This window comes from Peromyscus eremicus, chromosome 8b, assembly GCF_949786415.1.
Source record: "Peromyscus eremicus chromosome 8b, PerEre_H2_v1, whole genome shotgun sequence".
NCBI lineage: Eukaryota > Metazoa > Chordata > Mammalia > Rodentia > Cricetidae > Peromyscus > Peromyscus eremicus.
In genome coordinates this window covers 20,721,468-20,793,556 of record NC_081424.1, presented here as the reverse complement: position 1 = coordinate 20,793,556, position 72,089 = coordinate 20,721,468, and the positions used below count along the sequence as shown (strand labels likewise).

At 38.0% G+C, this 72,089-nt stretch overlaps 1 protein-coding gene across 2 annotated transcripts; it reads left to right on the top strand.

Moving 5' to 3' along the window:
- The first annotated feature begins 30,164 nt into the window (after positions 1-30,164).
- On the top strand, positions 30,165-61,445 carry LOC131918826 (membrane cofactor protein-like). 2 transcript variants are annotated; one of them, XR_009381095.1, is made up of 4 exons: positions 30,165-30,324; positions 35,042-35,161; positions 57,132-57,253; positions 61,303-61,445. XR_009381095.1 is itself a non-coding variant. In XM_059272995.1 (2 exons), exons 1-2 carry the CDS (start codon positions 30,231-30,233, stop codon positions 31,209-31,211), a joined length of 651 nt encoding a protein of 216 aa, XP_059128978.1. In that variant the 5' UTR covers positions 30,165-30,230; the 3' UTR covers positions 31,212-31,343. The 2 variants fall into 2 exon arrangements, 1 of the variants encoding a protein (XP_059128978.1); XM_059272995.1 differs by lacking the exons at positions 35,042-35,161; positions 57,132-57,253; positions 61,303-61,445 and adding an exon at positions 30,655-31,343.
- Positions 61,446-72,089: the final 10,644 nt, after the last annotated feature.

Here is a 72,089-nt window from a genome sequence, read left to right as displayed (position 1 = left end):
CTCATGAAAACTGAATAATGCTCAAACAATTCACCACTGAGTCAAGGAAGAAATAAAGAAAGAAATTAAAGACTAGACTTCCTAGATTTCAATGAAAATGAATGTACAACATATTCAAATTTATGGGACACTTTGAAAGCAGTGCTAAGAGGAAAGTTCATAGCACTAAGTGCCTATTTAAAGAATTTGGAGAAATCTCACACCAGAGGCTTAACAGCACTCCTGAAAGCTCTGGAACAAAAAGAAGTAAACTCACCCAGGAGTAGACAACAGGAAATATTCAAACTGGGGACTAAAATCAATAAAGTAGAAACAAAGCAAACAATACAAATAATCAATGAAACAAAGATTTGGTTCTTTGAGAAAATCAACAAGAAAGACAAACCTTTATCCAAACTAACCAAAAGGCAGAGAGAGAATATTAAAATTAACAAAACCATAAATGAAAAGGGGGGTATAACAACAGACACTGAGAATATCCAGAGAATCATTAGGTCATACTTCAAAAACCTGTACTCCACAAAATTGGAAAATCTAAAAGAAATGGACAATTTTTCTGGATAGATACCACATACCAAAATTAAATCAAGACCAGATAAACAATTTAAATAGACCTAAAGCCTCCAAGTAAACAGAAGCAGTCATTAAAAGTCTCCCAACCCCCCCCCCAAAGCCCAGTACCAGATAGTTTCATTGCAGACTTCTACCAGAATTTCAAAGAATAGCTAATACAATGCTCCTTATATTGTTCCACACAATAGAAACAGAAGGGACATTGCCAAACTCTTTTTATGAGGTTACAGTAAGCCTGATACCCAAACCACACAAAGATGTAAGAAAGAAAGAGAATTATAGACCAATCTCCCTCATGAACATTGATGAAAAAATACTCAATAAAATACTGGAAACCACGCTGGAGAGATGGCTCAGCCGTTAAAGGGTTGGCTCACAACCAAAAATATAAGAGTTCAGTTCCCAGCACCCACGGCTGTCTCTCCAGCCATTTAAAAAAAAAAAAAACATACTGGCAAACCAAATTCAAGAACACATAAAAAAAAAATTAGCCACCACAATAAAGTAGGCTTCATTCCAGAAATGCAGGGATGGTTCAACATATAACAATCTGTCAATGTAATCCACCATATAAACAAACTGAAAGACAAAAACCACATGATTGTCTCATTAGATGCTGAAAATGAAAAAGTCTTTGACAAAATCCAACTCCCCTTCATGATAAAAGTCCCGGAGAGATCAGGGATACAAGGAACATACCTAAACATAATGAAAGCAATATACAGCAAGCGAACAGCCAATATCAAATTTAATGGAGAGAAACTCAAAGCAATTACTCTAAAATCAGGAATAAGACAAGGGTGTCCACTCTTCCCATATTTATTCAATATACTACTCAAAGTTCTAACTAGAACAATAAGACAACAAAAAGAGGTCGGGGGATACAAATTTGAAGGAAAGAAGTCAAGATTTTGCTATTTGCAGATGACATGATAGTATACATATGTGATCGCCAAAATTCTCTCAGGGAACTCCTACAGCTGATAAACCCCTTGCATAATGTGACAGGATACAAGATTAACTAAAAAAAAATCAGTAGCCTTCCTATATACAAATGGTAAATTGGCTGAGAAAGAAATCGGAGAAACAACAACCTTTACAATAGTCACAGATAACATAAAATGTCTTGTGGTAACTCTAGCCATACAAGTGAAAGACCAGTATGATAAAAACTTTAAATCTTTGAAGAAAAAAATTGTCATGAATGTAATAAATCAATACAATTAATGTAATTAATGAATATCATAAATATAGTTATTGAATGAAAAAAATTGAAGATATCAGAAAATGGAAAGATCTCCAATGCTCTTGGATAGGTAGAATCAACATAATAAAAATGTCCTTAAGCAATCTACATATTCAATGCAATCCCCATCAAAATCCCAACACAATGCTTCATAGACCTTGAAAGAGCAACACTCACTTTCATATGGAAAAACGAAAAATCCAAGATAGCTAAAACAATGCTGTACAATAAAGGAACTTCCAAAGACATCACCATCCCTGACTCAGTAGAGTCTACTCAGTCTACTATAGAGCTATAGTAATAAGAAAATAGCTTGTTATTGGCATAAAAACAGACATATGGATCAATGGAATCAAATCTAAGACCCTGACATAAATCCACACACCTATGAACAACTGATTTGTGACAAAGAAGCCAAAACTGTAGACTGGAAAAAAGAAAGCATCTTCAACAAATTGTGCTGACATAACTGGATGTCAACATGCAGAAGATTACAAATATATATTACCATGCACAAAACTCAAGTCCAAATGGATCAAAGACCTCAACAAGAATCCAGTTACAGTGAACTTGGTACAAGAGTAAATGGGAAGTAGCCTTGGACTCATTGGCACAGAAGACTACTTCCTGAATATAATGCCAGTAGCATAGACACTGAGATTGACAATTAATAAATAGGACCTCCTGAAACTGAGAAGCTTATGTACAGCAAAGGACACAGTAAATATGACAAAACAGCAGCCTACAAAATGGGAAAATATTTTCACCAACCCCTCATCTGAGAGAGGGCTGATCTCCAAAATATATAAAGAACTCAAGAAACTAGACATCAAAACACCAAATTACCCAATTAAAAATGGGGTACAGATCTAAACATAGAATTCTCAACAGAATAATCTCAAATGGCTGAAAGATATTTAAGGAATTGCTCAACATCCTTAGTCATCAGAGAAATGCAAATCAAAACAGCTCTGAAATACTCTCTTACACCTGTCAGATGGCTAAGATTAAAAAAAAACTAATAAAAGCTTATGTTAGAGAGAATGTGGAGAAAGGGGAATACTCCTCCACTGCTGGTGGGAGTGCAAACTTGTACAGCCATTTTTGAAATCAGTATGATTGTTTCTCAGAAACTGGGAATCAATCTACCTCAAGACCCAGATACACCACTCTTGGGCATACACTCAAAGGAATCCCAATCATTCCACAAGGACGCCTGCTCAACTATGTTTATAGCAGCGTTATTCATAATAGCCAGAACCTGAAAAAAAAACCTAGATGCCCCTCAATAGAAGAATGGATGAAGAATATGTGGTACATTTACACAATGTAGTACTACTCAGCAGTTAAAAACAACATCATGAAATATGCAGGCAAATGGATGGAACTAGAAAAAAATCATCCTGAGTGAGGTAACCCAGACCCAGAAAGACAAACACAGTATGTGTTCACTCATAAGTAGGTATTAGATGTAAATCAAAGAATAACCAGGCTACAATCCACAACCTCAGATAAGCTATCTAACATGGAGGACCCTAAGAGACATGCATGGATCGCTCTGGGAAGGGGAAATAGATGAGATCTCCTGGATAAACTGGTGGCTGTGGGGGGAGGAATAGAAGGGAGGGGATAAGAGTTGGGAACATGTGGAATCAGGATGGCTGAGTTGGGGGAGAGAGAGAGGGAGAGCAATGAAAGAGATATCTTGATAAAGGGGGGGCTATTATGGAGTTAGGGAAAAACCTGATGCCAGGGAACCTCCCAGGAATCCATAAGGATGGCCCCAGCTAAAACTCCTAGCAATAGTAGAGAGGGTGCCTGAACTGGTCTTCTCCTATATATAGATTGGTAACTACCCTAATTGTCATCATAAAACTGATAAAAGCAGATGTTGAGATCCACATCCAAGCACTGGGCTGAGCTCTGGGAGTCAAGCTGAAGAGGGTGAGGAGGAATTATACAAGCAAAGGGGGTTAAGATCGTGATGGGGAAACCCACAGAGACACCTGACTGGAGCTCATGGGAGCTCGTGGACTCTAGCCTAGCAGCTAGGGAGCCTACATGGGACCCACCTAATGAATGTGGGTGATAGTTGTGTAGTTTGGTCTGTTGGTGGCCCCTAGCAGTGGGACCAAGATCTGTCCTTGGCACATGAGCTGGCTTTTTGGAAACTATTCCCTATGGTAGTATTCTTCTGTCAGCCTTGATGCAATGGGGAAGAGCTTGGTCCTGCCTCAACTTGATAGGCCATGCTTTTTTGACTCCCATGGGAGGCCTTATCCTTTCTGAGGAGTGGATGGGGGAGGGTAGAAAGGAGATGGTGGAAGGGAATGGGATAAGAGGAGGGAGGAGAAACCATGGTTGGTATGTAAAATAAATAAAAATTAATAAAAAAAAACTTCAAAAAAAGAGCAGTGACAATAGACTATTATTTTGAGGGATTCTAGGATTACCATGACCAACAACTCACAGGAGACCATCCCATATCTTGTATTGTAATTCTTATTTTCTTTTAATAATCTATGGGTTCAGGAGAAGGATAAATCACTCATATAGAGTGCTTCTATTTAAATATGTTTGTGTGTATGTGAGTGAGTGTGTGTGTGTGTATGTGTGTGTGTGTGTATTGCTTTCATGAAACTTTTTCCTACAAACTAAGTTGTAGAGTTGTAACTAACCCTTCTTCTTAACCTTTCCCTTTTTTTAAAATCCTCTTGACCACATCTATGTTTAAAACTTTCTGTGGTGATATATTGTGTACCCTAATAAAATTTGCCTGAAAGATCAGAGAGACAAAGGAAGAAGCCGCCTCTTAACTCTAGGACTCCTCAGCCTGAAAAGCTTCAGCCAAAAGGCCTCTACCTAAATGAGCTTCTTCAGTTGAAAAAGCCCAAGTACTGGGATTAAAGGTGTGTGCTACCAGTGTCTGGCTGTGCTTTTCTCCTAGACTGAGTCAATCTCATATAGTCTAGGGTGGCTTTGAACTCACAGAGATCAGATGGATCTCAGTGTCCTGAGTGCTAGGATTAAAGGTGTGTGCCACCACTGCCTGGTTCTGTTTCTCTCCTAGCCTGAACCAATCTTATGTAATCCAGGGTAGCTTTGAACTCACAGAGATCCAGATAGATCTCTGCCTCCAGAGCACTAGGGTTACCACCACTGTCTGGCCCCTATGTTTAATGTAGTGGTTTGTTTTGTTCTCTGATCTTCAGGCAAACTTTATTAGGGTACACAATATATAACCACAACTTTCTGCTCCTAATATTATCCTGATTCTCTTTTCCTATTGCATGTGCTCTACTATCCCCCATCATTCATGACCCTTTGACACATAAATGGCACCTCCTAGCTTCCAGTACATTACAGGCATCCTTGATTAAGAAGTAAGTCTAGCCAGGCAGTGGTGGCACAAACCTTTAATCCCAGCACTTGGGGGCACAGAGGCAGGGGGATCTCTGTGAGTTCAAGGCCAGACTGGGCTAGAGAGTGAGTTCTAGGAAAGGCACAAAGCTACACAGAGAAATCCTGTCTCGAAAAACAACAACAACAACAAAAAGAAGCAAGTCTAAAGTCTAAGAATCCAATGCTAGAATACACATATGAGAGGGAATATATGCTGTTTATATTTCTTGACCTAAACTACTACTTCACTATATCTAATACTTTCTGATTCAATCCAGTTTCATATAAGCTTTATTCTTTGTTTTTATTTATAGCTGAGTATAATTCCATTGTTTTTAAGTACCATTGTTTCATTATCCATTCATTAGATGATAGAGAATCTAGGCTAGTTCCATTTCATGACTATTGTGAATACAGTAGCCATGAGCATGGATGTGCAAGTCTCTATGGTACAATATAGATTATTGTAGGTATTTGTGTAGTAGTATAGTTGTGTCACATGGTGGTTCAATGCTTAGCTTTTTAAGAAACCTCCACACTGATATCCATATTGGTTTTATCACTTTACTGATGCGGACCACCAGGTTGTTCTTCAGTGACAAGTTCCTGAGAGAGAAGACCAGGAGATTAGATAAAGAGAATAGAAGATAGCAAAGTAAGAAAGGCTGGAATCGGGAGGTCTTACACCGGCTATGTAGACTGTCAAGCAAGCTTGCTCAGAATTACAGCATCATACACTGTGTTCAGGAGAAAATGGGACAGAGTCAATAAAATCTATCATACAGTGGTACAAAGTCAGCAGGAGGCTAATGAAGTAATGTTGCACAAAGGGAACACAGGATATCTCAAGAGCATTACAAACCAATCACACAGTGGCCTTCTTTTCATGGGAAAATGCTAAGCTCCCAGGAACCAAAGTTTAACTTCTATCAGGCCTTGATCCCAGACCTAGACTGGCCTTGTCCTGTTAGCTCCTAAGCAAGGACACAGAGCTACTTTCCTTCTGTTCTTTCATCAAGACCCCAGAGAAAGCCTTGGATCAGTCTGGTCCCTAACAGTTTATATTCCCACCAAGAGTGATTCAGTGTTCTCCATTTCTACAGTCTCACCAGCATTTAATGTTGTTTGTTTTCTTCTTTCAATAATGACTGAAGTGAGACAGAATCGCATTCCCTTAATAGCTAAGGATGTCGAACACTTTTAAAAACATTCGTCAGTCATTTGTATTTCTTCTTTTAAGAACTCTTTGTTTAGTTTGATAGTCCATTTTTATGAGTTTGTTCATTTTTCTTGATGTTTGAGTTGTTGGATTTTTTTCTTCTTTGTATATTCTAGATATGAATTCTCTCTCAGATATAGAACTGGCTAACATTTTCTCCTCTTATGTGGCCTGTCTCTTCATTCAATTAGCCTCAGAACAGGCTGGATTACATGTGAAATACATACTGACAAAGCACTTGAGATACATAAACTGTCCAGAATGGACTGGTGTCACTATTCAGGTACCAGTGAGTAATGTCTGAGACATACATTGTGGAAATTACATTTGTTCATTGCAAGTGTGAGAATCTGAAACTGGTATGTCATTAACAGGACTGATAACAGTTTGCTTCTAGAGTAAGAAAACTTTTTTTTCCATCTTAGCATCTTAAAATCTTGAGTCTGTGAAAATAGGCTCTGATATGTTATTCCAAAGGAATGAAAATATGAAACTAATATCTTTCAGAATAATCTAAGCCATACATTCCAATAATAAAATTAAGTGTATAGTAAAACCCCAATATCACTGCCAGCTAAGCTTCAGACAAAATTTAAATACACTTCAGAGTAAATGTGTCTCACAAGTTATTGCCAATAATAGTAAGTTTATTTATTTTTGGAGAGGTGTGGCCCAGTTTCAGATCAGCATATGAATGCTTGTCCAATGGGTCTCCACAAGGCAAGATCCATGAACATGGTCTTTCACTTGCCAAGAAAGTGCAGGACCTGAGGACAGAGCAGAATACTGCTGAGACCATGCAGCCTGCATGTTCTCTTCTCCCCTATAATATCAATGATACCCTTGGAGGTTTTTAGTCTCACTTTGTCAGTCACATGGAACAAAATTGATTATTCCAGGAAACTCCATGTTTTTTCTCAAATATTTTCCCCTAAAATTCTTTGGGAACTGATGCTTCTTAGGTTTCTTATCTGGAAATATCAAACATCACTCTAGATCCTGGGAACTTTCTTGATTCAGTGCTGACAGAACCAGAGGCAATGAAAGTTAATGGGACTATAAGGAAACAATGTAGGGGCCCATTAACTACATCTCCTAATTCTGGGGAAAACAAAAAAAATTAAGATGGAAAAAGAATGCCTTATCAAACTTTTTCCTTTATAGAGAGGTTTAGGCATGCAGGATCCTTTTGTAGGACAGGGAACAGTTGGAGAAATACAAGCTAACTGTATGCATTCAGTTTATGACAAATCACCCCTATTTCTATAAATACGCTTTGTTAAGTTTTGAATGATATTGTTATTCCTGAGAATGTTTGCCTATACTTACTACCTTTTGGCTTTGTCAGGACAGGATGTGCCTGGCTCGATATTTAGCCAAGCTAACAAAATGCTGAGTGCTGTTTTTCGTTTAAAAGTTGTTTTGACTAAAACTTGGGGAAAAACAATATAGTTTTTTTTTTCCAGAGGTTAATACTGGAAGATGGGAAAAGCATGCTTGTCTTTGAAGTATAAATACAGATAGATTTATCTATTCATGGCCGGCCACTTGTGTGAAACTGACCTGGTGGTCAGACACGTTTTCTGCTTTGTGCCAATGCCCCCTCCCTGTCTCAGGACCTGTACCTGGCTGTGGTAGGACGACGGAAATTTATCATTAATTTAACTACATATTTTCCTCTATTATTTTGTAAATATTTTCCAAAGAAATATTCCATAGCAAAACATTAGAAATTATATTAGTTTATGTTTCCTTTAAAGTAAATGATAGATGTGTACAATGGTGAAGACAAGATAATTTAAGAAACCATTATATTTTGGCAGGAAAAATACAATGGTTAAGTCTATTTTGCTCTCATAAAGCATTTAAGTTGTGAGCAGCATAAATATTAGATGAGTTTTAAAACTGTGAAACCATTCTTTCTAAGATTACCTGTTAAAATAATTTTTATTTCTAACAAAATTATCACTTTATTACTGAAAGAGAGAAAAGTTTACACCTAGAAGCAATAGGACCATGGAATTCATCTTTTAAAAATATAATCTACTTAAAGATAAGCATTCAGTTTTTTAAAGGCATAAGTATGCTGTTTTTATTTTCATTTCTACTTACATATAGTCAGGCAGGGAAAAATTCCTTTGCATGTGTATACTTCAACAGCTTATAAGACAAGAGAACATGAAACTATTTTTACCTTTCAGGATTTGGAGAAATTCACTTATAATGAAAGATTGCATTTCACTATAAGAACATACTAATAAAATTCATTGGCTAATTAGACTCTATAATATCGATGTGGTATAATCAAAGTGAACTAATTAATTTTGATTCAACAGATAAAGTACCATATAGTTCAGTCCCATATACACCACAGTTGGAATCATAATTCTGCTTTGACTACCTTGGAAACTTCTAGGACCTTGGATCCTTCTACTTAAGGATCCAAGTTCTCCTTGGATATCATTGGAACCTTGGGCTATCATCACATCTTCTTGCTAATGTGTGAAAGAATCACTCAGGTACAATATGCATCTCTCTAGTAACCCCATAATTGAAAAAAAAAAATGACGTTGGTAGTATTGTCTACATCGAAAGAATGTAGAGCAGACATAGCACAATGTACAAGACAGTTGGGGGTTGTTGAAGAGTAAAGCACTCTCTCAAGAGGCAAGAGTAATGGTCAAAGAGACTATTCATTATTTTGATCTACATTCTAAGCGGCATTTATATTGTTTTGTTATTTTGTTTTGTTTTGTTTTAATCTCTAGAGGAAGCAACATTTCTTCAGTATCTGTCTTGTTTGGTGACTGATAAGTCTTTTTGGATTGACTCTCCCTAGAAAGAGCTCAATGTTACATATAGAAAGGTATATCTTTTTTTTATTGCCAGAAAACATCCTGCCTTATGAGGTTCAGGACTTGTGAAGTAGATTAGATTGATGTCTATCATTGATTTTCCAGGCAATACAAAAATCTAATATTTCCTTCCACAGCTGCTGAAAAGACTTATGTCCCATTCTTCTGGCCAACAATTAAAATCATACTGTCTACTCTTTTCTTCTACAAGCCACTGACTATGAAGGAATGATTAAGATCTGGTGTTTCCAAGCCTGTTAGTATCTGACTACCTAGATAACAGTATGACCTCAAACTGAGAAGGTCTTTCTGAAACCCTGCCCTGGAAGAAGGTGGTTCAGTTTGATTATGTTTACCCTGACACAAGAAACTTGTCATATTATATTATAGATGTACAAATAACATTTTTGAGAAATATAAACAACAAAGTCAGCTTAAGGACTTTTTTACATCTCTTTCATTTTAAAATAAGTATATGCAAAGCTAACTTCTCTATAATGAGATTAGTTTGGAAAATTGTTAAATGTTCTCATTTTCCTGCCAAAGAGTCCTCAGAAATTCACAGCTCATTAGAACCTTCAGAGTAGTTAATAAACAAAGCTTGATATTATTAGCTAATTAAAATATATCTCATTTCAACATTTTATTACCCACCATTAAGATTCTTCTGCTACAGAGGTTACATAAAAATTATTATCCCACTTTCCTTTAATTGCAAGCTTCAAGACTTAGTTCTCTCATATCAAAATACATAGAAATTGCAGAGAGAAAGTTGTGTCACCCAGTCTCTATTCTTTTAAATAAGCACTAGAACAATATTTAAAATATAAGATCAGAAAGTCTCACTCTGCTTTGTTTCTTCTGTCATAGGCTATTGGGACATAAATGTAAATAATTTGAGCTAAAAAATCATTCTATGAGTGCATTCATGCACTTTTTCTTTCCCTAACACATTTTTCTAACAAGGGATGAAATATTAGTAGGGAATCCAGATGCTGGTCTCATCTGTATCACCCTCTGTGCAACTTGATGCAAACTACCCCATGCTCTGTGTATCTGACTTACAGATACACCTTACAAAACCTCCTAACAACAGCTTCCTTATACACCTCCCAAGATACATTTAAGAAGACAAAATAGATTTAAATCTAGTAATTTCTTAACAAGGATCTTTTATTTTGCTGTTTTTTCTCCTTATAGCTGAAACAGCATCATGATGAGCCCTTGAGAAGTACATCAGCACCCACTGTGGCAACTGGATGAAGCCAAGAAGGTTCTTAGTTTTTGTTATGATACATACTTCAGCGATGTTAAGTAGTAAAGATGGTAAGTTTTAACTGGATTCCGTAAGCCTTGCCCTTCATAAAGGAATTCAAATAGCACAAATGAATGTAACAGGTAAGAGGCTACAAGTTGGATGCAAACTTTCACTAAATGTATGAAAATGGCCAAGGCAAGCTAGGTAAGGAATAATATGCATGATCTGATACCATGAATGTGAAAATGGAAGGCACTCTTCCAATGTGAATGAAAGAGGGAAAGCATGGAGAATCAAGGAAGATGCTGTCCTTACCTCTAACAGCCATTCCCGTAAGCTTGTCAAGACCATTAATTACACTGTAGAGGATCTATGATCAGATTGCACTTAAGACAGGAAGAGGAAGGAGTGTTCTCTCAGCAGCCTGTGGAGAGCTGAGGAAACCTTGAATGTGTAAGGAGCTGATGAAGTCCCCAGTGAATATGTGAACAGCCATGTTAAGGAACCCAATGTTTCAGACCCATAGAAGTGGTTAAACCTTTCCCAGTGACACTCAGAAATGGCCAAGCATTCCTCTGATCCAAGAATGAGTGTTTAATGAACAACTGATCAATGTGTACAAAAAACCTGGAAATCTGATAATTCAGCTTTCTCCTCCTAGATATTTACAGCCTGGGACTGTTCCCCTACAGATGCCTCCTACCCAAAGCAGTTTAACCTGCTTCCTTATTCGACTGTACACTATAAGCCTGCCTCATTATTCAGCCATATACCATAAGCGTCCCTCCTCTGTTCAGATGTATAAAATAAACACACTGAGCTCCCAGGTAGACGCTGTGGTAGTGTGCCTCCTTCAGAGAGCACATGGCCCACCAGACTCCAGCTTTTCTGTACATTTATCTATGTGTATGTCCATTTTTATTCCCACATTGCCCCAGTTAGGCTTCCAGGACCAAGTCTTACAGGTCATAGCAGCAGCCAGATAACATTGTAGCTATGGTTTTAATAGAAGAAAGAGGTGAGTAGTTAAATGGACTATAGAAGACAAAGCAGAAGTGATATACAGCTAGTACGTACTTCGAGTACCAGTGATGGAGGATATGATGATGGATGAATTGACTTCATGTTTCTGAGATGGATACATAGCTGCAAAGCTATGACCTTTTCAAGCCTCAGGTGCCTGCACAAGCTTAGTGCTATTGGAACTTAGCAGTCCTAAAACTTTTACCATCCACACTGATGTTGAGGATTCACGTATTTGGAGAGCTAAGTGACACTTGCATATAGTCAAAGTTGTAAATGTTAGTCAAATGTTATAACGGTGTCCCAGGGAAGTCAAATCTAGCGGGGAAGACTTGTGAGACCTAGTGTAGTAAAGACCTGCACAGTGATAGAACAGAGAACTAATATGCCCTCTCATTGAATCAATTAACACCTAGAAGAGGGAAATTCCTGCCTACCAGCACGTTAACCTGAGACCATAGATGATTTGTTTTTGAACATTGACATTTAATGGGTACTCTAACTTTACAATGTAATGGGTTTTCTAACTGTACAAATGTAAATCGTGTTTGTCCACAGTAGATTAAAGTGGCAAAAAACAGTATGATTATAAATTTGTAAACCTCCTAGACTAACCTTACTCTTTTCAAGAGCTGAAATTTACTTTCAAGCAATGTTTTATGTTTATTTGTTTTCCAAGTCCTCAATAATATGACATTTGCTTAAGGCGATATTCTCAATCCTGGGCAGAGAATTCATATTAGGATTGCCTAGGGAATTTTTTAAATTACATCTTTCTTTTCTACCCGGAAGGCATATCAAAACTTTATGTGTCTAGTGGTGGGTGGAATAGATGTAGTGGTGCAGATCCTAGACTAAATGGACCACTGAGACTTGTGGTAAAGAAATTCCCCGGGTGATTCCTAGCGCCTTCCTCTTCATTCGCCCTTGAAAACACAGAACCCAAATGAGGACATCTCAATATCTACTTCTCTCAAAGTCAATGAAACCTTTCAGATAACTTAGGTGCTATTATCAGAACCTAGAAATGTGTTGAACACCAGTTCAAGCTCAGATTTTTTTCTATTATGCACTCAGAACATAAATCACTTCTGACACCAGATGTAGGAAGATTTCCTTCACACACTAAGGATTAATTCGGCAAGAGAGGACACCAGGTAGGTGATCGCCAATTCAATTCTGGCATAGCTGGAGACAGCAACTTCATATGTCAAATCACAGGCCCCAGGGGCTTTTCTTTTTATCCTTTTTGTAGGCCTGTGTTTCTGAATACAAACTGCAAATCAGGATTCCCACAAACCTCTTCCTTGAGTTCAATTATGTGATCAAGTGGTTCACAGACCTCAAGAGAACACACCTGCCATCTTATTATAAAAGGTTTTGTTTTTCCTTAAAAGATACAGATGCCAAAATACATATAAAGATACTCTCCATAGATTCCAAGGATATTAGGAGTAGTGTTCCAAGAATTAGAGGCCAATGTCAAATATCTCTCCTCTCTCTCTCTCTCTCTCTCTCTCTCTCTCTCTCTCTCTCTCTCTCGTGTGTGTGTGTGTGTGTGTGTGTGTGTGTGTGTGTGTGTGTGTGTGTGTAGGAGGTAAATATTCCACAGTCTCCTAGAAGAAATATTCGTGTAATGGGTACAATTTCATAGCTAGAGTCAAATACCAAATAATGCCAGATGAGTTACTTATGCATCTCTGCTGTTCTTATCAGCAGCTTTGTATCCATTGTTTCAAATAAAATTACCTCTATAATTTTAAAATGACATGAGGCATATCCTTTGATCATGTTTGACCAACTTCAGTTATTTACTTTAGGTCTCACAATTAATTTATGTAAGCTTGGTGAGTTTCCTAGAATAAGAGAATAATGTAAGTAAAGGTCCTACCAAAGAATTAATAATTTTCTCAAATTATTGGTAATTATAAGGAGGCAAAAGAGAGAAGCAAAACAGTAGCACTGAATAATTTCCTACAATGAAATGACATCCTAGACCCATACCTCTTGTTCTTTATGGGGCTTAGACTGCCTATCTGAAATCTGAGGCCCTAACTCCAATAGAAATATACCTATTCATTGAATCACTTCTCTACTTTTTTAAACATTTAACTGTCTTTTAATATTTCATGCAAAATAAAGTTCAGCAAAAGTCAGGAATCTTAATTGCAGCCATTACCCCCAACCATCTTCATTAAAAATGTAGACAATTTAAGTAGTTCTTGTGCTTCTATAGTAAAAATATGAGACTCCAGCCAGAGAGGGAGGCAGACTAAATGAAGATCTTCAGCTCTCCCTCCTCTCCTTCAAATCAGTTCCTCCAGTCTCCTCCCCAGATCTGTAGCAGACCACCTGCTGCAGTCTTGCCTCTTCCCCTGCCCCATTCTCCAGTGGATCCCACAGATTGTCCCCTCCAAACATCCCTTCCTCTATTCATTTATTTATCCCAGGCCCCAACATTCCCTTGGAATCCTCCAGAGAAATCTGCCTGAGAAGCAAGTCAACAGTGAAAAATATAAGGGAGTTTCAGATCTCCTCTCTCCTTCCTTTTCTCTAAATCCAATCCCCCAGACTCACCCTAAGCTCTATACCAGACTACCTGTTGTGGCCTCTCCTCATTCTGTGCCCCCATTCCCAAGGGACTTAATAAATCCTGGGAGAACACCCTGATCTCCTCCTTCCTGTGGAAGCACTCAGTCTCCTCTCCTAGCCCATCCCCATTCCTAAGTGTCAGCTTCCAATGCCTAGAAACAGATTTTACCTAGAACCCACAGTGGCCTCACCTATCAGGATCTCAGAATTCCCTACCAGATAACACACAGCCACCACAAAAAAGCAGAGAGGGCAACAGAAGTTAAGGAACAAAATGCCCACCCAACAAATAAATGACTAGCTATCAGCACCTATAATTACAATCTCTCTAAACTTAGGTATCTAGGCACCAGCATAAAAACATAGACAATAACAACCAAGACACATGTCTCCACTAGAGCTCAGCAACCTTACTACAGTAGCCCTGAGATTTGCTGAAGCACAAGATAAAGACCTTAAAATAGCCGTGGTGCATATGATAGTGGTCCTTAAAGAGGAAATTAATTAACCCATTAAAGAAATCTATGAAAATACAAACAACGAAAGGAAATGAATACAACATTTTAATGCTTGAAATTAGAAACAGAATCAATAAAAAAAATCTGAAAATGAAAAATTTTGAATGAGAGCAGGAACCTCAGAGGCAAGCCTTGACAACAGAAAACAAGAGAATAAGAGAATCTCAGGCACTGAAGACACAATATTAGAAATGGATGCTTCAGTTATAAAGTGTTAAATCTAAAAAAAAAAAAATCCTGGTGCAAAACATTCAGTAACTCTGGAACACTATGAAAAGACAAAATCTAAAAATAATAGGAATAAAAGAAGGAAAACAACCCAGGTCAAAGGCACAGAAAATATTTTCAACAAAATCATATAGGAAAATTTTTCTAACTGAAAGAAGATGTCTATCAAAGTACAAGAAGCATACAAAATATCTAATAGACTGGACCAGAAAAGAAATTCTCCTTGACTCATACTAATCAAAACTCTAAACACATGGAACAAAGAAAAATATTAAATGAGTCAAAGGAAAAAGACTAAGTAACATATAAAAGCAGACCTATTAGAATAACACCTCACTTTTCAATAGAGACTCTAAAAGCAAGAAGGGCCTAGACATATGTTCTAAAAACTCTAAGATATCACAGATATCTTAGACTATCTTAGATATCTTGGACTACTATACCCAGCAAAACTTTCCATCACAGTAGACAGAGAAACTAAGACATTTCATGATATTTTAAAATTTAAGCAATGTCTACCAAAAGTCCAATCCTACAGAGGGTCCTAGGAGTAAAATTCTAATCTAAAGAGGTTAATTACACTACACCCAGAAAGCTACAAGGAATAAGCAATCACAGATAAAAAGGGGGGAAACGTGCACACACACACACACACACACACACACACACACACACACACACACACACCCGACAACAACAAAATAACAAGACTCAACAAACACTGCTCATTATTGTCTTTCAACATCAGTAGTTTCAATTCCCCAATAAAAAAACATAGACTAGTAGAATGGATGCTAAAACAAGATTGATCCTTCTGTTACATCCAAGAAACACACCTTAACATCGAGAGTAGATATCATCTAAAGGTAAAAGGATAGAAAAAGATATTCCAAGCAATTGACGTAAGAATCAAGCTGGTGTGGTTATTGTAGTATCTGACAAAACAGACTTAAAACCGAAACCAGTTTAAAGAAATAGGGAAGGACACTATATACTCATCAAAAGAAAAATTCACTGAGAGGATATCACAATTCTAAACATGTATACATCAAACATAAGGGCACTCAAGTTCCTAAAAGAAACACTACTACAACTAAAAGCACATATTGACCCTCACACAGTGATTGTGGGTGACTTCAGTACCACATGTGCACCAAGAGAGGAGTCATCCAGACAAAAACTAAACAGAGAAATGCTAGAGCTAAATGTTATCATATACCCAACGATATGCCTTGACCCGTCCAGCAGGCCAGGTTATTAGATGAGACCCGAGGAGGCACCTCCTGAAAGATCAATGGGGGCGAGAGAGAAAGGAGACCAGGCGCATAAAGGAAGACAAAGTCAGTCTGAGTTGCGTCAAGGTCTCCTTTATTGCAAGGGGAGTCAGGCTTATATGCTGGGAGCTAGGAAAAGTAGATAGGGGTATGGAAAGTTACTAGGAGGAAGTTAGGGTAAGGTAGGGTTCAGGGAAAGGTCTCTTTGTTCCAGGGCTTGATCAACGGACCATGCAGCAAACCATCATGTTTCAGGGAGTTGATCAAAAGGTACATACTGTGGTTTTGTTGAAAAATGGTTGCTGTTGAAACTGTTAACGGAAGGTTAGGTACACAGCTTTTTCCCATGAGAATCAGTTAGGCTACTTGGCTCCTGACAATGCCTAACAGATGTTTACAGAACACGAAAGAATATGACTTCTTCTCAGTGGCTCATCACACTTCTCAAAAATAGCCCACATAGTTGGGCATGAGGCAAGTCTCAATAGATACAAGAAAACTGAAATGAAAGTCATGGATTCTGTCTGACCACCTTAGATGAAAAGTACATATCAACAACAACAGAAAGCTTCCAAACTTACACAAACTGAATAACTCATTACATAATGAGAAATGGGTCACAATAGAAATTATGAAAGAAATTAAAGAATTTCTAGAATTAAATGAAAATCTATACATAGCATACCTGGGACACAATGAAGACAGTTCTGAAACACAAGTTAATAATGCCTAGAGCCTATATCAAAAAAAAAGAAAGAAAAGAAGTAAAAGGAAAAGAAGAGAAAGAAAGGAAGAAAGAAAGAAAGGAAGGAAGGAAGGAAGGAAGGAAGGAAGGAAGGAAGGAACAAACAAACAAAGGAGGTCTCATAGTAGCAACTTAGCAGCACACCTAAAAGGTCTAGCAAAAAGAATAAATCATACCCAAAAGAAGTAGATGGCAATAAATAATCAAAACAGAGCTAAAATTAACAAAATAGAAAGTAAAAAATCAATAGAAAGAGTAAATGAATCAGAGTTAGTTCATGAGAAAAATCAGTGCAATTTACCAGCCCATAGCCAAGTTAAATAAAAGGTAAGAGAAGATCCAAATTAACAAAATTGGATATGAAAAGGACAACATAACAAAAGAGAATCATACAAACACTCTTTCAAAACCTGTACTCCCAAGAAATTTGAAAATCTAAAAGAAACAAATAATTGTCTTGCTATATACCACCTTAAACCCAGATTAGGTGAGTAATTTAAACAGGCCCATGACTCTAAGTAAAATCATTAAAAATCTCCCAACTTAAAAAGCCCAGGGTCATATGGTTTTAGTGTAGAATTATACCAGACTTTCAAACAATTAACACCAAACTAGAAACTACAGTATGCAGTTCTAAAATAGGGAGAAACTATAATACTGCCTCTTCTGCCTGGCCATGTTTGTTGCAAGACCATACATGAAAACATCTATAAAGTTATTTGCAACTAAATTACAAATTTGATAATAGATTGAGACTTCAAACATCTTAATTTAAAAAAATTGAGAAAACTCATTGAAATAAACATTTAATAAAAATTAGATGCTAAATTCTTATTTTTAGAGATAAAAATGAAAAACTGGGGTATATATTTACGTGTATATGTGTATATACTTATTGTGAACTCAAATTCTGTGAGGAAGGTGTGTCTATATTAAATAATCTACCAAGTATTTGATGTTGGCTGACTGGAACAGACTGGAACAGAATAGAGATAGAATGCTGTAGATCTACAGCCAAAGCTATCTTGAAATATCTTACTCCCTTTAACAGTTATTTACTGTCAACTTCTGATTCATCATTTTGTCTTTTAGAAAGCATTCTTAGAATTTATCACCAAGCATAATATATTCTGTCACTTTTAACCCTAAAGTTAAAAAGACAGAAGATCAAGACCCAGTGTGAAAAGTAGAATAATCCTGCTTTGCTGCGGTTCACCCACCCCCAGTATTTATTGACTGTACAGATGTAGGACTTTTTTGACCGCTATAAAATTTCAACTAACCTCTTCCATGGCAGATTATGCTTGTGTTTCTAGGCACAGGTCACTCATACTTGACTAAGAATAAACTCTCTTTTTATTTTGCCTTAAAAAACTCTCACTGGGGTGGAATATCTCATCAGACAACAAGGCTGCTGTACATGCATGAGGACCAGGGCTTGGATTCCCAGCATCCACATAAATGCTAGTGGGTGTGATGGCTGCTTATGAGCTATAAGAAGCAGAAATACGGTAATATCCCTACCATAATCTGATGAGCTAGACAAGCTCAACTATCAAGCGATGAGTTAAGGATTTTGCTTCAACATACAAAGTGAAGCACCATGGAGAAAGATACCTGATGTCAACCTCTGACCACAACCTCCTAAACACTCATACCCATTCACATGCAAACATGAATACTTATATGTACAAGTAAAAATTTATTTAAAAAAATAAAGCATATACCATTATTTTGCACATACTGTATTCATATGCACATATTATATTAATATGCCCACAGAGAGACATACATAAGACTCTGTAATAGAAAATCATTCTAGTTTATATATGGTTGAAGCTCTTATGGGGAGGATGGTCTGAGGACAATCAGGATCCACTGGAGAACAAGGATAGTCAAGTAGTTTAAGAGTGCTTTCTGAGATATTTGCTCTGTGTCACCCCAAGAAGCAAATCAAGAACAAGGCACTACATCTGTGCACAGGCAAATTATAGTCCAATTGTTTGCTAATTATCAAAGTCAAAGATAATCAAATATATAAAACTGAAATAGAATTGACTTCAATTTTTTTCTACCTTATAAAATGTCTACATTCTCTTAGTGATCAGAAAAATAATTTTAATGTTTTTTGAGAATTTCATACGTAAATATTGTATTTACATTGTTTTAATGCCTCCCCCTTCCAGTTTTTCAATGAATTGGGGGAAAGTGGGCTGTTGGAGAAGTAATTCTTTTTTTATAATTTTTATTATATTTTATTTTATTTTACAATATAATTTAGTTCTACATATCAGCCACAGATTCTCTTGTTCTCCCCACTCCTGCCCCCTCCCCTTCCCCCCAGCCCATCCCCCATTCCCACCTCCTCCAGGGCAAAGCCTCCGGGTGGAGCTCTGGGAGTCCAATTGGCAAGAGAGAGGAGGGTTTATATGAGCGAGAATTGTTGAGACCAAGGTTGGATAAAGCACAGGGACAAATAGCCAAACTAATGGAAACACATGAACTATGAACCAATGGCTGAGGGGCCCCCAACTGGATCAAGCCCTCTGAATAGGTGAGACAGTTGATTGGCTTGATCTGTTTGGGAGGCATCCAGGCAGTGGGACCAGGTCCTGTGCTCAGTGCATGAGTTGGCTGTTTGAAACCTGGGGCTTATGCAGGGACGCTTGGCTCAGCCTGGGAGGAGGGGACTGGACCTGCCTGGACTGAGTCTACCAGGTTGATCTCAATCTTGGGCATATACCCAAGGAATGCTCAATCATACCACAAGGGCACTTGCTCAGCTATGTTCATATCAGCATTGTTTGTAATTGCCAGAACCTGGAAACAACCTAGATGCCCTTCAACTGAAGAATGGATAAATAAAATGTGGTACATATGCATAATGGAATACTACTCAGCAGAGAAAAACAATGATATCATGAGGTTTGCAGGCAAATGGATGGATCTAGAAAAAAATCATCCTGAGTGAGGTAACCCAGACTCAGAAAGACAAACATGGTATGTACTCACTCATAAGAGGATACTAGATGTGGAACAAGGATGACTGGACTGCTACTCACAACACCAGGGAGGCTACCTGGAAAACAGGAAAAGTAATTCTTATCAGTCAGTGCTCTGTAGCATGACTGGACTAGGGAGGAACCAGTGACAGCCTTTGCCACCACAGCTGGAGTCATCAGACCATGTGATTCAACTGAGCAGCTATTGTCATGCAGTGTGGAAGCAGATGCAGACGAGGGACTTCCCTGCTAACTTCCTCCAATGATACTGTTGCCCTTAACATACAATCTAAGATCATTATCAACACATAGAAACATCATCGCTAACTTTCCATTGACTCTCGTCTAGTCTCATTTACTGTCAAGGTTTTGGCTACCTGTAATTCAGTATCCTTGGCCATCTCTCCATTTATTGGTATACTTCGGGATCTTTTGTGTTATGGGCCTCCCACCACACTGTCCTAAATAACTCCTACTCTAGTAGGTTCTATTTATTCGTGGCATTATTTTCTGACCAATCCAAACCATAATCATGTCAGTCTCTTCTTTACTTGCTGATCAAGTATTCTGTCATTTTCTTTTGTAATTCTTTGTTTAATGATAATAGGTTTTGTATTCTATATGTGAATTATGTGTTGTTCTCATCACGCAGAAACTTCTTTGAGAGCAGGAATGGTGTCTGTCTTATTCCTTGTTGTATTCTGAGCACCGTGTTGGGTTGTAGAACAAACATAATTCCTAACTGGCACTACACAATGCTGTACCCTAACATGATATGAAACAATTTAAAAAGTTTCCAGATATATGCTCATTAGAATGACATGAAACTTGTAGCTTAAAATAGAAAATTCTCAGTTCTACTGCAACAGAACCAATTCCAACCGAGGTGTTCCTTAGCTATCTGTGATTTCAAACACATTTTCAACCACCATGTTCCTGAAGCCCCACTTAGTGAACTTTAAAGACTATAAGAAATAATTAACTCATGTGTAAAGTGGAAACTGCTTGTCTCATGCCCTCTGATTCACCATGCTTTATTCTTAATTTGGTGAGATAATAGAATAAATTACTCTGGTTTCAAGCACATAATTTCAAGTATATCTTTTTATGATTATTGAGACTAGCACCAAATGCCCTTAATATAAAAGTGAGCATAAGAGCCCAAATTGACTTCCCGTAAAGCCCTATTTATAAGCTTTGAGTGTTTACAATTTAATAGTTTCCAATGTTTATGGTGTTCTTTCAAAAAAAATTTTTTGCCTTAAACCATTTTTCCCTCTACTGATGGTGTGCTTTATTAAAAATTCAATAATTGAATTTCAGCAGCAGAGATTGTAAAATACTATATTACATTTATGGTGAGGCATAAAGATCTTCAAGTCCTTCTTGGCTAACACTGCCATCCAGAAAATTATTTTTTTATTATTGAGATGTTTTGAGGGTTTTTTTAATAATGTGGTTATTAGGTCAAATATGACCAAGGGAAATTCTACTTCTAATAAAGACTCTAAAACCACATTTACTTAATAGAGATAAAGTCTTTTACCCACTGGATAATACAGTCTCTAGTACTTGCTTCTGTTTAACTGTGTACTAAGAAAATATTGTGGGAAGTAAAGCAATATTAGATTATCCAAATGACTTTGAGACAAATATGTTTGAAGTATTTTAACAGAAACTCACTTATTTTTCTTCATGGCCACCATGCGTTTTCTATGTTTGTTCCTGCCTTTCAGACAGGGTTTTATACTGTAGCTCAGGCTACCCTGGAATTCACTACGTAGTGAAGAGGAATACACGAGTGAAGACTAGTTTCAATTCCCAGCAATCCTCCTGCCCCACACTCGTGAGTACTATGTGAGTCACCTTACCCAGTCTTCACATAAAAATATTATAAGCAATCATTCAATTAATTGCCAAGGATATTAAAAGGCATGGAATATGTGGTACTACGGGATTTATAAAATGAAATCAAGTCATTGAAATATCAATACACTACATATTTGATATTTGTTCTAAGGAAAATTACAAGTGACCCAGTTCTTCCCTAAAGCCTCAGGGAGAAGCAGTTTCAGACCTTTAGATATTTTCCATACACAGGTTCAAACCCAGGATAGAATCATCCCAGAATCACCTTAGCTTTCCAAACCACTCCTCCTATCCCCTTTCTAGGACTCTGTAAATGCACAGTCCCCTCCCAGATCCAAATCCCCTCCTAGAAGCACAAACTGAAATGCAGACGGGGAGAGTCAGTTTTTCACTTTTCTTTGTGTATTAGTGTGCTTCTCCACCTGCCCCTGCCTGCTTTATTCATGTAGCCGCTCATTTCCTCCCTCAGGACTTTCTTCAATTTTCCTTAAACACTCCTATTTCCATTGAGCATTGGGATTACAAGATAAAATATGTTTCTTACCCTAAAGCTTCCGTTTTTTTGTTTGTTTTATTGAAAATTGATTTTTTTTTTCATTTATGCTCTCCCCACACTACTTCTCCCAGTTCCTCCCCACCTCCCCTCTCATCTGGATCTACCCATTTTCTGATTAGAAAACAAACAGGCACCTAAAAGATACTCACAAAATAAGACAAAAGCAAACACATCAGAACAGGACAAAACAAACAAACAGAAGGAGAATAGTCCAAGAAAAGGACCCAAACTAGACATCAATACAGAAACTCACTCTCATACACTCTGGAATCCCACAAAACCATAAAACTAGAAGTCAGAATGTATGTGCAAAGGACCTGGTGAGGCAGAGGGAGGAGAGGGAAAGGTAAAATTTTTAAAAAGTTGAATTTTTAAAAAATGAAAGAAAGAAAAGGTTCTGACACAACGTTGTGAGACAAGAAAGCTGCAAACATGCTGTTCAGTTCATTTTCTGTTGCTCATCTACTGCAGAGCAGGAAGCCTATCTTTAAGAGTAGTTCATACCGGGCAGTGGTGGCCCACACCTTTAATCCCAGCACATAGGAGGTAGAGGCAGGCGGATCTCTGTGAGTTCAAGACCAAGCTGAACTACAGATAGAGTTCCGAAATAGTCAAGGCTATACAGTGAAACCCTGTCTTGAAAAACAAAAACAAACAAACAAAAAACAAGAAACAAAAACAAAAACAAAACAAAAAAAAGAGTTCCTTTCCCCAGTGAGACTCCCTGGGAGAAAACTAAAATTGTAGCTAGCTTCTGGGTTAGAGGTGGAGCATGTGATCACTTCTCCTCCCAACTCTAGAATCCCCTCTGGTGCCGACCCATGCAGGCCCTGTGCATGCTGCCTCAGTCCTGTTGATTTAGAGGGCCCTGTTTTCTTGGTGTCCTCCATCTACACTGACTCTTATCCTCTTTCTGTCTCTTGTTCTGCAGGATTCCCTGAGCCCTGAGGGAAGGCATTCCATCTTGTGGCATGTGCCTTAAGTTAATGCAACTGTAGCACTAGCATATCTTTCAGGCAGACCACCATTGTAGGCTGAATGGCTTGTAGTTAGGTTAATGTTTATCTTTCTCCTTTGGTAGTGTGCGGAACACTTTCCTGTACCAAGAAGTCTAACCCGTAGGGATGAAGGCTCTATGGAAGAACCAGTGACATCTCCAGGTTCAATGAGTTGTGTAGGTTTTGTCTTCAGCAACAAGGTATGACTGTCAGCTTGTGGAGAGCAACCTATAGTCTTGGCAATGGCCTGGCTTCTTTGGGAGTTCCCATAGGATCCTTTTGGCCAACAACTCAATTAAATATAACCCAATCCAGGGACTGGAAGCTTCATTTGGTGGCAGGTAATATCCACTTGGGGCTTTATCCCTCCCATTATTTGACAGTTTCACTTAGATCATCTTCATATATGTATATATTTTGGAAGCTTCTACTGTATGAAGTGTCCATACTGCCTCTCTACAGGCACTTAAAAGATAACTTGCTTTCCCCATGTTCCATCCCTGGTCCTCCTTTTCTGTCCCCTTCCCTGCTTGATCCTCCCATTCGCATCCCCTCACCCTCACCTCAGGTCTGTCCATTCATAACTATCTATTCCATTTCTTTTTCTAAGTAGCTCTGTCCATCACCCCCAGTCCCTTTCTCTATATGTAACCTCTATAGTTAGACATATTATACCTTAGTTATCATCTGCTTAACAGCTAATATCCACATATAAGCAAATACACAGCATATTTATAATTCTGGGCCTGGGTTACCTCACACTTGATAATTTTTTTCTATCTCCATCAATTTACCTGTGAATTTGGTGGTTTCATTCTTTTAACAGTGAATAATATTCCATCATGTAAATGTACCACATTTTCTTTATCCATTCATCTGTTGAGGAACATCTAGGATGTTTACAATTCCTGGCCACTATGAACAGAAAAGAAATGAATATAGTTGAGCAAGTGTCTCTATGGTAAGATGGAGTATGCTTTGAGTATATGCCCAATGGTGCTAAAGCAGGGTCTTGAGGTAAAATAATTGTAAGCCTTTCAATGTAAAAAAGTCTATAGATAAAAATATAGAACATGGGCTTATCCCACTTTCAAGACATCCTCCCTGATACAGGAGCCCATTACAATTTTTCTAGATAAAACTTTAGTCACTTGTCCTTTGTTAAATAAATAGATAACAAAGAAGACTACTATTTTTACAGAACTTTAAATGGTTGCTTATGCAAACAACAATGGAATTTTGGAATGAAGATGGATAATAAGTATAGCTATGAAGACTTGTAAACGGTTTGCATAGGTTAGAACACCCAGCAGGATGCCAAAGGTAAGCACAAGTCTCACAGTTTGATATGAGAGAAAGAGGTTATATGAATACTTTCACCTCCAGTGACAATGTATCATTGTGGGACATATATAAAATAATACCAGGACACTGGTATGTTTTCTACAGCTCTGGAATGCCAAGGGAATATGTCACATCCACAATTTATCACTGTGTCTTCAAGTCTCTCCTATAAGAAGTGCTGTGTTGTTCCAAGTAGAAGAACTTTTCACATCCCAGGGTTAGGGAGTGATCTCATATTAGGATTCTCTTCTACAGCACTTAGAAAAATTCTGAATATCTACTGGAAGAATAATATAATAGAAGTACATTAAGCCATAGTTCATTTCACCATTGCACCATTATATTCAGCTACATCTAAGATTGTCTAAGAGAAAGAAAGAAAAGGTAGGCATACATAATCTGACAAAGGTCTAACTAAATTCTGGTCAGGTAATATCTTGAATATGAGGAATAACATGGAAGGCTTTGCTTGCAAAACAGCCCTAGATGTACAAGGGCTCTTATGAATGGTAGCTACAACAGTAGTGACAATACAATCAGCATCCATGCTGTCTACAGGGTCTTGGGCACCAGCATTCTTATTTTATTCCATTTAGCATTTCCACTTCTGTAATGCAAACACATGGGCTTGAGAAGTACTAATGACATTTTTATAAGGTAGCAGCAATGGTTCTTGGAGAGTTCTGCAGTAAGAAGCTGCTGGCACAATTTACAGTTACTGTCAGGAGCATTTACAGACAAAAGACATAGGCTAGGTGGTATTAACAAGAAAGTTGCCATGATTTGTATATTTGTTCCCTCCAAATTGATGTTTAGGCTTAACTGCCATTGGGATAGTATTAAGAAGTGGGATCTTCAAGAAGGGATAAATTGCCCTCATGAATGGACCAGTGTCACTGCTGTGAGTACTGGCTCTTTATCACAGAACAGCACCCCTTACAAAAGACAAGCTCAGCCACTTTTTTTCCTCTCTTGCCCTACCTTTACATTGTGGTCATATGCTGCTTTCTACCATGTTTTGATGCAACAGACCCTCACTAGATGCCAGGAATTTCACTCTGGACTTCTCAGCCTATCAAACTAGAAGCTTACACATTCCTGATAGTACCAATTCTCCAATATGTTGCATCCTGTTACAGCAATACAAAATGACTAAAGTAATGGTGCAATAGAAGGAAAATACCTTCACAGAGCTAAGGGATCATGGGGTGACAATTTTTGTTAGAGGACAGAAATAAGGTGGGGAAAAAACTTAGACAGTAGAAGGGAAGTTTTCCATTGTCTACTCCTCTATCCCCCACCCCCACCCCAGGGTCAGGCACACTCTAAGCTGACCTATGTAGATAGAGGCTTTAGGAGCGCTGAGCACCAGACTGCCATGTGGACACAGTCTGGAGAACAGTCTGCAAACACAGGCTCCAGGCTGGACCTCACAACAAGCCAAATAAAAAGCTTAGGGAATTAATAACTACCAGCTATGTCCTATTTAACAAAGTGATGTTCTTCATGTTGAAATGAAATGACATTCACCAAAATAAAATATGTAATTCATATATCTATATAGATATAGATATGATGAAGATGGAAATGTTCTAGATTCATAACAATGTTCATAACCATCTAACACTGGTATAAGAGCTGAAAGAGATATATTTGAACAGATATTTCTGCACTGATATTAATGAAAACAAACTATAAAAAGCTGTAATTTTGACATAAATACAAAAAGTGAGGAAAAAGAGTTAAAACACAAAAAATAGAGGTGATTCAAACAAATAAAATTAGAAATGGAAAAAGATATTACAACCAATTTCACAGAAATACAAAAGATCATAAAAGGTGGTTATGAACAATTATATGCCCCAAGATGGAAAACCTAGAAAAAAATGGATACATTCCTGACACAGGCAACCTTCTAAGATTGAATTCTGGAGGAACAGAAAAATAAAATAAATCAATAACAAGAGAGATTGAATCACTATTAAAAAGTCTGCCATGAAAGAAGTGCTGGGACCTGATAGCACTGCTGAATTCTACTAAGAATATGTACTATTCTTTAAAGTTTATATTTATCTGGCACATAAAGGTTGTACATATTAATGAGACATGAAGTTTCTACCAATGTATGTTGTATAATATTCCAGTAAGGTTATATATATTTACCTTATCCATAATTTATTATTTCTTTACGGTAAAAGCATTCTGAATTCTTTCACAGATTTGTGATGTTTTTTGTTCTTCATGGTCAATTTTGTCACTTATAGTCAATATGTATTACAATAGCAAATACAAGCTTTTTATTACTTTCTGTAACTTGGTAACCCACTACCATGTTCCTTGGCAGCTGGTAAAATAAGTCTACGCTCAACTATACTGTAAAAAATCAACTTTTTAAGGTTCTGCCTGTGAGACAGAGCATGAAGTACTGGTCTTTCTGTGCCTCGATTCCCCTCCACCAACCTGCTTTGTGCACTGCTGAAGGCTGGACCTAGAAACTTGCATTTCTGAGACAACAGTGCACCACTGACCTACAACCCAACCCCCTGCCTCTTGTCACTTAATATGATGATCTTCAGTCCCTCCACCCAGTGTCATAAAGACAACATTTCATTCTTTTTTTAAAAGAAAATATCTTTTCTGTATCATATATCCAATACTTTTTCTTTGCTATTCAATATTTTTTCTCATTTCTTGGCAAACTGGACAGCAATGACTGTAGAATACAAAGGTCTCATCAACACGCATGCTTCATTTGCTTTGGATACTGTCTTGGTCACTGTTCTATTGCTGTGAAGAGATACCATGGCCACAGCAATTCTTATGAAAGAAAGAGTTTAACTGGGGCTGGCTTACAGTATCAGAGGTTTAGTCCGTATCATCGTGGTTAACAGCATGGTGGTACACAGGCAAACGTGGTACTGAAGAGGTAACTGAGAGTTTTACAGGTGGATCTGCAAGCAGCAGGAAGAAAGAGACACTGGGGCCTGCCTTGTGCTTTTGAAACCTCAAAGCCTATCCCCAGTGACAAGCTTCCTCCAACAAGGCCACACCTCCTAATGATTTTCAAATAGGACCACTCTCTGATAACTAAGCATTTGAATATATGAGCCTCTGGGGGCTACTTTTATTCAAACCACAAATACATACTCAGTAGTTGTATTGCTAGTTCTGTTCCTGGACTTAGGGGTCATAGTCTGTGTACCAACAAACCAGATATAGCTGCCTGCCCTCAATAAGCCAATTAAATGAATCAATTAATAGTGAAAAACAGACTGAGGAAGAAGGACATAGAATTCCAGTGACTACCCTAAACCCATCTCCAGGGTTTCTGACATGAGGTAGGTTTTAAAGAGAAAGCAAATGCAAGAGAGAGCCTGGAGAGATGGCTCAGTGGTTATGAACACTTGTTGCTCTTACAAAAGACCTGAGTTGGGTCCTCAGCACCCACGTGCTGGCTCACAACTGTCTGTAACTCTAGTTCCAGAGGATCCAATGTCTTCTTCTGGGCACTGCACACATGTGATACACATACATACATAGGCAAATCACCCAAACACATAGAATTAAAATAAATCTTTTTACAAAGATAGGAAAAGCTATATGCAAATTAATAAATCTGATATACTGTATCAAGAGAATGACAATGATCCATATGTTAATATATTAGGCAGACAGAAGAAGCTAGATAAAATTCAGTAATCATGACTGCGTGAGGTGGTAGATATCTTAGTGATTACATTATAGTAATCATTTCACAATGTATATCAAGACATAATACTGTACATGGTAAATATATATTTTTGTCAACTACACTGCAGTGAAGCAAACAGGGGAGAAACCATTGATAGATCTAAAAAGAGTGACCAGGTCCTCAAATGTGTGTGAGACATTCACTGACAATATCAGCATCTTCAAGTTCTTCAGGGAGATTGTAATTTCCAAAGATTAAGCAGGCCGAGTCAAAGATATATCCTGTTAGGATTTATTTCTGTATCATCAGAAAGGGATTTTTTTTCCAGGAAGTACAATCTGGAAGACTGATTAGGCATGGGAAGTAGATGATTCGGTAGATGGTACTGAAATAAGTACCATCTTTTCACTTAGGATGTAGATGATGTGAATTACCAAGACAAATGTAACCAAAGAATCAGGTATGTGGAGAATGAGGGAATAAGATTGCTTGGAGAGGTGACACTCTACATATTCTCGGTGAAGGATACCAGTAGAAATATTTTACAGAGTATTCAGTAGAATTTATCACAGGAGTCATTAGTAAATTCAAATAAACAAAAAAAAAAGTATTTAACTTGGCAATTTGAGTTGATTATCTGTGTTGAGAACATTCTCAGTAGAGGTGAAGTCCACATTTTAGGAGCATTTGGGTATGTGTATTCCTTGTGCTTTCTTGGCTGTTTTAGTTATTTATTGTTTATTTATTTTTTTCTTCTGGTGTGTTTGCCTGCTTATTTTCTAAAGAGAGATGGATAGAGGAAGTGGAATTGGATGGGTGGGGAGGTAGGATCTAGAAGGAGATGAGGGAGTGAAAACCATAATAAGAATATTGTATAATTTTCAATAAAAAATAAATAAAACTCTAAAAAGGGGAAACAAGGACAAAAGGAAGGTCAAAAATGTTTCTAGGCTGATTTATTACAAATAAAATGAGGAAGAACTGGAAAAACGAAAGGAACATGGTATAAAGAAATGGGCACTGACATCAGACAACTTAAATTTGGGGCAGAGGGGGAATTTTGAAAGCTGTGATCAAGAAACCTTAGTCAATTAGGCCAACCCATGTTGGCTTGTCTCTCTGATAGATCCTTGCATGCTACAAGCAGATATTTTCTTGAAGAAGGAGGTACATCATGAAGGCATGGGAGTGAGTCTATCTACCTGGAGCTACTGTCCAGGGAAGCAAGTACTAATCATTAGTACTTAATGAGTTCTACTGTTCCAGGTGTCCAGTCTCTGTAGGCTGATTCTAAGGGCATTGTGATAGCCTCCCAAAGGGGTCCACAGCCGGATTCATTCCCTGTTGCCAGTAATATCATCATTACAGCATATGACATTTGCCTTTCTTCTTTCTTAATCCAGTTTTCCAAAATCCCTCACTTGAGCATTCTGGAATCTTTCAAATAGACTCCATGCACACACATACTTTCTTTAGGTTTGCTTAGGGACAAATTCAGACAGAAAGTGCCAGTAATACGTCATCTAGGAATCAGTCTTCAAAAGTAAATCCCCTTGCTGATGAACAAAGATTAAACATTGCAGATTTAGACAACAACTAACCCAAATCCACTTTTCAGTGAGATTTGGTTGATATGTTGATAGACCCAGGCCAGCCAGTACTTTTGGTGACGTCCTTCCTGGGCGTGTCCCAGCCACGCCCATCAGTCTTCTAGCCTTGACGGTAGGTGGATATACGGATTGTTGCGTATGGTAATCAGACTGAGAAAGTCCCGCCCTAGACTTCTGTGTTTTTCAGCTCATTTAAATAAAGCCTGACCTGTTCAGCACTGAGCGGGATGCCTCTCCAACACCTCCCAGACCACTTTTCTGCTCAGTGCTTTCTTGTGACCCTCCTTGTGACCTTGCTGTCTACATCTTCTCATGCCTGTGGTAAGCCACCAACATTTGCAAACATGAAGCTCAAAGGCAATCCTAAAACCAGTTATGGGGTTGGGGAGCAAGTACAATATACATGTAGACCAGGATACATAAGACAACCTGCTTTCAACATCTCCAGTGTGTGTGCTGCAAACGGCCAGTGGTCACCCGTTTCAAAGAATGCTTGTTACAAAAAATCATGTCCAAGGCAAGATGATCCCGTAAACGGCCAAGTAAACTACCTGAACGGAAGTTCTGAGTTTGGTACACAAATTCAATACGTTTGCAATCCTGGATTTTACTTAATTGGTGAAGGAGTTCTATATTGTATTCTTCTTTCAGAATCAGATGTTCACTGGAGTGCTGAACCCCCAGTATGTTCAAAGATTTTGTGTCAACCACCTCCAAATATAACAAATGGAGAATTCTTCCCAAGTCACAAAGATGTATTTGAATATCATGAAGTGGCAACTTACCGATGTAACCACGTTCCTGGCGAGGATGAACTATCACTTGTTGGCGAGAGCAAGATTTATTGCTCTGAAAATAGATTATGGAGTGCTAACCCTCCTGAGTGCAAAGTGGTCAAATGTCCACGTCCCGTGATTCAAAATGGGAGACAGACATCAGGATTCAGCAAGAAATATTCCTATAGAGCAAAGGTCATGTTTGAATGTAACCAGGGGCTTTTCCTCCATGGGAGCGACATCGTCATGTGTGAGGGTGACAGTACATGGCAGCCACCAATTCCAACCTGTCGGAGTGAGCCACCTCCTCCCCCTCCCACAACACCTTCCAGTATAGGTGTTCCAAACTCTACCAAAGGAGCACCACTTGATTTTGGAGATTCAAAGGGATGGATCATTTCGCTGATAGTGATGGCCGTGTTGGAGCTATAGTAATTTGCATTAGCTATTCAAACATCCTCAAAGGGAGGAGAAAGGAAAGAGGAAGAAACTGAAAATGTCACCTGCCAGAATAAATTAACTATTCTAAGCAGAGCAGGTTGAGTGGTTTCCACACACTTTTATATTCTTTTTTTTTTTTTAGATTTATTTATTTATTTATTATGTATACAGTGTTCCGCCTACATGCATGCTTGCAGGCCAGAAGAGGGCACCAGATCTCATTACAGATGGTTGTGAGCCACCATGTGGTTGCTGGGAATTGAACTCAGGACCTCTGGAAGAGCACCCAGTGCTCTTAACCTCTGAGCCATCTCTCCAGCCCTATTCTTATTTTTTAATACTATTAAAAAATCTCCAGATATACAATAACTGTTCTGTAATTTCTCTCTCGTAGATGCAACTGTTCAGTCATAATGGGAATGTAATGGGAGCATAATGTGCCTTGAACGTCACTATTCTTTGATACTTTTTGAAGTTGAGTTAGGAACATATTTCCTATTTACCCTTAAATAAAACATGTAAACACACACACACACACACACACACACACACACACACACACACACTATCTTTGGCAGTATTAGTGCATAAAAATTGTAAGATCTGTGCACTATGCAGTTCAAAATAACACTATCTTTCATTAATAAATGATGATTTGAGGGTTTTTTTGCACAAGCACTAATGCTAACTCTTTATGTTCATTCTTTTTATGTGTGAAAATCCTAACATAACATGCAATTTTCATTTAAGAAAGCACTTACAAGTATAAATACACTGTGTCAACTTTTAGTCTTTAAAACCATATAATCTGAAATGTAAGACTAGGACAAGTTTGGTTTCCTTGACTAGGAATATTATAAAATTTTCATAAATTAATCAGTGACATTCTTTTTCATTTTTGTGGTTTTGTAATATCATTATTACTTATTTAAAAAAGCTTAAATGTTATGTATGGTACTTGTTTCTACCTTAATAAACACCAGTAAATGAGTATAAAAGTTCAGTAAGATTTCAGAATCAGATGTGTACCTCTAAGAGTTAGCATAGCTTAAAATCCATAGTACAATTGGCTCTTGGTTCCAAGTGAATGACTTGACCTTGTGTTTTCCTTAAAGAAAATTTCATATATTCAGTAACCCACTTTAAGACCTGGCTATGGGTGGTTCTAACCCCTCTCCAATATACAGATATCTTATTTTAATCATGTCATCAATAAGTAGGTTGTTTCATATAGAGTAAATTCAAACTCAACTTGTATCAGAATCTAGTCTACTTACAACAGCTTTCCATTAGAAGCACTCAGATCTGGAGTATCAGTTCTTATTTTATCTCCTGAAATGCTGGAAGTCAAGCAACATAGTTCACAAGGAACAGCAATAATCTTAAAATAAACTAATAACATTTTAACTGACTATTTTATGCTTAAATAGATTTTACTCTTACACCAAACATTTTGATCCTAACACTGAAAAAAGATTTCAATTCATTATTGATATTTGAGATTTTGTTTGACAAATAATTTACCATAGTGTGAAATCACACTAATTTTCTAATAAAAAAGTTCAAATAAAAGGAAAAGAAACATATTTGGATTAAAAGATTTTAAGAGCAAAAATACAGCATATTGACAATTTTCATACACTGTGGCAGTAATTTTTTATTTTATTAAAAACTAGCTCTTCAAATCTGTTGAGAATATGTCTGTACATCTGACCTTGGACATAGCAGTGTAGGTCTGTAATCTCATCTACACCTGAGGCTGAGGAAGGAGGTTATAGTATTTAAGGACCAAGTTGGGTTACAGAGTGAGTTGAAGGCCAACACAGGTAACTCTTTACTCTTCAAAAGTAAAAAGAGTGTTAGGGATATAGCTGAGCAGTACAGTGCTTGACTGGCATTCAGTCCCCAGTAGCAAACACACATACACATACACACACACACACACACACACACACACACACACACACACACCATCTTAATTTCTCAAGAGGTCCCTGGTCCCTGGCTTCTGCTTGACCAAATTTGATTGACCTAAGTGATCTGTTCCCACTACCAGTGTGCACAGCCATTACCATGACTGCTCCTCAGTAGTCTTTTAAAGCTAGGAAGTTAACACTCTTCTCCTTGACCATGCTCAATATACAGTTGCCCACCAGATTGTTTGAGTGTTATTTAGACATCAATTACCACTAATTAAAACAAGGTTCTTCCACTCCTGTCTTGAAGGGATTCAGCTACCAGAACATCTGGATTGAAAGAGGCATCCATGCCAGCTGCCATAATACTCCAAAACTGTGAGACCATATTACTCAACAAAGGCTGCTGAACTGGCAATGTGTTTTAGAATTTAATTGGACATATTGTTCTTAATCCCAGCTGCTGACTAGCTAAAGTTTCATGGAGCTAACCTAACACAAATATTCAAGACACACACAAATATGTACACATATTTACACAAACACACATATATACATACACATATGTACATAAATATGCATATGTATTGTCTCTGTATAATCTTGATTCAAGCTTGTCTCTTGGAGGGATGCTGTCATCATGACTTTCCTCCCCTTCATGAGATTTCTCAATATACTAACTAATGGACTTAAATATTTCCTGAAAGTTCTAACCCTGTCTTAGAAGATCCCACATATCTCAAGGTTTTAAAGTTTCTTATTAAACTGAATAAGAACAAAGAGGAAGAGAGGTGATGGGGAGAAAGAAACATAACATAGTGAAAGAGCTAAAAAAAAAAAAGACATAAATTGCTGGGCAGCAGTAGTTCACGCCTTTAATTCCAGCACTCGGGAGGCAGAGGCAGGCAGATCTCTGTGAATTCGATGCCAGCCTGGTCTACAGAGTGAGATCCAGGACCTGCACCAAAACTACACTTTTGAGAAACCCTGTCACGAAAAAAAAAAAAAAAGTCAATTGTTTCAAATGCAAGAGATGATTAAATAAACTATAAAATTAACAAGTCTGTAGAGGCATAAACTTTATTTAATATGAAGTATATAAAGCATTTTTTATTTCACTCTTGTATTCTAGGCTAACCTTAAACTCATGATATTCATGACTGAGCCCCCATATACTAAGATTATAGGTACACACCACTGCAGTTGGCTGCACAAAGAGTTCATAAGAGCAATGAAGTGCTCAAATTTAATTTTTTTTTAAAAATTAAGGCACAAAATAAAGGGTGATCATAACTATGTTAAATAAAAACTTGGAAGGCAGTAAATGTTTTTAAGTGTTATCAGTGCTTTTCCAATCATCCCTAGAGTGATAATGTTATGATTTGAATATGAAATGTACACAACAGCCTTTTTTTGTAGAATATTTGATCCACTGCTGATGGTATTATTTTGTAAGGTTCTGGAAACTATAGGGTTGTGTCTAACGGAAGGACATGTCATTAAAGTCATGTTCTTGGGAGCGACTGCATCATGTCCCAGTGTTTACAATGGGTCTTAAGAAAATGAGACCACACCAACCAAAGCATTTTGGCAAGAGAAGAATTTTGCTTCTGCATAGGAGTGCGTAGTGACACTTAAGCAAGGAAGCAGGGTGGCATGTGCAGGAGGGAGGCCAATTGGGTTTCTGTGTCTAATGTGATGGGGTCCTTATTCTGAATGGTCAGGGCTCAGCCACAAAGTCTTAAATAATGACTGGGGGACTCTTTTAAAAGATGGAAATTATTAAATTATTATGTCTCTTAACTTTTGATAGACTAGACAGAACAACTTAGATTTCCCATAACAGGACTCTCTCTCTCTCTCTCTCTCTCTCTCTCTCTCTCTCTCTCTCTCTCTCTCTCTCAGGAAGGAATGTCAAATGTCTCTCATCTCATCCTTCCCATCACCACCACCACCACCACAATGGTCTTCTCAAGCACATTGGTCAAGAAACAATGGGCTGGGACTTTTGAAAAGTGAGCAGAAGTAAGTCTTTCCTCCAATACTCTGACCAATACTCTGTCACAGTGATGGAAGAGTAACCAGGAGAGAAAACTGATGCCTGCAATGGGACTGTTGCTATGACCAAACCCAACCATGTGGTTTTTAGTTACTTGTTACCAGTTTTCTGGAATTGAGAAAAGTTTGGAGACACAGATTAGAAAAGCCATAGAATTTTATAAACAGAATGGACAATTCTGGATGATCTCAGATAAGAATGATACAAAAAAATTGACCAGTGGTGGCCTGTGAGGCAGTCCATCAGGAAAAGTTGTTTGTCACGTAAGCCCAGTCACATGATTGATTATTGGGACACACGTTAAGAGGGAGGAAGAGAACTAGTTCCACAAAGTTGTCTTATGGAGTCCACACATGAGCCACTATGGCCGTGCTCCTGTGCCCAAAGGTCTTGCATCCTTCCAATCCATGTTACTCTTCTCTCATCTCTTCATTTTGCAATGAGACACTTTACTCTGCTCCTTCATATCTGGGGCTTATGTAACCTGCATTTCATTTTACAGGAGCTCAGAGATCAGAGATTACCTGGATTCTCAGAGGAGACTTTGAACTTAAGACTCTTGAAATGATGTTGGAATTGTGATGACTTAGGGGACTCCCAGAGAGGGACTAAATGCATTTTGCAATATGATTTGAGGAGGAGTCAGCATATGAAATGTCCCCACAGACTCAAGTGTTGAATGCTTGGTTCCCAGCTCCTAACATTATTTTGAGAGTTTCTAGAAGGTGAAGTGAGGACCTGTTGGAGGTAATGGATCACTGGAGACATTTGCAAATGAGACTTGGTCTCTGGTCCCTTCCTTCATGTTTCCTATCTACTCTGCGGGAATGAGCCCCATCTTCATAGGCTCCTGCCACCAAAATATTGTACCCAAGTTTGTGAAATCAAGCAATCATGAGTTGACTCCTCCTAAAGTGAGCCAAAATAAATACATCCACTCTAAGTTGTTATGTCAAGTATTTTATCACAGTATTATATATATCTACTGCACATGTAAATACAAATAGATTGCATATGTGATATATGCATGTGTATGTGATATGTGCATATGTTAAACTTGACTTTATAAAATACAAAGACTAGGAACAAACTTCCCATCTAATTCCAATACCCACTCTGCTGAGTACCAGTCTCTATTTTCTCTCTCACTCCTCTTAGCATCACACTTCCGTTGCAATAGATTCATTTAGAAAAATACGTGACTTTGGTGCCCATATCATATAAAAGAGCCCATAGAATCCCCTACTTTTCCTCATATTTACAGCCCTAAAAGTTTAGTACAAACAGGTCAGTAACTATATCCTCAAGGTCCGGATGCATTGCTAATGCTATGTCCAGAGTGAGAACTCACTCTAGCGATGGGCTTTCTTTTCAAGCAACATCAGCTTGGTTCATGTTTAGACTACATTTTTTTAAATGGAATGGGATTCAGACATAACTAGTATCTGTGCAGACTGGGAATGTTTATCTCTAAAATCAGAAACAATTGATTGACTTTGGAGTATGAACTCTGCACTTTCTGTGGAAAATACAACCATACAAACACCAAGTGAAATCCCAGTAATTCTCACCACCTGCCACAAGAGGACACTGTTACTGACAATGTGACCTAAGTCCTTCAGTCCCTAATGCAAGGAAGGCCTCAGGCAAATCCCATACCTCTCTGATGAGCCACTGAGACTGTAATAAGAATTTAGTTAGTACAAAAAAGCCAATTCCTCATACCTTGTCATACTAAAGTGCCAAGAGCCATCCTCAGCGATGAACAGGTCCCAGCAGAGTATGTAAGGAGTTGGTGGGGGCCAGAGGTGAGCCAGGCAATAGTGATGGTGAGAATTTTTCAACTTGACTGACTAGTAGCCAGAGTGCTTCTTTATTTATACAGAATTTAGTAAGAAAGGATACATCATGTTGTTTCAAAACATAGATCATAACATTTCTGTTTTTTGGACATGTATTTCACTTCCTTTTGCTCATCTTTTAGTCATCATTAGTAAGCTATGACAGAACAGAGTTATCATTTCCAATCATTTTCCTTTAAGTTTTGACATCATTGATAAGCAGAGCAATCATTTTTACTAATTTACCCCATAACCCAATTTTTAAGAATCTAGAGGCATATAACAGCCTGTTCTCAGGCTAGTAGCTTTTGTGGTTACAAGGATACTAGACCAAAACAAAATCTTCAAGCCAGCCTGGGTGTATTGCCACATCTCAAGCTGTGCATCATTAACTCATAATGGTCAGAGTGCCCAAGAAAAATCCTCAGGCCAAAGCTGCTGCAGTTATTATTCAACTTCTGGCATAAACACAATGTTTATATTTTATATCCTTATAGAATTTGTCTATATGTCTAATCCTGGAATTCTGCTGTTAATGGTCATATGACACCACAGTGGCTCTGTATCTGCTAACGTTTCTAAGAAAGGGAGATCCTGACATCTCATTCTTTTATCATCTTCCACTCCATACTTTGATCATCAATATAAGTCTCTGTGTAAGGCTGAGGTAACTTCAGCTAATCTAACTTTGTTGCTGTATATGCCACATAATTGCCTGAGTGTGTAGTGGCAAGAGGCTTGCAATCTGAACTCTGGCCATCTCTTATAGCCCACTGAATCTTGTTGACCTTTTTAAGTTTACTTTGTTCTGATTGTCTTGTCCTGAGTAAGTACAGGGGCAGATGTTTTAAAAAATATCTCAGAACCTCATAAAGAGACCTCTGGCTTCTTTATGTGTATAACAACCTCCAAGGCATGAGAAAGACTTTCAAGTAGATAAAGATATTTCTCTAAAAGCAAGAGCGGTAGTATGCTCAGGACTTTCCTGGGGAAGCTTGGAAGCATTGCTCCTTGGAGAAGGCATAAATGACTAATACGAAACTTTCCATCAATCCAATATCCTCAAATTGTACAAATATTAAAAGTGTCCCAAGTATGCAACAGGTAGAGAAGAAAATCAAAAGGTGGCATGGCAGCCATCACGTGGCTCAGCTTTGCTGGATCTTTGTCAAGCAGTTATTGTGGTGATGCATTGTGTTCGCCAATATATTGTGCACCCTAATAAAGCTTATCTGATGATCAGAGAAAAAAGTTAGCCACTGTATTAAACAGAAGTTAGGAAACAGTAGCACATGCCTTTAATCCTAGCATTTAGGAGGCAGAGATCCATCCAGGCCTCTGTGAGTTCAAGATCACACTCGGGAACAGAGCCAGGCATGGTGACATACATCTTTAATCCCAGCACTAACCATAGAGGTCTAGAGGTCTGTACAGACAGACAGAAAGTGATGTAGTTGTGTGGAGAAAGGAAGTGAGATGCAGAACAGAAAGGCATATAAGGGTGGGTGTACAGGAAGTAGGTCTCTTTGGCTGAGGATTTCCAAGTGGTAAGAATATGGCTGGCTTCTTTCTGCTTTTCTGTTCTCTCAGTTTTTACCCCAGTATCTGGCTCTGGGTTTTTTATTAATAAGATTATTTAGCAATTTGTCTTACAAGCTGTGCTGGCTTTATGACTTCTGCCATTCCCATCAGATATGGCTGTGCCACTAAAGAAATAAAGAAACAAGGAGGAGTGGGAAGCATGGGGAAAAAAAAAGAAACGTACTGAGTATAAACAAATTTTTAAAGGCCTAAAAATTAAAACGACTTTCTCTGTTGGTAGTCATGGGATGTATACTCCCTCACCACACTTCAGATACTCTGGAAATGGTGTCAGTTTCTGTAGAGAACACAGTGTTTCTACTGTTGATTAAAAGAAATCTATCCTAAGAGGACATGAGAGCTGTGAACACAGACTGACTGTACTCAGTGAATCACTCACATTTTTGTTTTCTTGTGCCATTTATTTCTTTTCCATGGGGGACCAAGGCACTTGTTTTTCCAAAGCATCTCCCTAGTTCTACTTCTTATAGTTAGTTCCTAAAACTTAACAGACAAGGCTTTTAAGAAATAAAGTCTCTCCTTTGAAAAGAAGGCAGCTGTTCCACAATGAAAGATGATGTTCCATTTAATGTTTCTGCTCAACTCCATGAATTTGCTGCTTTCACTATGCATGTTACTTAGTGCCAGCTCCAACAACTTGTTTGTCAGGAAATATTTAATTGAATAACAGTGCTCTAGTAAAACATTTGAAATGACTTAGTGATAGGCGCTCCTGGACATAGAAAATTCTAGATACAGAAGTATATTATGTAGCACTTGAAAATATGATATCCCTGTGTATTGAGGGAAGGTAGATTTGTGAGCAAAAAGGCTATTTACAGTGCTTTTGAGTGATTACTAGCTAGCTCAAGGCTGAAGCATAAAAATTTTCAAAGCTAGTGTATTTAATTGGCCAGCAATCCACAGATGATCCATAAATCCTTTGACACAAAGCAATGCAGACTTGTAGACCAAATGAGAGGGATTCAAAAAAAATTAAGGAGCAGCAAGAATAATGAGGGAGAACACATTAGATGCTCAGAAATCCTCAGGATTGGATCAACCAAATCACAAGCTAAAATCTTATGCCTTGTGCCCCACACACACTTCACAGTCACCATTCAAATAAATTTTAGGACTTGTGTTTCTATTATCCTTTCCCTATGCCACTAAATTGCTTTTAGTTATAGTATTATTCTCCATATTACCACACTAAATTATTGCCAAGCCTTTTTCTTTAGGGTTAACAATACTATGTCATTATAAAAACTTGCTTTCTTTTAGTTTCCTCTTAGCAAGCTAATTGATTTTTTTTAACAGTCTTAGTTAGGGAAGGAAGAGAAAATGAAAATGATGCAATTAATTTTCATATCAAAAACTAAAAAAAAAGTAAGTAAACATTTCCATTATGAAGTTTTAAAAGATGTACTACATGAGCTAAAGTGAAAGATAACTCAGCTAGCATTCTCAACTAGGGGAAAATATTAGAGTTTTATTTTAACAAATGTGTCCACCATTGCTTGGTATATGAGAAATAATTATATACATAAACAAAATTAACAATTGCATTAATTACACATATACAATTATAATTGTTGTGTATATTAATATATAAATATTAATTTAGACATGTACTTAATAACACAAAAACAGACGTGTCTAGATATATGACTGCATATACTGAATATATGTGTGTGTGTGTGTGTGTGTATCATATTATATAACTGTGTTTATTAAACAAAATATAAATTAAGGTAAAATTAAAATACTTTCTTCCCATATGAAGATCATTATTAATCTGGAATTCTGTAGAATCTCACCATCCTTGAAGCCAGGGTTATTCTATCAAGGCCATTTATTCTTACATCACATGGATTAAATAAATTTGTCTGCTAATAACAAAATGCAGGAAGCCCTGGTACTGATAGTAGGAACACCAGCAATGCTTCCCTGCTCCACCCCAGGTCAGTGTTTGGAGAAAGCTTCTCTAAACATGGTGCTTGAAGACAGAGTCTGAGATACAAGCACACTGGGCTCAGGTCAGGAGAACAGGCCCTTGCCTTGACCAAATCTGTCTGTCCTAACGTTTTAAACAGATTTCCTTTCTTTCTCAGATGGCTGTTTGTAAGACTAAAAAGAGGCTCTGAAGACAACGTTGGCAGTCATTCCTCAGACTGTTCATCTTATGTTTTAAGATAGGGTATTTCTCTGGCCTGAAACTCATCAATTAAGCTAGACCAGCTGGCCAACGAGCCTCATTGAGCCAAATATCCCTGCTTTCCCAGAATTCGGATTATGAGCAAGTGCCACGGTATCCAATGTTTTTTAAAAAAAAAATTATTTGGTGATCTGGAGATTGAACTCAAGACTTGTGCAAGCTAGAGTCTGTATTTCTGTCATTAGGTCCTTATTTGTATCTGGGAATTTTTCCCAAATCAGACAAAAATAAAAAAAAGGGAAGAACAGGACACAGTTGTGAGTAACACATTTTTTTGTGTGATTTGTCAAGATATTTTCATTACACGAGCCTCAGTTTCCATATGTTTGAGGTGAAGATAATAGTAGAGGCTATCTTATATTATATTATTATTAAATTAAATTAGCTGTTATAGGCATGCCCTAAGAAATACATGTCCTAAATTAAATATATTGATATGCATCAGCTAATAGAAAGAAACAAAGCTGACAAGGTCTCATGATTAGAGGAAGTCTGAAAATTCATTCTGCTCATTTACCAGCAAGGTCAAACCCAACTGGGTAGCACAGCCCTAGCATGCTATGATACCCATTTAAGGAGACATGGCTGTCAGTTGCTTCTGAATTTATAACACAGAAATAGAGTGCCTCCATGTATTATTATGTGAGCTGTACAGCAAAATATGGAGCTGCAGATGGAAAATACAGCCTGGACTGCACTATACTCTCCACATGTTAACTTAGCCACTCAAATGAAGGAGATCCCCAACTTACATTGAATAAATGAGTAAACAGTTTAGGATGGTTATCATCTACCAGAATAGAACTGAAACTCTGCAATCAATGTATACAACATATTAATGTGCCTGACTGCTCTAGAGGTAAGGGAACTACAGCTAAGACAGGTGAAACAACTAGCCTAGTTGTCCCACGGAGAGTCTGTGGACACATTAGATTTCATCCCTGTAGTGTAAAAAGTCTGAGCTCACTTCTGGGTTTCAAAAACCCACAGATTCCTGTATGGTGATATTTTATTTGTACTGAAATGTGATTTTATTTGTATGTTAATAAATAAAGTTGCCCGGGGGTCAGAGCTAATAGCAAGACATAGCAGAAGCTGGGCGGTGGTGGTGCACACCATTAATCCCAGCACTTGGGAGGCAGAGCTAGGCGGATCTCTGTGTGGTCAAGGATACAGCCAGCATGGAGACACACACCTTTAATCTCAATACCAACCATAGAAGACCTGGAGGTCTGTATAGATGGGCAGTGACGAGGAGGTCATATGGTTGGGTTTACAACCAATGAGAAGGCAGAATAGAAAGTCAATAAAAAAGGACAAACACACAGGATGTAGGTCTTTTGGCTGAAGAGGACAGCAGCAGCAGTGAAGGGTAAGGTTTTTATCTCTGACCCCTTGGGCTTTCATCTCTCTGCATTGGCTCTGTGTTTCTTATTTAACAAGACGGTTACATCTATAACCCTGGGCCCATTCCTGACACAGGTCTTAAAATTCTACCTATCCCCACCCTAGAAACTCTGCCATGGAAAACTCCACCCCCAAGAAACCCTATATAAGCCTGCCTTATGCTCAGTTATTTTCTCCTTTTCGCTCAGGCAGAGGCAGCCACCCTCTTGTGTCTTTCCCAATAAATCTCTTGTGTGAGGTTTGCTGTGCAGTGTGACTTTGTGGTATGTCTTGGCTCCTGATTTCCAGGATACCTTTCTCCTCAGAGCTATAAGCCTGTATTGGGGAAACCTTTCCCTTCAGAAACGTAATACTTGCAATACCCTCTTTTATGACACTATGCAATATTGAGTTTATTTCTGCACAGCTATTATATCTCTCCTTCACTACAGGAATGTTTTTCTATGAAGAAATTGTGGGTCACTTCTTAGATGATGTGTACACAAGTCAGTGTGGGTTTCATAGGAACACAGAAAAGCTGGATGTCATAAATTAAGAAGATCAAGATCTCAACTTCTCTTCCTTTAAACTATTTTGCTCATAGCTTCTTCAGGTGTCTTCATCTGTTTCATTCTCTTTTTCATATCTGCTTCTATGGTGATCCTAATGTGTACATCTGTACAGAGACTTTCAATGTCAACTTCAACACTAACATATACCATCTGCCTTTAACTCCGTCTCCTCATTCAAATTCTGAACTTCATGGAGCTCACTGACATCTCTTTGCAAGTTAACCCACTCAAGAATATTCCAACATATTTACTTGTGTCTGCTTGTCAGTTCTGTCAGGTGTTGTACGGCACTTTGTTCTGAGGTTAAAAGTCTTCTATCTTGGAGGGAAACTTGTCACGACCCGGGGATATAAAAGAAAAAAAAAAATTTAAAGAAAGGAGATTATTTTAGGACAGGATATTTATAAGGAGGTGAAACAAAAGATTATTTCAGTGTTTCGGGGGTGGGTAGGTGAAACCTTCTATCCTACAAGGAAGTTCCATTAAGACAGGAAGTAAATAACTCAAAAAATTTCAAGAAGTTCCTGAAACTGATAAGATTCACTAGGTTCTTGCTACTCCAAGAGCATAACAGCAGGAAAGACTGTTGGGAATCACATGTACACAAGCCAAACTACAAAGAAGACATCCAGACAAGCACAGCTGGAAGAAGCAGCTGAGCTGCCTAAAAGAAGGACCATTGCAACTGAGCTACATGGAACGGACACTCTTCAATCTGAGCTGCCTGTAGACTGTGCAGTGTACTCCAGGCTTCCAGCCTTGGTGAGCTGTTACCTGTGCTGGGGTGGGCTTTTATGGATGCAGTTGTCTTTGAGTAATTTTCTTTTCTGTAAGTAAACTCTCACTTGTATTCCTTTATATAACCCCAATAAAACTCATCAGTTCACCAGAAGGAAGGAAGGGAGGGAGGGAGGGAGGAAGGAAGGAAGGAAGGAAGGGAGGGAGGGAGGGAGGGAGGAAGGAAGGAAGGAAGGAAGGAAGGAAGGAAGGAAGGAAGGAAGGAAGAAATTAAGTGAATAATAATAATAATAATAATAATAAACAAAAGCTGTCTTGTAAGCAGTCCTGGTGTTTCCTGACCCTGCTGAGGCACTTCTCTGTATTTCTCTATTGAATGCAATTCCCTGGTAATGAGATCCCCAAACTGGACTGGAATTTATCACTCCATTTTTGACTGTGGCTCCCTTCGGCCTGGTTTCCACAGATGGCTCAGAAAGCAAGTGTGATATCACTTTTTATTCTCATTTTTATTTGTTTTTCCCTATTACCATAGTTCTTTTGCAAATACTATTTCAAGTTATCCATTCCACCTAAAAATCTTGTTTTTAACCATTTTCTCAGGCAGGAACATTCATTCACATTTCCCCACATAAAGCATCTACTTACTCTTTGTCCAATTTTCCTTTGTCATCAGTGTGTCAACTTGTTTTTAATAGTTTTTTCTAATAGTTTGCACAGCATTGCTTTGTCAGATTTGTTTCAAACAGAGCAAACTTAAAATGAAATTAAAACATGAACCTTCTTATTGGGGTTTAGATATAGTCTTGAATGTATGTGTTCACACAGAAAGCTGAATTTTTTTTTATTTTTTTGTTTTACTGAAAACAGATTCTTCTTTCATACAATACATCTCTCCCACAGTTGCTACTTTCTCCACTACTTCCAGCTTTCCCCCCTCTGCCCCAGATCCACCCCTTCTCTATCTCCCTTTAGAAAAAGAGCAGGCCTCTAAGAGACAACAACAAAACAAGATACAGTAAGACAAGAACCTCTCACATCGAGGCTGGACAAGGCAACTCAACAGGAGGAAAAGACTCCCAAAAGCAGGCAAATTAATCAAAGACACACCTGTGCCCATAGTTGAGAGTACCACAAAAACATCAAGCGAACAGCCACAACATATATGCAGAGGACCTGGTGCAGACCAATAGAGACCCTGTGCTTGGCACTTCAGTCCCTGTGATCCCATATGCACCCTGCTTCACTGAATCAGTGGGCCATGTGTTCTAGTGCCCTCCATCCCCAGTTTCTGGCTACTTTGACTAAAGCCACAATAAACATAGTTGAGTAAGAGTCCTTGTGGTAAAATAAAATGTACTTTGGGTATATGCCCAAGAGTGGTATAACTGGGTCTTGATTTTCAATTTTCTGAGGAAACTGCCATATTGATTCCCTTAGTGGCTGGTCGAGTTTGCACTCCCACCAGTGATGGAGGAGTGTTCCCCTTGCTTTATATCCTCTCCAGCACTCGCTACCACTTGTGTTATTGATCTTAGCCATTCTGACAGGTAAGATGGAATCTCAAAGCAGTTTTTATTTGGATTTCTCTGAAGACTAAAGGTGGTAAACATTTCTTTAACTGTTTCTCAGTGAGTTGAAATTCCTCTATTGAGAATACTCCGTTTAGATCTGCACCCTATTTTGAATTGGATTACTTGCTTTTTTTTGATGTCTAGTTTCTTGAGCTCTTAATGTATTTTGGGTATTAATCCTCTACCACATATGGAGTTGGTAAAAAGCACTTTCCCCATTCTGCAGGCATGGTATCATCACCATCTATCCCTTATCAGAGATCAAGTGATACTCTATCTAATACCCATTTAGCCTCCAAAACTAAGTTAAACAACCCTCTTTGCATTATAAAGTTTTAAGCCTCAGGTATTCTGTGATAACAAAGGAGAACAAACTAATACATCCTTCTTAATTTTTGGTTGAGGATTATTTCTTTAGCCAAGAAGTTTGCTCAGATGACTATAGTTAGGCAGTAAATTAAAACATCACAACATGTAAAGCCCAAGAAGCTGTGTGGCATTCAAAAAGCCGTTAGTGTAAAGTAGTACCACCTGAAAAATCTCATGAAACTGAGTCATCTTTCAGTACTGCAGGGAATTGATTGTGAGTTTGATAAGTTCAGTTCTAAATCTTAGTGTTATCATGAGGTCACTGGTAAAAGTTTTTTGTGTGGTAGGGCAAATAATGCAATGTATATTAGATGACTCTCATACAGCTAGGGCTGTATTTTTCACTTGTCCTATTACTTTGTTTTCAAAAATTTGTTTTATTTTAACAGTCATAACTTTCAGGAGTAAAGCAATATGGGAGGGGGTGTTTGGTTATAGCTTTAATCATGAAAATAAATCATAGCCACTCATATCACGAATCCAATTATACATCACATGATATTACTTTGTGTCATAAATTTTATATCATATTCCTTTATAAGGATCTTATAATATTTAAATTAACTCAAGCAGTTCCCATTGCATAATGCTGATTATGTATGCACATTTGCAGTAAACACTTTAAATTTATGTGTGTGCAATATGCATTTCTATATATACTATGTGTATGTATGAGTCTACAGAGACCAAAAGAGAGTGTCAGATACCCTGGAACTAGAGTTGCAGGTAATTGTGAGTCTCTCTGTAGGTGCTGAAGTCTAACTGAGATCCAATATAAGAGCAGCAAGAGCAGGATTGTACCATCTCTCCAAAACTGGACTTTTTCCAGACCTATATTCTACTATATATTAATTATAATATTACATGACATAATCTCCTCTTGTTTTGCTTATATGCTTTCCAGGTTTTTTTTTTTTTTGTCAATTTGACACAAGCTAAGAGTCATCTAAGAAGAGAGAATATCAGTTGAGGAATTGCTTCCAACTGATTGGCCTATAAGCATGTCTATGAGGCAATTTATTGAATAATAATTGATGTAGAAGGACCTCAACCCATTGTGGTGAGTTCCATGCTGGGCAGGTTGTCCTGCATTGTATATGAAGGCAAACTGAAAAGACAGTGAAAAGCAAGTCAGTAAGGAGAATTCTTCCATTATCAGTGCATCAGCTCCTACTTACAGTGTCCTGGCTTGAATGCTTTCCTTCACTTCCATTAATTATGATGAACTGTGATATGGAAGTGTAAGGTTAAATGACCCCTTTCCTCCAGAAATTGTCCTAAATGAGGCTTGCTTACAGTTTCAGAGGTTCAGTCAATTATCATCATGATGGAAAGCATGGCAGCATGCAGGCACACATGGTGCTGGAGCTGAGAGTGCTACATTTTGCCTTATGGGCAAGAGGAAATCAACTGACACACTAAGGGAAGCTTGAGCAAAAGAGACTTCCAAGCATGCCCCCACAGTGACATATTTTCTCCAACAAGGCCACACCTCCTAATGGTGCCACTCCCTGTGGGGGCCTTTTTCTTTCAATCCAGGTGCTTACATGAGAAGAAGCAGCATGGGGCATTAATTTAGTCTTTAAAATGAATTGAATATAAATTTTTCCTATTCTAGGCTTAGCTGTGTGATCTCTGACATATGAATATATATATGTATGTGTGTATACATATATATGTATATATACACATATATATTCACCTATACTGAATTTTTCACTTATCATTCTACCACATATATCTTTAAAATGAAGGATGATTTGTGATGATTTTTTTGTCCTTCACACTCTCTTGCATATTCATTTTGATTCCCACTGTCATCCTTCATCTGGACCCTCATCCCCAACTGTTTAAGTGCTGATATCAACAGGCTCCCATCTGTTCCCTAGGCCTCCAGGCTCCTTCTCATCAAAGCATGCCCCTGCCAAAATAACCTTTACAAACTATTTTAGTTCATGTGACTACCCACACCCCACCTCCAATTAGTCATCGGCTTCCGTTTTTCCCAGAGCAAAATTGCTAAAATATATTCCATAGATCATTGGTTCCACAAGATGCTTCTTGGAAACAAAGATCTGAGAACATATTGGAAAATACAGAACATTTTCTGCTTTGCTTGAAATTTCACAGTGAATGTTATTATATCAAAGCCTAAACTATTAACTTCTTACACTCACAAAATTTTGGCCTCAGAATCTCTAACTTCCTTGTCTAGTTTGGAATTCTTATAGCTTTACTAAAGATAAATTGTTCAAAAATGAGCTCTTGATTCTCCTAAACCCCTTTAAACTCATCCCTACTACTTTATCTCTATTCAAACCAAAGGTCATTTTAAGAAACTTCCTTAGAAGTCATTCATGATTTTTTTCTTGTTTCATCTTCTACTCTCCTTGACCACATCAAAATCAGGAGTAATTGAGCCTCCCTTCTTTTGAATTCAACACAAAATCACCCAATCATTTCCTATAAAATACATTAAAATCATTCTAGCCAAAATATTCATTATCATATTCTTATAAAACTTTAACAGATTTCTGAAAAGATATCTTTCCATTCACCCTGATCATCAAACATTCGTCCTCTAAAAAGCAGGTAGGATTCGTCCTCTAAAAAGCAGGTAGGATAGCACTTTAAAAATATATGTCCTTGTATGAAAATATTCAAAGGAGCTAAGAAGATGGATCACTCAGTCTAGCCCCTTTTATGCCTGTCAAGGCAGCTATGGCAAGACTGAAGGCATAGGAAGGCAAATCCCTAGGAAACGTATGGACTAGATAGTTTGGCCTAGATGACAAAGCTCCTTCCATGCCAACCAATGAGAGTCCTGACCCTCAAGAAATATGCGGAAACTACCTGACATACATCATAGGCTGTAGACAAATTGCTAAACGGTCTTATTAAATAAAAACCTAGAGCCAGATACAGGTGTGAAAACCTGAGAGATCAGAGGAATAGGAAAAGCTACAAGCTAACCTCACCTCACCAACATCTCAGTCTCCAAAGAGAGACCTACTTCCTGTATACCCATGCCTATATGCCTTTCTGTTCTGCTAGCTCATTTGTTCTCTCCATCCAGCTACATCACTTGCTCTTCTTGCCCAGCTCTGTCACTTCCTGTCTATCTGTATTGACCTCCAGATCTCCATAGTTAACTAGTGTTGGAATTTAAGGTGTGTGCCACCATGCCTGGCTCTGTTCCCAGTGTGACCTTGAACTCACAGAGATCCAGACAGAGCCTTGCCTCCTGAGTGATAGGATTAAAGGCATGTGCTACCATTGCCTGACTTCGATGTTTAATATAGTGGTTGGCTTTTTCCTCTGATCCTCGGATAAATTTTTTTTGGGGGGGACACAAATAAAATATCACCACAATAGTCTATTCTCTAACATTCTCAAACAAGTATATCCATACCCAGGAATTCATGTACACACCACATACAAACACACACACACACACACACACACACACACACACACACACACCACAATGGACTTCTCTTTAGCATATGATGTAATATCATGTCAGAATAACCTACTCACCATAAATATAAAACTACTCTGTAAAAGTTGAGTGACTACTCTTAAGCATTAAATAATATCTATACATTTAATACAGTATTTAGGTTTGTAAAAAAATAAAACAAACATACTTAAATAGAATGCTTCTTTCTGAACAGACAAAGGAAGCACTCATACTGGGTTAAAGAATTTAGGAAACAGAGAAAACTTGTTTTATGGGTCATAGCTTCAGAGCCAAGAGAACTATGGAGAGAGCAGTCTTCAGAAATCTGCTTAGGGTTTCCCTAACTCAGTGGTTGAATATTAATTTGTATGTGCACAGGATGAAATAAATTGATAGAGGAAATAAATGGAAACTAGAGGCTGAACAAACCAAGTTCCCATTTGGATAAATAGAATTAGAGTTAAATCCTAAGTAATTAAATATGACAAAGAAGAATACTCCTGGGCAGTAGAATTGAACTACCACTAGACTGAAGGTTATTCGAAGCATGTCTACATCTTTTAAACAAGTTTAAACTAATGAAACTTATGTGCATACCACATTAACAGACAGAACACTGAACTCCATTAGTTATCAATAAAATGTTCCCAAGATACAGCATCAAATAAAATCACTCAATGCTTTAAAAAAATGAAAACATAGGAACATTGATCATCCTTATCTACCTGTTGTTAGAATAAGAGCTACATGACGTAATAGAATGAGATGACAGAATTTGGAAGGAAGCCTTAACAAAATGGAGGGAAATTGAATCAAAAATTCCATGTATGGTGATAATAGTACCTACACTTAAAATTTAATTGAATAGTGACATAAGCTAATTGTCCATTATGGAAACATGTTTTGGTGAACTTGAAGAGCTAAGGAAAAAATCTTTAAGTGAGAGATAAAAAATATTTTTATAAGTAGAGAGATTTCAATGACATAAGAAAAATATCACTTGATATTTTAAGTCTAGAGAGAAATTTGAAGATTCCAAGGGGAAAAGAAAGTACTCATTTGAGGAAATAATGGGAAATAATGGCAACATTTTCCAAACAGTCTAAAAATTTTGTATTCTCAGGTTTGTAGAATCATACATCCCTTAAGCATAACCAAAGGGAATCATAACAAGACATCATAACTAAAATTGTGAGGAGCAATCACAGAGAGAGAGAAAGAGAGAGAGAGAGAGAGAGAGAGAGAGAGAGAGAGAGAGAGAGAGAGAGAGAGAGAGAGAACTTCTCACATCATTTGGGGGAAAAGACACATAAAAGGGATAAGGAAAGAATGACCACAAATAACTCAAAAAAATGAAGAATAATGAAAGCCGGGCGGTGGTGGCACACGCCTTTAATCCCAGCACTCGGGAGGCAGAGCCAGGCGGATCTCTGTGAGTTCGAGGCCAGCCTGGGCTACCACGTGAGTTCCAGGAGAGGTGCAAAGCTACACAGAGAAACCCTGTCTCGAAAAACCAAAAAAAACCAACAAAAAAACTGAAGTCCAAAGGAAGAATAATGAAAAGAAAAGCAAAATGAAAGGAAATCCCAAGAAAACTGCATGACATCTGACTGTGCCTAAAAGAGAAATATATAAGACTAAAATCCCACATCCAGTGAAATTATTTAAAACTAAAATTCAAGGGCCTGGAGAGACAGCTCATAGACTAAGACACTCGTCACATATGTGTGAGCCCTGAATCCCCAGATACCATGCAAAAGTGGGATTTGGTGTGTTATCAAAAGGAAGAAGACATGAAGTGAGGTGGTGGAGTTGGGAGCACAGGGGGAGTTGGAGGAGGCAAATGCAGGATGGAGATGGACACGATCATATTTCATTGTATACAGGTATAAAATTCTTAAGTTTTTTTAAAAGCTGTACAGAGTGTCATCCACCTGCCATCCTAGCACTTGGATAGATCCTCAAGGCAAGTAGGCTAGACCATCAAATTCTGGGCACAGGGAGAAGCCCAGCCTCAAATAGAGCAGAGCAATCACAAGTCACCCAAGATCAACTTTGGGCTTTCACATGCTTGGTCATATATGTGCACACATATGCACTTACATGCCCACACTCATGTGGACAGATGTACACACAAACATGCATGTCACATACCACACACACATACACTTAAAACAAATGAAAGTTAGAAATTCTGGAAAAGGTTCCCACAAATAAAACCTAAATATTGTTTTTGTCAGTAGCAGGGTTTTGCTATAAGAAATGATAAAAGAAGCTTTTTAGGCAGAAAAAAAATCAAGTAAATAGTTTTGTCTATACAAAGGAATAAATGGTAGTGTGTTGCCTAATCTGAAAATATTTCTTGCTTGAATCTTTCTGAAGTTATTAAAATTCTAATTAGGTTTTTAGTTTGGTTCATAGCATCATGCAAATGTTAAGTTCTTTATTGAAAATTGTGCTATGTCATATAAGACATTAACACTAAGGAAAACAGAAAGAATATATAAGAAATATTCTTTCTGTGAGATGTCTTTCTGTATGCTGTGAATATGTGTTGCTCTGATTGGTTGATAAATAAAGCTGCATTGGCCTAGGGCAAGGCAGCTTAGAGGCAGGAGGGAAATCCAAGCAGATGTATGGAGAGAAGAAAGGAGATGAAGGAGAGACTCCAGCCACCACAAAAGGAGCAGCAAGGTGCCAACAGATTGGTGATACCATGGCCATGTGGTAACTTATAAATTAATAGAAATGAGTTAAGTTATAAGAGCTAGCTAGCAAGAAGCCTGCCATAGGCCAAACAATTGGTAATCAATATTAGCCTCTGAATGATTATTTTATAAGTGGCTGAGGGACTGGGGGGGCAGGGCAGGACCTGAGAAAACCTATGGCAACACATTCTGACTATTTTTACAGCATTTCCATAAGCCAAAAATTAATTCAAAATAAAAAATTAAACAAAGACAGGACTTCCAACCTCCCTGTGGCCATGCTGGGCAGATCCCACTGCAGTGAACAGGTATGTGATGGAGAAATGGGAGAGATGGAGAAGGGAAGTGGTTGCATGCACTTTGCAGAGAAGCTGAAGTGAAGGTGTGTTGATGGTGAGGAATAGACTGATATGGGTGGCCTAGGCTGACACCTGGGGGCCATATGTTGTCCTGATGTGCTACTGGTGAGGGTCATGTCTGGGTCTGTGGTCTGACCACAGCCCGGGTCTGTATTGATGTCCACAGCCCATGTTACTGTTGGAGGTCATGGGAAAGCTGTCTCTGGAGGTCTGGGCACTGGGGAACTGGACTTGCCAAAGTGGGAGAACTGTCCGCAGTGGTGTGAGCAAGAGGGATTAAAGGCTCACTTTCTGGCATTAAAGGCCTGTGTCACCATGCCTGGCTGTTTCCAATGTGGCCTTGAACTCACAGAGATCCAGAGAGATTTGTCTTTGGAATGCTAGGATTAAAGGCATGAGTGCCACCATTTTCTAGCCTCTTTATCTAGTGGCTGTCTGTTCTCTGACCCCAGATAAATTTACTAGGGTGCACAATATTTTGGGGAACACAATACCACCACACTGGACCACGGCATGAATATCTTTTACTTTACAGCTAATATCTACTTATAAGTGAGTACATACCATATTTGTCTTTCTGGGTCTGGATTCCTTCACTCAGGACTTTTTCTAGTTCCATCCATTTGCCTGCAAATTTCATGATGTCATTGTTTTTAACAGCTGAGTAATACTCCATTGTGTAAATGTACCACATTTTCTTTATCCATTCTTACGTTATGGTACATTTAGGTTATTCCAAGTCTGGGGCTAGTATGAGTAAATAAGTTGTGAACATAATCGAGCAAGTGTCCTTGTGGTATGATGAAGTGTCCTTTGGGTATATGCTCAGGGTATATGCTGGGTCTTGTGATAGGTTGATTCCCAATTTTCTGGGAAACCACCATATTGGTTTCCATCATGGCTGTACAAGTTTTCACTGGCACTGGCAATGGAGGAGTGTTCCCCTTGCTCCACATCCTCTCCAGCATGAACTGTCACTTGTGTTTTTTATCTTAGCTGTTCTTTCAGGTGTAAGATGAAATCTCAGAGTATGTTTAATTTGCATTTCCCTGATGGTTAAGGATGCTGAACATTTCTATCAGTGTTCTCAGCCATTTGAGATTCCTCTGTTGAGAATTCCCTCTCTAGACATGTACCCCATATTTTTGTTTATTTGTTTTTCAAGACAGAGTTTTTTTGTGTAGTTTTTGGTGCCTGTCCTGGATCTCACTCTGTAGACCAGGCTGCCCTCGAAAGTTGGTGAAAATCTTTTCCCATTCTGTGGGCTGCTGACACAGATTATTTTACAGATCATTTTAAACCTTGGTTATACTTAGGGTGTTTAAGTCCTTGTAGGTACACAAATAAATCTCTCTCTCTTTCTTTCTTCCTTTCTTTCCTTCTTTCTTTCTCTCTTTCTTTCTTTCTTTCTCTCTCTCTCTCTCTCTCTCTCTCTCTCTCTCTCTCTCTCTCTCATTTTTATTTTTGTTAAGGGCAGTAAACAATATGATCCTCAAGGATCATTTGGCTTGAGAGAACCCTCAACCAGCCTCTTTATCACTTAGTCCATCTACAAAAAACTAAACCAAAGGCCTTATTTTACTGTTCCTTCCAGAAGACAGACAGGGAGAGGATTCTCAAACACTTGGCTTCTCCCCTACTCATCTGACCTAAGACAAAAGTCTGAAAGCTTTAAACAAAGATCTAATGGGATTTTCTTCCCATCAGTAGGGACACTTGGTGCAGGACTAATCCAACAAGTTCAAGGCTAGAATCAAAACACATTTGCCCCAAGTTGTGGGCCTATCAGCTTCCCTGCCATTGTTTAAACTGGCCAAATATAAATTAGAAAAAGGTAATCTCCTGAAGTCTTTAAAATACCTAGCCTTCTAGGAGAAGCCAGATGTTGGTTTTTGGAATGACTTTGCTTTACAGAGGGTCTTTCTCTTTGTGTGCCTTGCTCATGTGTGCATGTTTCCCCACCTTTAATAAAAAAAATATTTTTTCACTGGTTAAAAACAAACAAACAAAGAATGATAGGTTTGTCTAAAATTGTAACATCAATGTAGCATTAGAAGTTTTAATTTCTGAATTTGGAGTAGCCATAGTTTTTCTGTAGTTGCTTATTTCTCTTAGCTGCTGATATTCCTGGTTTTGTGGGTTTCTAAACTGGTTCCTGGGAGCTCCAGAGATTCTGTACATGTTTATAACTTGTATTGAATCCCTACAGTCAGTAATCCTGACCAATCATGACAGTCTGGGCATTCTACAAAGATCTCACTCTTCATCACCACTAGGAACTGTGTATATGCAATTCTGTTTATAAGGAAAGCAAGTGCAGCTCCCCAGCATGACTCTTCCAAATCCCTCCCAGATCCTGTCTTCAGTGCCTCTCCTACCTCCTAAGTTCTTTCTGCATAGAGGTAGATCTCTTCACTTACCTCTGTGGACATGTTCTAAGAGAAGGCCAGATCAGAAGTCACACATTTAGCCCATTTTTAACCCTCAGTAAACATTTGCAAAAGTTTCTTACAGATCAAATTGGAGGAGCATTACTTAAATGGAACCAGAAAAATGCTTTCTTCCATCAGAGAGAGCAACTTTAGACCTAGCCTCTTGGTTTTAAAATTTTTCAGATACGTTTATTAGAACACCTGTGCTCTCTCTGCTCACAAACAGTTTACAGAATTTCAGGAAACAGAAAATCATGTTTAAATGAACCATGCGAACATCAGAGCTACCTCCAATCTCATAAACCTTCTCCAGACCATCATTGTGTTGTTTGGGGATTAGAACAACATATCTGATGGTTAGTTTCCTGATTCATATCCTAGAGGCAGAACAATTGCTTTCCCACATGAAAACCCAACAAAACAAACAAAAGAGCTTAGTAATAATGTGTTAGCTCATTAAGCACATATGTATCTTTCCCTGATTATATTTGATTGCATTTGAAGGATGTTAGCATTGCAGACTCACCTATTTCTCATCACTAGCCTGTGTCTTTCTGTAGAATGAATTGCATAAGGATTTGATGCAGCTTTCATGCTTGTGGTTCTATGAAAACTACACAACAAATGAGCCACTAAGAAGTCAGGTTTCCAAAGAGAATTTAAGTGGTATCAAGTTTAGTTATAGCAAATGATAAGATTTTGTTTTTAAACATATTGGAAGGATCACATAGTTTACTTATTATTTTTCCACTCAAAGATTTACTGAATGTCCAATGCGTAGACTGTGAGTGCCAGGTACTCCATTGTAGTAAAAAATCATGAACTAAATAAAACTCAAGAAAAACTCTATTTTAAAGTTAGTTCGAAGCTAAGTTGGACTTTGGCAGCTATACTGATATCCTTCTTCAAGACACACTGAATTATAAAATGTCATCCGCTCCTCTCCTCCCTTTCTTTCCTCTCATTGCCTTTCATCTTCCCCATGCTCCCTGCTCTTGTTTGCTCTTCCTGTCTTATGTCCACAGTTCATGATCCTCAAAAGTCTGCCTGCTATTTCTTAAGTTGCAGTTTAGCGACTAGTAAGTATTCCAGACCTTAATTCCATGAGATCAGAGAAAACAGAGGGAGTCAGTAATAAGGGAAGGGGTTATGTATTGAGAATTTCACAAGGAGGACAGAAACTTGGTATCTGTAATGAGAAAGGCATTTTATGGAACAATTAAAAGCTAGGATACCTCTGTCATAAAAAATGCATGAGCTGAGGCAGACCCATCAGTGATGTAAATTAAAGGACTATGGAACCAATTTACTGAAGGAAGAAATTTGAGTATTACCCTAAGTGGTGAAGGGCTAAAGGAACTTACTTCTTACTTCTCACCTGATTAACACAGCTAATGTTGTATATGGATTAGAAATGAAACAGAATGAGCAAATAATCTCCAAACCTCATGTTTCTAGTTAGGACTGCCTTCAAATATTAAAAAATAAGAGATGGTTGTTGAGTATTCTTCCTGGTCCTTTGTAAATACCAGAGAAGTAAGAGGAAAACAGAAAAGTAGCTCCAGAAAAACAATGGATTTTGACAGAATACAGGAATTAAACTCAGTACAATCTAAGGAGATCTGAGTTCTCACTCTATTTTCTCCTTTTGCACTTTTCTAAAAGACCCTCAATTGCTTAGTAAATGTTTTTGGCACAAATTGCCACCCTTCTTTCCTTTTATTCTCTCCCACGCAGACTACACCTATTAATTCTGACATCCATTACAGGAATCATCTCAGTGCACTTCAATTATGTGCATTAAAGCACAATGTATGTTCTCGGTTATTCGCCCTTGCTTGTGTTCCAATGTCTTTCTTCTTTTTATTGGCACACAAAGCCGTGTTCAAGTCAGATCAGTTTTCTGTGTTAACTCATTAATGTTTAAGGTCAAGATCATCACTCTATGGGTGAGTTCTGTTTTATTAAAGACATATACTATTACATCTATGTAACCAAACACACGTATATTTTTCCCCAGGCAGCATACTACATAGTGTTACATATCTTTATGTCACTTACCGCTTCCTTTAAAACTTCCTTCAGTATAAAAGAAAGGTTACATAAAATATGCTCCATTTGACTTTTATAATATTAAAGCTACTGGAAAATATTTGCCTTGCCCAGTAAATAATGTTTCTTTATTTGAGAAATCAAATAACTTCTTCATGTCTTTGGGGATTTGTGAATATACTTGCTTTCTGAACCAGATCATTTGTTATGCAAGAAAGCCTGCAGAAACATTAACGATGTCTCTATCTGTAAGAACTTCAGAGACTACTGTGGAACCACAGCCAATGGATCTTACTTCCGTTCTCAGAAAGCTAATTGGATTCATAATAAATGTAAATTCACTGTGTGTTGAGGCAGACATTATCTTGAAAGGAAAAGTAACATGGCAAGAAATCAGGTCTGACTGCTTTGACACATAAAAGTGCATTGAAAACACACAGATGTGACTTATTCACTTTCCAAAATCATTGAAGACCAGCCTTTCATCTTGTGGTGAGTTCCTATTATACCTCAGTGGCTATCTGGGGAGCACGCATTTGTTAGGTAATCAAAAGATGGCTAGAAATTTGAATAAATTGCACTAATACAAAGTAACTTCAGCATACCAGAAATTTAGAGACATTGTTTGTTTGTTTGTTTTTAGACAAAATGAACCGAGTTTTAAAACGTTACAGCAGAAGGAAGCAGTGGTTCCTCCAGAGTGTGATGGCCACACTAATGAGTCCAGAAAAGATCAGAACATCATGAAATGTCACATGAAACAATGTAAGTAAATCTCTAAGGTTCACCAAAGGTAGACTTTCTGGTAGTGGAATGCCACTATAATGTAAGAAATTACCAAAACTCAGCTTCCTTTATTATGTGAAAAAAATAAAGTACAGAGTGAACTTTAGCACACACAAAAAACTAATGTCAGCTACATGCCGTGAGTTTGTGAGCTGCCCATTATTACTCAGCATTCATGCAATATGAACGTCATTGCCTGTAACCTGCTTCTGGTCCTTAGGGAGATTTGCAATTTTTAAAAACATTTCCATGTGATCAGGGAGGATAATTAGGCTATAGCAAAATAAATAATAAAAACTCTTGGGCTTAGCTAAAACTAATAAAAAAAATTTACTAAACACTTTTCCATAAAAGGAAAAATCCATTACGTGCTACTTTAGTGAGGTAGAACTTTTGTGATGGTTGATTTTAATTGTTGACTTGACAATCACCCCAATCATCTGAGAAGACTGTATCAATGAAGAATTGTCTGCATTGGATTAGCCTTTGCAAATGTTTGTGGAGGATTGTCTAAGTTATTTGACATGGGAAGACCCACTCCACTGTGGGCAACACTATTCCCTAGGCATGGGGTCCTGAAGTGAGTGTAGAAATAAAGGTAAGCTCAAGCAAGCAAGCAAGCAAGCAGTTTGCATACATTCATTTCTTTATATTCCTGGCTGTAGATGTCACTTGACTGGCTACTTGAACATTCTGCTTTAACTTCTCCACAGTTAGGGCCTGTGTTCAACTTTGATTTCTATTGCTGTAATAAACACAACGATGAAAAGCAACTTGGAGAGAAAAGGTTATATTTTAGATGATAGGTTATACATCAACAAGAGAAGCCAAGGCAGAAATGTGAGATAGGAGCTTGATGCAGAAAACAGAATTACTTCCAGAATCACATTCAGCTACCTTTCTTAGAAAGACCAGCCCCATCCCCATCCCTACTGAACCTTACTCTCACCTTTATACCCACTTCCAGTCCCCGTCAAGTTACCACCTGCTGTGGGCTGGGTATACTTCTATCAGTTAGCCAGCAAGAAATGCCCCACATATTTGTCCACAGGCCAAGCTGACAGAGGCAGCTCTTATGCAGAGATTCCCTCAGACAATCAAAACTGACCACTATAGATTGTGAGCTGGAATTATAAAATGAAAAATTTTAGTCAATAACTATACTCCCTAAGTTTCTTTTTTGTCAAGATATTTTTAACACAGCAACAGAAACAAAACAAAGATAGCACATGAACTACCTACAATGAAGCTACTTAAGGCCAATAGAGAAATGCTTACCCTTTAAGAAACCGTGCGACGAGTCCACACAAGAATCAAAAGTCCAAGCAAATGCTAGTACCTGGGAAAAAAACACATGCAGTGTGTCTTCTGACCACATACTCCAAATATATATACCTATGTCTTAATGAATAATGTTCATTGATGTTTTAAAGAATGAAAGCTAGGTAGATATTAAGGTTTTTAAGTCATGTTTACTTATAACTTTAAGAATGCAAGTCAGTTATACAGCTCAATGAGAGAGTTTTTGCTGAATATAGATGTTAGTCCTGGGTTTGATCCCCAATAGGCAAAATTAAAAACAAAAAAGCGAAACGATTCCATGCTGTTCACATGTTGGGTTGTGCCTGATTATAACACTAGCTTTCCTCCTGAGCACCTGCCCACCCTCTAAAGTTCCATTGACTCTCAGTTATGGCCCCAAATGGCATTGTCCTTTCACAGAAAGCAATGTGTGGATTTACATTCTCCTGGATTGTTGAAATGCCAAAATGTTGTGAGGCCTTGCTGGTCAGAGGTTGCAGTCTATCATGGCTTGGAAGCTCTCTCCAAGCTCCGCACAATATGGAGGACTTCTCCCCTACCCCCCACCCACAGTGAAAGCCTCCTGCTCTCTACCTAACCTTATTTGGAGAATGTCTCTAGGCCTGACTTATCTCAAAGATGACCATTAACACAGTGCCCTACAAGCACTCTTCCCCTGTTGTCCATATGGTGAGTAGGTGACATGCTCTAGTTATTTTGGTAGGGCTGTACCTCTATTAATACAGCTATATGATAGGACCACACCATTTAATGCAAGTTAGGTTGTAGGTTTTGAGGAAATGCTGAAGGAAGACCCCAGACTCAAATAATATGAAAGAGCAAAGAGCGTTTATTGTATCAGCATATGTGGGGTCATTTACCTATACAAAATGGCGACAACCCTGAGAAGAGCATGTAGGCTCCTTTTAAACATAGCTAGGAGGAGTTTCAGGGACAGTTAGGTCATCTAAAGTATGATTAGTTAAACACACAGCAGTTATATTAGTACACTTTTAATCGGCTGAGGCTTAATCTTATTGTTTTTGGACATATTTGTCCAAGCTTGGGCAAGTTCAGATGTGACTCAGAAGGGGATGGTGGATTTGTCCTTGAGACATTGTGAGGTTGGCTCAGGCCTCATCCCTGAAATTAAGAGCATTATAGATAAATGGGCCTTTTGGGGTGAGATACCTGTTTTGACCTTCTCAGAAAACTGAAACCTAAACTCAGTTATGAGAATGGGAGAGTTTATCCCTTGAAGGTGATTCCCCAGCTACTCTCCCCAATCCTATATATTCCTTATACTCTCGAATAAAGCTGAGCTGCCTCACTGAAGCTGTCTTCTGGAAGGCTATTTCTGTCATGCTCACAGGCCATACAAAGCTCTCTGTCACTGCATCTGCCCCTTTGTCCTTGTTTCCAATGGACCACCAGAAAAAAACAGGGGACCCCACACCAGGGTGTTGTGTGGCTATTTCCTCTGAACTGAAACAATTCCTCCTAGAAGGAGGATGCAGGATCACAAGACTCAGGAAGTCGGTGAAACTTCACAAGGCTCAAGAGTCACAGGAAACACTTGAGATCTGTGAAGCCCCTCCCCAAAGCTATAAAAGCTTCAACCGTTGCTGGGAGGCAGTGACTCCGGGTTGACGTTGCCTGTACCTGGGAATGCAGCTTTCATAAATCATAACCCATGCCGCGGTGAATTTTTGGTGATGCGGCTGCCTCGGAGACACTCATGCTCCTGTCGCCCCAATAAATTCACCAGGGAGACAAGTCGTTCTTGAGTGGAACTGTGTCATTTATCTTCCATAACCGAAGTAAATGGACATTCGTTCACATCTTTCCCTGAAAAGTCACACGGCACAGGGAAAGAACATATGAGGTAGAGAAGACAGCAGGTGGAAGTGGAGAGGAACTTTAAATGCCAGCAAGAGAGGTCACAATGTGGTCTGATAGGTAGAAGGATGTCAGATCATACAGGTCTTTATAAGGAACATCAAAATCAACCAGAACATTCTCAAGGGAACAACATAATACCACTTTAAAAATTTTTAGAATATAATACTGATAGATGACAAAATTAAATGAAGAGAAGGAAACAGCAGGCCCAACTAGGAAGCTATAATACACAAACCACAGTGAATCCTTACTGTGTCAAGAGATGAAGGTACTTGAGAAATCCATACTGAGATGTGTTTTAGTGAGTAGAAAGATCATCCAACAAAGCTGTGCACACTACTGCCATATATATGCAGCAGGACACAAAGACACTGTATGTTCCCACTGCAGTGGCTCACAGCTGCAATCCCAGGATTGTGAAGACAGAAGTGGAAGGACTGCCATAAATTTGAGCACAGCCTTTGATACAGAGAGACACAATCATATCATGAAAATATATATCACTGAGGAATGATTTGACATAAAGAATGAATAAACATGTTTCTGCTACACATGCTGTATGGAAAAGTGTCAATGGTCTGGGACTGGAGCACTCATAAAGAATAGAGAATAAGTAGGAGCTATGAAGTACCACCTTAGATACGTTAGGTTAGGACATGCGTTGGATGCATGTTATTGTTTGTGGGTTGTATAACAAGATTTTTCCTGGGAAGATGCAACACACAGCTATGCACCCCAGATAGGGAACCCAAAACAGACCAAAGTACTGATATACCCAAGTCCAAACTTAGTGAACCTATGAGTTTTATTTGGGTTTCTTACAGGAGCAGAAATGACTCAAAGACAACTGCATCACTAAGAGCCACCCCAACATGGGTGACAACTCATAAAAGCTAGGGATCTGGAGCATGCTACACAGCCTGGAGGCAGATCAACAAGATTGGAGAGAGTCCTTTCCAAGTGACTCAGATGAACAGAGCCTTATCTAGTCAGCTGGTCTGATCTCAGAGTCTTCTTTGTAACCTAGTTTGTCTGAGAGTAACCTTAACTGTTCTTTATTGCTTACTCTGGGAAGGAGGGCCATAGTGAATCTGTTCAGTTTCAGGGACTTCCTGATGTTGTTTTGAGTTGTTTATCTTCAGTTTTAAGGAGCTTCCTTGGAAAATGGAACTTTTCAATCTCAGAAGTAACTGCTATACAACAATGTGTAGAAATGGTAACAGGAAATTGATATTTTGAGTCTCAAGAGCAGAAATGAATATTTAAGAGACAAACCTGAAGAATAACAACCTGTAGACTATTTTAAACTATGACAGTAGGTTGGTTAAGAATACAAAGGGAACATCAGCCATGGAGGCACAGCACCACCCAGCAATTGAAGGATGCAGAAACTGAAAAATTATGAGTCACATGAATAGAGTTAAAGATAGTTTTAGTAGAAAATAGATTCATGGAAGTCAGGAAAGTTTTTTCTAAAACCAAAACATAGCAAGATGAGTTAAATGCCCTAAATATTTAGCGAGATGAAGACAGAGGGCTATTTTCAAAATCTAGCAATCGGTGATTTCCAAACTGTGGCAGTGGAACAGAATTGAAAGAAAACAAATTGGCATGGTTTGAATACAAAATAGGAGGAATTAGAGGTACAATTTTGCCTTGAAAAATGATGGTGATGATGCAAGTGATGTGAGGCCCAAGAAGAGGGTTGAACTTTGAAATGGGAAAGAGCAGAGCTCTAGAGTCCAGGTGGGAGGAACAGGACCCAGAGAGGAGCAGGGACACCTCACCTCCTCAATTAACAGAGGAGGGAAGAAAGGATGGATAAACAGGCAGATGCATGGGTCCACATAGTCTAGAAGAATGATATATTTTCCTTCTGCTTTCATCTGATTGGTGAGGTCTGAGGAAGGCTATTCATTTACAGTGTAAGAAGTATTGTTTCTTTTAAAGATGATAAAGCAGATTTGCCTTTGAAACCTAATCCTAACACTGGACGCTATCGGCTCTTATCCAGGTTTGTGAATTAAAATGTTATTACAGATTGGGGTTGTTGTTTTTTTTTTTTTTTTTGCTCTCCCCCCAAATTCAGCTCTTCTGATGAGGATGGGGCAAAAATAGACAGTTGGAATAAAGTTAGAGATTCTAAAAGTGTATATGACAGTGGGGGGAGAGGGGAAATCATTGAGCACTCATAAGGAGACAACACTAAAATTGGAATATAGAATCTAAATTGGATACGGAAGGAAGGGAGCGGTAGGGGGTGATGGTTTGCTGAAAGCAAAATTTGCATCAGGTGCCATTCCAAGAGAGATGATACTTTGGGTTGGAATAGGAATGTATACTAACTGGAGTCTAGACAGAAGAAAAAGGACGAATGGAAATAGAAACAAACTCCAAAAAAAGCGAAGCAGAAACTCTTGTCTCAAACTAGGCTTTGAAGCTCTGACATTAGAAGTCGTGAAGTAGCAGGTTGGCAGACAGGAACAGGGTGAAGCTTGCTCTGGACAGAGTTAAATCTGTGCACTCTCCTGGAGAACAGTCATGTTTGGTGGGTACTGGTTTAAGGTGAGGAAAAACACCCCAAAATGTGATAATTTCATAAAAAGCAGTTGGTGATACTGGAATAAAGGGATCAGTTTGCCAGCTGTTGAAGATTCATCTAGACCTTGTGATAAAAGAAAAAGCATTAAGTGAAGTTAAATAACTATCACTGTTTATATTATAGTTTTGACACCTAAGATGTCAAAAGTATAAGTATTGGAGTTTTCTCCATGCTTCACATCACAGGAAGCTCTGCTAGGTCTCTGAGATCCTGTTTCTCTCCAGCACTGAGTTAGTAAATGCATTGCATTGTGGGAACAGCCCATCTTCTTCCGTAGACATCAGCCTAATATATTAACAGCTTGCAAAACAGGGTGTTTCCAGCTTATAACAAAACTGTCAAAAGTACTCATACCTTTTTAGCAACAATTTAAACACAAACTTGCACACAGTTAAGACTCTGAACAGGTTCCTCACGTGTTCAGAATCCAAAACCTCATGTTCATCCACTGTAATCTCCTTCACCAAATTCTGTAATCGCAGAACTAAAGGGCTCCCTAGGTAGCCTAAAAGCTGTAGTTATAAAACAACAGAAGTGAAGTATGAATTTACACAGCAGGCAGTAAGCTCATGAAACTTATTCCCCTACCTGGCAGAATGAGCTAAAAATATAGCTTTCTATATATTTTCGGATGATAAATTTATAATAGGTTATTAATGAAACTAGAACATTTCGTATATAATCCTGACTTTTCTAAAGTAAAAATTATGTAGAACAAAACTGATTCTTGCCCTCACAAAAATGTATATACCAACAACATTGAAAAATGACTTCTCTTGGGATTAGTATACTATGGACCTAAAGAACAGATTCAATTCTTTCTCTGATAATACTTTACATGGCACCTGCATTCAAAGAAAAGAGAGAACAAAAATATTAGTCTTATTCTGTAAAATATCACAAGCTGACATGCTTCCCCTCTCCTTAATTTCTATCAATCACATACCATGCTTCGGAAATAAATAAATAAATAAATAAAAATAAAAATAAAACTTCCTCACTGTAATTTTAAATGAAATAAAACTAAAGTTGTTGATAAAAGGCTGTGGTTTAGTGAACTTGTGATAGATAAGAAATAATCAATTGCAATCTTAACATTTTTCTTCCATTCCTGAGAAAATTGTGTGATCCAGACATTTAAAAAGAGATAGGGTAACTGTTGTTGAATCTATAATTGCCAAATAGGCTGTCATTGTGGCCGGTTTGCAGGGGTATATGTCCAGATCCTGTTTAAAATAAAAGATGTTAAATGTAATATAGAAGACTAATGGTACTGCATAGCTAATACCAAGTGCAACACACAACAATGGAGAAGTACAGTAGATTAAGAGAGACCTAAGGATTTATATTTTAGGAGTGTGGACAGGTTTCACCACTCAATGTTGGTTTCCTGGAACATGGTTCACAAGAGCTGGATCTAAGGCATATGGAGACATGGTATAACCCTGGCTTTAAAACAAGAAGTAAGAATAGATGCCACTGCCAAATGAAGGAATGAATAAATAAGCACATGTTAAGATAATCAAATAATCCCATGTGAGCCTTGTTTAGTTGATTCGGTGGTCCATGTTCTCCTGGTGTCCTCTATCCCCTCTGACTCCTGTAATCTTTCACCCTCCACTTTTGTGGGGTTCCCCAGTCTTTGACGGGAGAGACTAGGTAGAAACCTCCAATTCAGACCTCAATTTCTGCATGTCTGGCTCTAAGTCTCTGTACCCACTCCCATCTGATACCAGAGGAAGCCTGTCTGATGGTGACTTGGCAAGTCATTGATCTATGAGTATAGCAGAATTATCATTAGGAATCATTTCATTGACTTTCTTTTGTTTGTTTTTGGCCATTCCTGTTTGGTACAGAGACTGAAGCAGCAAGCACAGAGCCTGTATGGGTCTGTACCAGGTCATCTGAGTATATGTTATGGCTGTTAGCTTGGTGTTTATGTGAGACTCCTAACAGTGGGAGCGGGTTTATCTCTGACTCTTTTGCATGCTCTTGAGACTCTTTTCCTCCTTTTGGATTGCCTTGTCCAGCCTTGATAGGTGGGCTTTCACCTTGTCTTATTGTAACTTGTTTAGTTATGAAGTAACAATGAAAATAATTTTATGGTTGGGGATCACCACAACATGAGGAACTATATTAAAGGGTCGCAGCATTAGGAAGATTGAGAACCACTGTTACAGAGGTTATTTCCTTAGCATTATCTTAACACAAATTGAAACAATATTGGCAAGCATTGATTCAAAACCATCAATTACTAAATATAGCCTGGCATGGGGTTCAAATATGTAATCTCAACACTTGGGAGGCTAAAGTGGGAGGATTGCCACAAGTTTAAAGTCAACCAGAGTAGCACTGTCTCAAAAAGAATGAACATGTAGACCTTCAGAGTTCACAAAATACATAGTTTAGAATTATATAAGAAACATGCATATTTCTCCTGTTTATACATTAAGTAACAGAAAATTAATTTTGGAGAAATTAAATGTATAAAACATTCAAAGCCTAGTTAGCACATGGTTTAAAAGATGAAAAAAAAAACTTCACACATATGATATACACACAGCTCTAGGATTTCAATCTAACCTAACAGTATACCTAGTCAAAGCTTAAAAAATGCAATGTCCCAAAATCACATTTAATAAAATTCCAACCAATATGTCAAGAGACTTATTAAAGGAAATTATGAAATGATTCTAAAATGTACACAGAAGTGCAAAGAGAAGAAAAATATCTAAGACAATCTTAAGGCAGAAGAAAGAGTGAGATAATTTACGGTACAGGTTATTAAAGCCATTTAAAGCTCCAGCCATTCAGAACTGCAGTATTGGAAGAACAATAAATAGACCAATGGAATCAGACAGAAAGCTTTCAATTACAGAGCCTTTCCAGATAGGTGAATCCTTCAAGAGAGCCAAGACAGCTACCAGCAGTGTGTAGGGCTCATCGTTCTATAAATTCTTTTGAGTTGAAGTTTTAGGATCCAAAAGAAATTAACCCCTCTTTATACTATTCACAAAGATTAATTCTGGGTGGCCTGTAGATGTAAATGTTATGTGATATAGCTGCACTTCCCAATGATAAAGTCAAAGAATATTTTTATGAATTTTCAATAGAGCTGTATTTCTTAAGAAAAAACACAAAACATATTAATATTTTTTTAAAAACAAAAGAGATCTCCTGGGTGCACTGGAGATGGCTGGGGATGAGAACATGAGGGGATCAGGTTGAGGAGTTGGATGGAGGAACATAGTACTGAAAGAGATGACTGGAAAAGGGCAGGTACTTTGGGGTCAGGTAGAAATCTGGTGCATTCAGGAATCTACATGGACTACCTCAGCTAAGACTCCTAGCAATAGGGAGTAGGGTGCTTGAACTGCCCATCTCCAGGATCAGATTGGCACCCAGCCCAATTGTCATCAGAGAGCCTTAGCCTTCATCCAGTAACTGATGGAAACAGATGCAGAGACACAAAGCCAAACATTAGGCCGACCTCAGAGAATCATGATGAAGAGAGGGAGGAAGGACTGTAGGAGCCAGAGGGATCAAGGACATCACAAGAAACCCCACAGAAACAACTAAACTGGGCTCATAGGAACTCACAGAGTCTGAACCAACAACCAGGGTATCTGAATGGGACTGACCTAGGCCTTTTATATATAGGTGATAGTTGAGTGGCTTAGTCTACTTATGGGACTCCTAAAAACAGGAGCAGTGGCTGTCCCTAATGGTTGGCTGGCTCTTGAGAACCTATCCCTCATACTGGATTTCCTTGCCCAGCCTTAATACCAGGGGAGGTACTTAGTCTCACTGCAACTCAAAACGCCATGTTTTGTTGATACCCATGGAAGGCCTGCTCTTTCCTAAACAGAAACAGAGGAGGAGTGGATGAGGGAGATAGAGTTGGGGGAGGAACTGAGAGGAGAGGAGGGAAGGAAAACTGAGGTCAGAATGTAATATGAATAAATAAATAAATATTTTAAAAGAAAATGGATGTAGAGTAGTGATAGAGAATTTGCCCAGCAAGTGTGACACTCTGAGTTTGATCCTCAGCACTGCAAATATAAATAAATAAAACCATTAAAAAATAGTTAAGTACTCCTATTTAACAAGTAATAATAGAAGGGCATACCAAAGCCAACAGGTGAAAGGGACAAGACATTTGCAACTTAGACAATAAGGACTTTATGTTTAACAATAAGTACTAATGTATGCAAAATAATAAGAATAAGAAATATAAGTTTCCAAAGTAGACAGTATCTTTAAGTGGGCATTTTACAGAAGGAGCTTTGTCTATGCATGGTCAAGGCCAGCGCTTGAAGTTGGTTATTTTCCTCTACCATTCTTTAGACTTCATCTTTTGAGACAGTGGTATCCTTCTGTCTCTACTTTCTGTGGCTGGGATTATAGCAGCCACCCTCACACCAGGCTTTTTATGTGGTAGATTCTAGGAAATCTGAACTCAAGTCTTCATGGTGGTTCAGCAAGTACTTTATCACCTAAGCCATCTCCACATAGCCTCAAATTGGCTTTTGTATTCATAAGATATATGGGTTTGATGTATCCATAATCATCTTCTACTATGTTGTTGACTTTTTGCTAGATTTTGTTTGTGTTTGTTCATGGAGTAGGCACATTGTTTATTTTTGTATTGTTTTCTTTTTCACATGAGTAAATATTCATTGTACCATCACCCACTGCTGGAAACCTGATTTCCCTCTTGAAGTATCTCTAGGTTTTCTTTTTATCCTTAATATTTTGGTATTTTATCACATTTTGTTAAAGTCTATCTTCTCTCTACTATTTTATTGCATGCTCAGCAAGTCCTTCAGCAAAACACATCTGTTACCAATCCTTGGAAAATATTTATTCTCCATTAACTGTTTCTTCTTCTTTGTCTTTGTACATTTTGTCTTATTTAGTAGGCATTTAAATATCCTATTCTTTCCATTTCAAATTTACCGTGTTTTTAAACTGTTGGCACTTTTGCACTGCATTATGGGAAAACATTTTGTCATCCTTTAGTTCAACTTTTTTCATTTATACTATTTTTAATTGAAATAGTATTGCATCACTTTCCCTCTTCCCTTTTTTTTCTTCAGACCCTCGCAGCTATCCTTCCTGTAATCCCTCCTATGTCCTCCAACTCTCAAAAAATATCCTCTTTTTCATTGATTTTATATATTTATATATATATATACATATATATATATAACTTTTAATCTTATTCTTTTCATCTTTTGGAAATTTTAAATTTCAATTATCAATTTTTATTTCCAAGAACTTTATGGATACAGCCCCTCTCTAGATTTATGTGGCATTATTCAAACTTATATAAAACATTTTCTTTATCACTTTGCTTCTCATAAATTCTATATTGATTTTACATATTGTTAATGTCAATCAATCTTTGATTATTGAGTTCCTGCTTATCTATGTACTTTAAATACCCTGTAGGACTCAAGTACCTGCTAAGGTTTGGCTTATAGACTCTGCATGGTGATCCTGGGATCATGGCAGTGTGATATGCTGCAATAGTCTGGCTAGTTTTTAATCCTTCATTATGGTGAAAGGAGAAGATATGTATGTACTATATTGCCATGTCTCTCTAAGCATCTCTGCCTTCTGTACTAGAAATGATTTGGTTGCTATCTGAACTATTGCTCTTTAACATTACATTTAAGTTGCCAAACTTAATACTTTGGTAACATTTGAGTCACACTATCTTTGATCTGTTGACTCTTCGGAATCTACAATATTTTCAAATTCCCTATTCAATATCTCCCTTCAAGTGTTTTCAGCTATTTGTCCTGCAGATTAATACATTTCTGACAGCCTACAACTCACTTGCTAATTTCACATACCTGCTTGTATCTAGACAATAGTGCCTATTATCATTGCTATATTACTATATATACATTATCACTGCTATATTACTGAGCACTTACTAATATGTCTTACTTCCTATTTGCATGTGTTCCAGTGGTCTGTCTTCCTTCTGTCTTATAACTATCTTGTAACTGGCATCCTTATAGAGCAAACCCTCTCATCCAGCTGGCTGGAAGATTCTTTCAGCACTCCTTTCCAAGATTCCCTAAACATGATGCTATACTAGACTCCATATCCCCTACAGTTGAGCCCCAGATTTGCTTTGTTACTTGCTGTTTCTTTATTTTTGATCATTTGCTGCGGATATTGAAATAATCACTGCCTTTATATAAAATACACAGATTCAACTAGATAAAAAAATGACAGCACATATTTCCTTGTGTCTTCAAAAGAAATGATATCTACTGTATTGCCTTCCCACTCACACATCATTGTAGAAGGATTTAAAAACGACAGAATTAGTATTTAACTTGAAGAAGGGGGAGGAGTAAAGGTGAAAGCCCTGGTTTTGGAATCTTGGCCTTGCATTATATATGGTGAATGTTTACCTGTTACCTTTACCCAATTTTGACCAATGGTCATCAATCTCATGAGACTTGGCTCTACTTTAGAATCACTCTGAAGACTTTAGAGAAATGGCAACAGCCAGACCCTGTCTGGTCTTGTCACATCAGAATCTCTGGTTTTGGGTCCCTGCCTCAATAACTTTCCAGTGATCATAGGTGTTGTAGTCTGCTCCAAGATTGAAGAACAACAGGTTTAGAGCTCTGCTTTGAGCCTCACTTCCCACTACAGCATGCTGCCCACACCTCTCATGGGTTTGTCCACATTGGTTCTCATACTATTTGACCTCACAGTTACCTGGAGCATGTCTCATCTCCAATACTCTAGGCGAGTGGATCTTCTTTTAGCATTTTAAGAACAAGACTGGCTTGTTACACTATGGTTTCTCCTAATTGCTCCCACTTTTCAGGGAATAAATGAGAACTAAAGGAAAAAATAGCTCATATGGAAATGGACTGGATATCATAACCCATCTCATTGACCACTCTCTATACATTATGTGCCTTCTATGCCCTCTGTAGTCAGAAGTTTCCCTGTGTCTCACCTGGTCCTGCAGCCTCTAGGACCCAAGTAAATACACAAAGGCTTATATTATTTAAAAACTGTATAGTCTATGGCAGACCTCTTGCTAGCTCTTATATCTTAAATTAACACATTTCTATTAATCTATGTTTTGCCATGTGTTCCATGGCATACTTGTCTGCTGGCATGTTGTTCCTTGGGTGGCAGATGGTGTCTCTCCTCTCCTTTCTTTTTCCTGTCTGTCTGCTTGTATTCCCTGACTGCCTCTAAGCTGCCTTGCCATAGGCCAATACAGCTTTATTTATCAACCAATCAGAGCCACACATACTCACAGCATACAGTAAGACATCCTACAGCACCCTACATTTCTGATTTTATAATCAAAGAGAAAATATAGTCCCTACAAACCTGATTTCTAAAACTGCTTCACTTTGGCTCTGACAACAACTGTTATTTCCCTTTATGTAATCTATTTGTGAAAAGATTTCAATAGTGTTTTTGTTATAAACTCATCAAAGAAGTTATAACATGGAATGGCAAATGGCCCAGTGAGTAAAAGCAGTTGCTGTACAAGTCTGAAGAACCAAATTCTGAACCTGAGAATCCATATAAAAGCCTTGTCCTCTGACCTCAATGTAGGTGGGGAGAGACAGAGAAACTAGCAAAAACATTATCAAATATTACAAAGAAAATTATTAAAAGCTAAACAACTTAATGTTTGGCTGGAAAGATAAACTATAACACATATATAGGCCAATCTGATAGAGGCAGTTCCACAGTTGAGGTTCCTTATTCCCATTTAATCCAATTTGTGTCAAGTTGACAAAAACTCACCTGCACAATAAGGTATATTTTTCACACATTACAAATGTGTATACAATCTCACTGTGTTAATCAAATACCACATTGATATTACATCCCATTTTTAACTTCAGAATAGATAAGGAAAAATTGCAAAGTTTTCACAGTGATGTTCACAAGAACATAAAAGTAGCAGCCACACTGCCTAAATGAGACACTAACAAATATTTTGTCAACACAAATGCTAACATGGAAGGGGGATTCTCACAGGGCCCCATACCCCAAAAAAAATAATAATAACTACAAGCATCTAAAGGATGCTGAGAGTGGTGGAAATAATCATCACCAAGGATAAAGCCCCTAATTGGTGATCTAATACCTGTTAGTCAGATCTGAAATTACATATGTACAAATAACAATACAGGGACTGAGAAAGTTGTATTTATATATTCATTTTATGCCTTTATATGTAATATACACATACATTTATATACATACATTGTTAATGTGCACATATTAACAATAACAATTAAAGAAAAAGAGGCCACGAATTGAAGAGAGACCAACGTGAGGTTATGGGAGATATTGGAGAGAAAAAAGGAAAGGAGGAAATGAAGCAATTGTACTTTAATTTCAAAATACAAATAATTAAAGAAAATCTTATCAGTCACAAACAAAATGACATTAAATATCAAAAATTTGGCCAATGTTTTATGCATAAAACTTCAGCCTAAGATCAGAAGTACTCCTCTACTTTTGCTGCATAAATCATTACAAATGAATTTGAGCTGCAATGTTTTGAAAAGTGTTAACACATCTGCTAAATGATAGCAAGTCTAAGAAGTTACTGAGGAAAATCATACACACGAGCCACAGAAATATTTAAAATAAAATTCTACTATTGAAGGCTCACTTAATAGTAGTCAAGAATGGAAATGGAGATTATTATATTGGCTGAAATACACCAGGCAAAGAAAAGAAAATAAAAAGGAAGACATGATCACACTTGTATATAGATGCTGAAACAAACTTGATGACATGAACTGAAAGCCGAACAGTGGTTTCTAGTATCTGGGGAAGGTGGGGGGAAGTGAAGTTTATATGCTATGAATGCACATAGCTTGATGGAACAAGAAGTCCTGCTGGGCTACTGCACAGTGCGATGACTGTAGATAACAATGCCATGCATCCCACAAAGCTAAAGCAAATGATAGTTTCACCATGGAGAAATCATAA

Excerpts from the sequence above, each read along its gene's own strand:
- LOC131918826 (XM_059272995.1), top strand. The coding sequence starts at position 30,231 with ATGCCTCTCCAACACCTCCCAGACCACTTTTCTGCTCAGTGCTTTCTT. Across the intron at positions 30,325-30,654 it reads TACATCTTCTCATGCCTGTG|AATCAGATGTTCACTGGAGT; the intron begins GTAAGCCACCAA and ends TTCTTCTTTCAG.